This window comes from Cynocephalus volans, chromosome 7 (genome assembly GCF_027409185.1).
Source record: "Cynocephalus volans isolate mCynVol1 chromosome 7, mCynVol1.pri, whole genome shotgun sequence".
In the NCBI taxonomy this organism is placed as follows: domain Eukaryota; kingdom Metazoa; phylum Chordata; class Mammalia; order Dermoptera; family Cynocephalidae; genus Cynocephalus; species Cynocephalus volans.
Genome location: NC_084466.1, coordinates 116,761,190 through 116,833,278, shown reverse-complemented (window position 1 = coordinate 116,833,278; position 72,089 = coordinate 116,761,190). Strand labels below are relative to the sequence as shown.

The window sequence follows — 72,089 nt, the reverse complement described above, 5'->3', positions numbered from 1 at the left end:
GCCTTTGTGACCACAGTTTGTATTTCAGAGGCCTTGCCTGGAGGTAAAGGACATTGCTTTGGTGAACTGGAACTCGTAATTAATTGGTGGGTCTTCTGCAAGCCTTCAGTTCCAACTTCAGCTCTGTCCTTATGTAGCTAATTTTTTATGTCACTTAAAACCTTCCTCAGACTAATTTCCGCATTTATAAAATAGAAACTGGAAACTTGGTCTCTGAAGTCTCGAAATGATGGATGTAGCCTGGTTTCAAGAGTCTGACTGTATTTAAATTTCTTATTTGCAAGCTTGGTAAGGTGGTTGGGCAAGTTAGAAACCTCTATGCCTCTTTCTGTTTCCTTATCCATTTTGGTGGATAAGAATATTGGTTTCACAGTTCCTGTAGATTGTGAGTACAATAAAAGAGAAAAGTTCCTCTTCCAGTGCCTGCAATCCAGTGGAGAATACTTGTTAGTTCCCTTTTCTTCATTCGAAATCTTTTCAGCAAGATTAAGTGCCAAAGAGGTCAGAATGTCCCAGGCTATTTGAAAGTGTCTAAGTGTCATTAGCTAAATAGGCCACTGGATGTCATACTTGATCTGAGCTACCATACACACACTGTCCACTGTTGGACTGGACCTTAGCAAACTTTGAGGCCAGAGTTTGAAAATGGTAGGCTGTAGGCACGTTTTGTTTTGCACGTGTTTTATTTTTCTCAGTTTTAATTGAACTTGAATGCATTTAGGTACAGGGTGTACTCGTCAGTTTGATCAGAGTTGAGACAACTGTGTCCTCCTCCCTACTGGAGTAGGACCTAGTCCTATTGAAGTGCTTCACTCATCTGGGTTACCCATCTGGTTCCTTAAGGTAATGGAGTGTGGGACCCCTGATCTCATTTTACAAAGGAGGAGCCTAATTAGCCAGACATCTTACATGGTTTGACCAAGAACACAGGTGGGTAGTAAATCTGGGACTAGAACTCAGACTTCTTGACTCACAGGTTGGTCCCTGGCATTGAGCCAGGCACCGTAGAGATACAACAAGACTATGCACCATTAGGAAATTTCTACTATGCGTAAGCGGATGAGAAGAATCATTACCTGGCTCTGGCTCACTCCTAAGCTCTGTCTGATCGCACGCCTCAGAACATACTGGCCTTCACACCGGCATTTGATGGTGTTTTATCTCGTGAACTTGGTTGGGGGATGGGACGATGGTTGGACATTGGAATAGATTCCCAAGGCACTTAGCAGAGACACATTAGGCTAACGATGAAGTCTACAATCTCTAACAGGAAATCAGTAAGACAAGCCAAGGGTCATGATTTATTCCAGCTCTGATCAGAGAAAACAAGCCAAGAGAGCTCACTCTGAGTACTAATAAGTTATAATGTATGCACATGTACACAGATACACACACACATGCAACATTTAAAATTTTTATATGTGCCAGATTGAGGATATAGGCTAATGTTGCTCACATTCTATCCACTGCCTTTGGAAATAACAGGTCAGAGAGGGTAATTATCTCTCAAATTTAGGCTTCCCTGGCTGTATTCTAATTGAAATAGTAAAAGGTTATTTGTGGGATTATGGCCGCAGAATTACAGTCCTGAAGTCCTCCCAAGATAAGAGTGAGTCAGGTTTCCCTTTAAAACATTTTACTACCTGGGGCATTTATTCTGATCCTGCAAAGTTTGGGGAGGATATGATCCCTTCCCTAGGCACCCCAAAATGTGGAAGATCAGCCGTGTCTATCTCTTTAGCTGATAGAAATTTTGAAGTTTCGAAGGAAGCTCGCAGGCAGTCTTGTTAAAGTCTATTTTGGAAAGTCCTGATGTCAATGATTAAAAATAATAGCATAGCCTGTTAAAAATGGAACAAATGTTAGAGAACTTCAAGCCCAACTATTTCGCAACACAGAACCAGAAATGGAGGCCCAGAGATGATAGAGAACTTGTGGATGCTTATACCACAATTTAGCTGAGCCAGTACAATTTTCTTATACCCAGATCACTGGAATCCTTGTCCTTTGATTTCTCTAATTACCCTGCTGCTTTTGCGATTTCATAGCCATTTTTTTATTGAGTTATTATTGACATATGGTAAACTGCACATAATAAAATTGTACGATTTGAAAAGTTTTGATGTATATTTATTCTCACAAAACCATCATTGCACCAGGATGCTGAAAAAATCCATAACCTTCAAAAGTTTTCTAGTGCTGCTTGGTAATCCCCCTCTCCTGCCCCTTCTGCCCAAACAACCCCTGATCTGCTTTCTCTTACTCTAGATGGGTTTGTATATTCTAGAATTTTACATAAATGGAATCGTACAGTATGTACTCTTTTTTGTCTGTCTTCTTTCACTCAGCTTACTTTGAAATTCATCTGTGTTGTAGTATGTATCAATATTTCATTCTTTTTATTGCTGAGTGGCATTCCACTGTGTGGATGTGCCAAAATTTCTTTTTTCATTCATTCACCTATTTGTGGATGTTTGAGCTTTTTGAGGTTATTGGCTGTTACAAATAAAGCTGCTATGAACATTCATGTATGGGCCTTTGTATGAATATATGCTTTTGTTTCTTTTGGGTGAGTACCTAGGAATGGAAGGGCTGGCTTACATGGTAGGAATATGTTTAACTTTAAACGGAAACAGCTTTATTGAGGTATAATTGATATATAATATACTGTACGTATTTAAATTACACAATTTGGCAAGCTTTGACATACATATACACCTGTGACAATGTCACCACACTCAAGAGGGTGAACATATCCATCACCCAGAAATGTTTCCTAGTGTTTCTTTGTCATTTACCTGCCCTTCCTAACCCCAAACCCAGGCAACCACTGATATGCTTTTTGTCACTATGGAGTAGTTTGCATTTTCCAGAATTTCATAAAATGAAATAATACAGTATGTGTGCTATTTTATGTTTTGCCTCTTTCACTCAGCATAAATATTTTCAATTTCACCCATGTCGTAGCATATAAATAGTTCATTCCTTCTCTTCTTGATGAGCACTATGCCATTGTGTGGATAGATTTTTGGTTATTACAGAGAGAGCTGATAGGAACGTTCGTATACGAGTTTTTACATAGAAACATGGCTTCATTTATCTTTGGTAAATGTATAGGCAAGGAATGGCTGGATCACATAGTGAGAGTCTATTTAACTTTCTAAGACACCGCCACACTGTTTTCCAGAGTGATTGTATCATTTTACCTTCCCAGGAGCCGTGCGTAAGAGTTGCAGCTCCTCCATATCCTTGCCAAGACTTATTTTTGATTTCAGGTATTTTAATACATGTGTAGAGGTATCTAGCGGTTTTAATTTGTATTTCTTTAATGACTAATGATGCTGAGCATCCCTTCAGGTGCTTGTTTGTCGTCTGTATATCTACTTTGGCAAAATATCCATTAAAATCTTGGCTCATATAAAAAATTGGGTTGTTTTTATCTTAGTGCTGAGTTTTGAGAGTTCTTTACATATTCTGGATGCATGACTTTCATAAGACACCTACTTTGCAAAGATTTTTTTCCCAGTCTGTGGCTTGTTTCATTCTCTTTGATGAATCCAATGTATCAATTTCTTCTTTTATAGATTATGCTTTTGGTGTTATATCTAAGAAATCTTTGCCATCTTATTGTCACAATATTTTTTCCTATGTTTTATTCTAGAAGTTTTACTGTTTTAAGTTTTCATTGTTATTCTAAGATATATTTTGAGTTGGTTTTGTATATTGTGTGAGGTATAGATCAAAGTATATTGTATGAAATATAGATATTCAATTGTCTATCACCATTTGTTGAAAATACTATTCTTTCTCCACTGAACTGACTTTGCACTGCTGTCGAAAATCAGTTGTCTATATATGTGTGGTCCTATTTTTGGACTCTGTTTTCTTCTATTGATCTATTTTATTATCCTGACACCAATATCAAGATGTTTTGGTTATGTTAGCTATAAAATAAGTCTAGACATCAGGTAGCGTAAGACCACAAACTTTGTTTTTCTTTTCAAAGTTGTGTTAGAGTGCTCTATACACATTTCTGTATAAATTTTAGAATTATCTTGTCAACTTCTAAATAAGGCTGCTGGGATTTTGACTGGAATTGTATTGAAACTACAGTTCAATTTGGGGAGAATTGACATTATGACAACATTGAGTCTTCTGACAAGTGAGTATGTTATATCTCTCCATTTATTTAGATTTTTAAAATTCCTCTCAGTAATGTTTGTTAGTTTTTTTCTACAGTTTTTTTTTCCATCTTTTGTCATATTCATCCCTAACTATTTTATAGTTTTTAATGGTATTGCAAACTGTATTGCTTTTTAAATTTCAACTTCGGCTAGTTTGTTGCTAGTATATAGAAATACATTTGATTTTTTGTATATTGATCTTATATTCTGTAACTTTGCTAAACTCACTTATTAGTTCTAGTAGCTTTATTGTAGAATTTATCAGATTTTTAAAAATAGACAATCATGTTGTCTGCAAATAAAGGCAGTGATACTCCTTTCTTTCCAGTCTGGAATTTTAATTTCTTTTTCTTGTCCTACTGCACTGGCTAGAACCTCCAGCATGCTGCTGAATAGAAGTGGTGAAATCAGACAGACATGTCTTCTTTCTGATCTTAAGGGGGAAAACCTAGATTTTCCACTATTAATATAATGCTAACTGTAGGTTTTTGTAAGTGCCCTTTATCATTTTGAGAAAGTTTCCTCCTAGTGGGCTGAGCATTGTTATGATCATATGGTTTTTCTTTTTAAATTTTATTGTCTGATTTTTGTATTGGGTTAAAGCTGGCCTCATAGAACAAGTAGAGAAATATTTCCTTCTTTTCAATTTTCTGGAAGAAGTTCTGTTATTAAGTCCATAAGTATTTAGAATTGTTTTCTTTTTATTAATCAACACCTTTATCATTATGCTTACAATGATCTTTGCTATACTTTTAAAAAATATTTATTATAAACTGACAATTTATTATTGTATATATCTATGGGGTGCAAAGTGATGTTATGATTTATGAATATAATATGGAATAATTAAATCCAGCTAATTAACACATCTATCACCTCAAATACTTATTTTTTGAGGTGAGAACATTTGAAATCAGCTCTCTTAGCAATTATGAAATGTACAATACACTGTTATTAACTGTATTCATGACGCTGTGCAATAGATCTAAAAGAAAAAGACACATATTTCTCCTGAGACTTTGCACCCTTTGCCATGTCCTTTTGACTGTGAATATGTGTAGCCTGGGGTGAACCTAGAATTTGTCCATTAATATACAGATTTAGGAAATTCCCCTTCCCAGCTCTCTCCTTCCTGGGATTTCACCTGTGTTCAGTCTCCAGGGACTTCTTTCCTAATTCCTTTGGCTAAGAAGGCATGTTTCTCTTGGAGTTTTAGCTTCTTTTGTTCTCAGGCAGTTCTGTACTACTGGGTCAGTTCTCTGGGTGAAGCAGCCGGAGAAAATAGTTAAAATGAGGATTCCCCTTATACTCTTCCTCTTCAGATCACAGAGACCTCTTTGGTGGTTCCTTTGCCTGGAGAGATGGATTTTCAGTGCCTGGGCTGCTGCTGCCACCAATGCTACCACAGTGGTGCACCTCTGCAACAAAGTGGGGGAGGGGCAGTACTAAGAGACCAAAAAGAGAATAAAGAAGAAAGAAATAAGGGGAAAAACCTCCCCATGGATTCCTTCTTCCCCCACACTATCTGGTTTTTCAGGAACTCTTTTTTCTGGTCCTCTGGCTGGACAGGGGGCTTTCTCTTGGAGGTTTTAGTGTTCACACTCTCTGCACTGTTGTGTAACTCAGCTTAACCTCAGGTTAAATCCCAAGGAGATAAAAGTGAAAAACTTCCAGGAAACTCAACTATCATTATGGGTAAATCTTTAAGTTTTGACTTTCCACCCCAGCCAGCCTGCTAGAGTTTTCTGTTGTAATCACTGGGAGAGATAAGCTGTAGTTGATTTACCTGTTTGGACAGCACCAGAAGTCTGTGAGCCTGAGTTTTACTTGTTCCTTAGAGAAAAGAACTTGGAAATTTCTATCAGAACCCTACTAGGTTTCATTTGTAGATTTTTGTAATAATAATGACTTTTATTTATTTGATGCCTACTATGTCAGGCACTATGATGGGTCCTTTAATGCACATGATTTCAATTAATCTTCTCAGTAACTGTATGAGGGAGATATCATAATTTCTCTTTAACAGATGCGGAAACAGAATCAGGGAGTTTAAGTAACTTTCCCGAAATCAAATAGTGATTGGCAGAACAATCTCACTTCCAACTGGTTCAAAAGCTAGTGTGCATACCACTCTGCAAGGTAGCATGGGATTAAAGAGGCCAATTGGAACCATGTCGAGCTGTACCTTGAATGCTAGAGTAGCAGGTCTCAGTCCACAAACACAAGCATGAAAGAAAACGATCAGTTTTTTTTTTTTTAATAACCCAACTTGATTTTTGACTGAGCTTCCATCTTGTGGGACAGATAAAAATAAAAACTTGCCGAGATTTATCCTCCCATTCCTAAAATTGTGCTACAGTCTTTGGTGTCCTGCATAGGGCCAAGATGTAGTCATGGAAAAGAAGAATCTGGTTCTCAGATTCTGTTTTGCGTGTCATAAAGAAAACTTCTGAGAAAGCGAATGTCTCTGTTCCTATATCCCCTTTTATTCCCTTTGAGAAGTCCCTGCCATGTTTGGAGCATGGGCGTGTATTTAGGACTGCTTAAACTTGCTCTACAGTCATTCTTTGAGATCTTCTGGTTGGTGCTGCTTGGAAGCCAAGTTCTCAGTTCTTTAGATCTCTTTCTTTTCTCTCTCTGATGCACACATTCCTCCCCTTGCTTCTCCATGATGCTTGCCTCCACTATGAATCACTTTTTCCCACCATTTCACTTCTTCCCCAAACTCTGCCAATTCTTTGAATTGTTAAAGCTTTTGGAAAATCACAGCTAGAAAGGCTTGCAGGAAATCCATGTTTGATGTGTGGCCATATACCTTTATTGAAGCAATGATAGACAGATGGGCCTGCTGAGAAAGGAAGAAAATACCATGAGAACAGAAGTAAGTTAACACGTAAGGTATTTATGTAACTGCACAAGCTAAGAAATCTGTAGTTAATTCAGTCGATCGAACACTTTGATTATTGGGCATGGTTAGGTGTTCCTTTTTTAAATGAGTTGTTGATAAGTGGTTTTGTTTTGTTAACAATAACTTCAGCTTTTTGGATGTGTGGTGATGAGGAAAGCAGAAATTTATATTGCTACCATTCATAGTTATGCTAACATTCATTGCTATGTGGCTCCATTAGTAGTTGACTAACTGGAGCCTTGTGTTGAAAAGGATTCTGCAGGAGACCAACAAGTCACTTATCGATGTTTTCCAGGGGTGCAGGAGGGGAGCGTGGCTGCCTTTACGCCAGAAATTTGCTTTCCCTGGGATGTTTTATCATATCAAATCTTGTCAGGAGCATCCAAAGGGGACAGAAAATTTGGCAAATAGCAAGGAATTAGGCATTGTGGTAAAAATAAGTAGACTTTGTACCACTGAAACAATATTGGCCTGCCCACCATCGTCAGCACATGTTTTAATTCGTAGCTTCTATTGTAGAGTCTGAAAGTTTGTCTGGTATTAAGAACAGCCAGCAGGGGGCAGAACTGGGGCCAGAATCCTGGACTCTTGGCTCAGAGGCCATTCTTTTCACTGAGACTACATCAGGTGCCCTGGCAAATTTTCAGACTTAGAATTTTAATTTTTTTCTCAGTGAAACTTCTTTGGATCTAAAGTGGTTCATGTCATGACATTGCTCATCAAAGGGAAGTTTTCCTCAGGGTTGTTTGAAATATGGGGGCAAAAGGCTTTATCCACTTGCTGTTACTTCATATCACCCCTGGTTTTCAGAAGTCCAGATCCTCCCTCTCTTCTCCTCTCCCCTTCATTCTTTCCCTCCTGTTCCTCTCTTTCTCTGCTTCCCTCGCCTACCCCTGTCCTCTTCTCTCTCTCCCTCACTGCCTCCCTTCATCTCTCTCTCCCTTCCTATATTCACTCCACTCAACCAGCACTTTTGAGCACCTGCTCTCTATCAGGTATAGACAATTCCTTAGCTTTTGTCCTCTCCAGCATTGGGTATGTGCTCCTGCACACTGACGTCAGCAGCAGCTATAAACTCAAAAATTGCGTTATGTCTCTGATTTTGCACAATAGCTTCAGTGACTCTCAGATGATAACATATATGAATTCACTGTAACTTTACAACTTTCCTCTGTTAGTTATCTATTGCTTCATTAAAAATTATCCTGGAACTTAGCAACTTAAAATCGCATTCGTTGTCTCTCAGTTTCTGTGGAGCAGGGACCAGGTGCAGATGGCTCTGTCCTCTGCTTTGGAGTCTCTCGTAAGCTGCCCTCAATGCATTAGCCAGAGCTGCAGTCATCTCGAGGCTCTGTTGAGGAGGTATCTGCTCCCAAGCTCAATCACGTGGTTGTTGACAGGACTCAGATCCCCATGGGCTGTTGGCTGCAGGCTGCCTTCAGTTCCTTGCCATGTGACCCTCTCACAACACCACTTGCACATGGCAGCTTGCTTCATCATAGTGAATCAAGCAAGAAGAGCCACCAAGATGAATATCGTGATTTTTTATAACCTAACCTTGGAAGTGATATTCTAGCACTTTTGTGATATTCTATTGATTAAAATCTAGTTACTAGGTCCAGCCTTGCTCAAGGGGAGAGGATTACACAGTGGTGTGAATACAAGGGGTCACTGGAATCCTCCCTACAACAGTTGTACTTTCAGTAAGTGACAATACTTGAAGAAACTCTAAGGACAATGGGCAGTTTCCTTTTAGTTGGTGAAGGCAGGGTGAAGGCAGGCAAAGATTCATAAGCACCTAGCATGTGCCAGGTCCAGCACCAGATGACCTCATGTGCCTCACTGAATTTAATCTTCCCATCCTTCCTGTGATGTAGGTATTTGTGGCAGACTCTGCTAGTTCTACAGCAACATTCATTGTTCCATTCTTTCACAGTAAAATAATTTTTATGGTTGCCTAGATAGAGACTACATGTCCCATCCTCTCTTGCAGCTAGGTGTGGCCATGTGCTTAAGTTCTGGCTAATGGGATGTAAGCACAGCATTTTGCGGCAGCTTCTGGTAACTCTTCCTAAGGGAAAGTGTGTAGGAATCCTTTCTTCTTTGTTCTTCCTCCATTTTCTGCTTGGAAAGTAAATCTTAGACCATGAGGTCAAGATCATGCAAATAAAGCAGCAAAAAGGAGTCTAAGTTCGCGACACTGCAATGCACAATAGCAACACTGTACTTCCTTCTGGGGCTTTTGGGTGAGAGACAATAAATTGCCATGTTATTTAAACTACTGCTATTTGGGGTACTGTTACCACCAGCCAAACCTAATCCTGGCAAATTCAGAATTTGGTACCTAGACGTAGGGTGCTGCGTGTAACAGAAACCAAAATGTGTGGTATTGGCTAGTGCAAAATTGGCAAACTTTTGCTTGAAAGGGCCAGATAGTAAATAATTTAGGCTTTGCGGGTCATATATGGTCTTAGTTTTAAATTCTTTATATTTTTAAACAACCTTTTAAAAATGTAAAAAGCATTCTTAGCTCAACCTTTTAAGGAACACAACAGCCATTTTTAGCTCAAAGGCCAACAAACAACCGGCATCTGGATTTTGTCCTGAAGGACGGTCGGCTGACGCTGCTTTAGTACATGAGGGATCAGCAAATGTCCCCAGACAAATGTGGACTTTGGAGCCCACTTACCCTATGGAGTCATATTTTCTCACTATTTTTAGTTTCTGAGCATTTCTCTTATTTTCTTTATTGATTGGAAAATAATGTACTTCATCACTAAAAGCTACATTTACTCAGATGCACCAGAGGAAACTTAGGTAACCTATGTGAATGTAAAGACGTCATCAGAAGCACATTGCAATTATGGTATTTGCTCAAATACAGCAAAACTTTACTTTTTAGGAAAGAAAAAAGTAGTCAGCAACTCAGGTTGATAATTTTAAAATCTTTATAATAGTACTTGAAAATTCAATTAAAACCATTTCATCATCCTGGAATTACACAACATTGCTTTGCTTCTCGTTTCGTGTGATTTATAATTCTAACGTGCTTGTTATGTTTGTATCTTCCAAACCAATGATTATTTTTCCAGTAACTGAATAGTATAATTTTACTTAATATATTTACATAGATCACAGTTAGAATTTTATAAAACATTGTACTCAAAGTACAAAAATAAATGCTTTATGCACACTCTTTAATACTGTTTTTATCTCCTTTTTTTTTCGGTATCTCAGCTAACTAACTTTACATAAATAAAAATAATAACAAAAAGGAAAAGGCACAAGATATTGCTTAACATCTGGAAACTAGAAATACATTTTGCTGACAGCCTGGTCTTCATTAAGAGATAGGGGATAACAATATTTGGCTCTATTGCAGTCAGAAAAATAGAAAAACAGAGAATTCTGCAAAGGAATAGGAATTAAAATACCAGTAATTACATTAAATATTTAAGCCAGTGGTAAGGATGGACTGATTTAAATAGATTTCTCTGCAGTCTGTAAGCCCAAACATCTCAGAAATTGTAATAGAAAACACCAAGTTTCAAAATAAAATTTACATTTGTAAAAAGTATGTATACTTCATTGCAAATCATTTACTGCAAAAAAATGTAGGTATGGCTAAAGCATGTTAAATAGACTTTTGAATTTTATAAAAACAAGTATGTTTAGAAAACAGAAATAGTGACTAAAATGTTTTCAAGTAAATAAAGAGCATAGGTATCTGCTCATTAACATCATAAATCAGTATGTGAATTTGTTAGTAAAGCTTTTTCTGTATCGCTAACTAAACCTTTTTCTCCTTCTGTTTTTGCATAGTCCTTTATATTTCTCCTGGGGAAAATATTTAAAAACTCATTTTGCTTAAATAACAATAATAAATAGGTCAAGTGTTAAATTCATATTTAAAAAGGCTTACTGTATCAACACAGCGTTTGGCAATAATAGTGGAAACTTAAGGTTTAGAACAGAGTTGGTTTATTTTTGGGATTCTGACCAAGTGGCAAAACCTACCAGTGTTGAAAAATGCAGAATGGACGACTACACTGTGTGCCCTACTGTGGAAAGAAATATGTGTATTCATATTCACAGTTTCTGGCATAAGAGTAGAAGTATAGTTTACACAGAGTGATCATACATTCTACAAAGAATAGGTTTGTGGGTTAATAGCAATAGAGCCTGTAAATTTCGTTTAATTCTCAATATTAGTAAAGAGAATAAGGGAAGAGTAAAAAGGAAATTCTACAAAAAAAGGAAATTCTATAAAAAAGGATAATACCTGTCAATATTATTTTTCATTTAAAAATAATAAAACCTTTACATGGGATCATGTGAGGCTTTTTGGCTAGCAACCATAATGGTGAAGTTAAATGCAGGGAATTAGTGTTAGAGCAAATTTGTGAATCTGTAGAAAGGAAAAGGCAAAATGCTTTTTAAGGTGAAGGTTCACATCAGAAGTCCTTCCTGGTTTGGGGCATAAGTAGTTTGAGTCAAGGAAGAAATGAAGCAGCAAATGCTCTAAGATCCTACTAATGCCCTATGGATCTTGACAGGCCAACCAAGTGTCCCCAAGAGCTATCTTTTCTCTTATCCTCTGCCTGGTCTGGCTTACTGGCTGCGAGCTATGCCAGTTGAAGGCAGGACTCAGGACCCACAGCCCAAGGGCAGTGGGAGGAAAACTAGGACCAGAGACAGGCTGGGTAGATGGGAATGGACTGAGAGTGCCTAGGGAAGAGATGGTGATACGTTCCTCTCCACGCACTGTGATCCCACCCCAGCCAGAAGGAAGTAACTGGGCCCTTTAGTCTACACTGTATCTACTCTGGAGAGGACAAAGCCAATTCTGCAACAAAAATTCATAAAGATGGGGGTTGGGGTTCACCATAGAATTTGCTGTTGAGAGGAAGAGGGGCTATTGTTAATATTTATACTGGGACAACAGTCATAAGCCAAGACTGTCCTGGCAAATCAGAATTTATTGTCACCCCAGAGAGACATTGCTAAGCCCTGAGTGGGACTGATGCTCTTCAGTCTCCAAGATGTTCCAGCGGGCAGCTTACTTTCTTTAGAGTTAAAAAGAGTTTTTTGGTATCTCCCTTTCCCTTAGACAAAGTATCACATGTGAAGAGAGGACAAGGCATATTATTTTTCTCGATTTCTCTCCCAAAATACAAGTTAAGCCTATAAGGAAGAGACAGAGGCAGAAATGTTCTCTGTTTTATTCCAGGCATGTTTGAATGAATGAAGGTTTTGGGTTTCCAAATTATTTATCTCTTCTAGTTTGGTCATAAATTTCTTTTTATTGTTAGCTAGAATATAAGGTTTTACTTTATCTTTCCTATGAAACTGAGGAGAACCAGTGACACATAAGGTTTGCACTCTCCCGTAAATGAATGGATGTATTCAAGATATGCATTGCCACCTATATCATATCTGTGCCTTCTACTTTCTGTATAGGCATTGTAAGAAAAAGCTGGCTTTTAATATGTTGGACATTTGAGGGGCAATAAAATATTCTGTACCCATTTTTTATTTAATAAAAAAAATGTTTAAGTATTTTACTCCATAAGTAAAGAAATAGAGTATGGGGTCAGAAAAATCTCTTTTTCTCAATAGTTTCATTCTTTATAGCAGTACTTGCTTTGTTTTGTTCTAACATTGGCAAATACAAACATAAATACTGGTGGATACCTTACGCTTTCTATGAACATGTTCTAGTAAAACTCAGAGCATTTTCAAGCTGTGATAGGAATATAGTAAAATTTCAGCATCAAATTTGACAATCAGTTTAACAAAACCCAGGTGACAATAGTTACATGCCAGGTAGGAATATTTTTGCCTAGTTTGTCTCTGTTTTTCAATATGTTCATAAAAATTTCTAAGTTATGCTATTAATATTTTCTTTTTAAAGTATTTATACCAAAGTTCCATTACAGTGTTTTATTCAAAACTTAATTTTACCTTTAACAGATATATTTACAATATTTGAATATGTATCTACAAAATATAAAAAGTGCCAAGTCTCTAGGTTAATTTTTAGAAATATTTTCACCCCCCTGGTAACTTTATATGAATGCAAGGGGAGGATTCAAGATCATTGCCTTACGTGAATATTCGGGCACATTTTCACTTTTAGTTGTAAGTTCCTTTTAGGAAATATTTGATAGGGCTGAAGTTGCTCAACAGTAGTAAACTATCAAAGTTTGTAGCTTTGAATGCAAAGAAAATTCACTCAAAGTATTAACTTTCTTTATTGACTCATTCTACTAATAGCACCTTGGAGAATCTCCCTGTCTACATGGACTCTAACTGTGGTCCAGTTATCCAAGACAGAATCATAAAATAGAGTCATTTAAAATATACTGGAAATTAATGTAAATTGAAAAGTATATTGATGTAATATTTATGAAAAGTTAATCTATGTGATTAGAAGAATGTGCATGTGTTTTCAAAGAAATTTAGGTAAAACTAAAATAAATTTCCTGCATAGCTATTATGGACACATAGCTATGTTAATCTCCATCCCACCTTTAAATAGTTGAGGAACTATGGTTTGGAAATAGGTCCTCTTTTGTTAGATACCTTTTTTTTTTTTCATCCTGGCTGGACAGTATGTTAGATATTTTTTTGAAGTCAGTATTTTCCTAACATGGGGTAGCTTTCTAGCACCATTTTGGGTGCTGTTACCCAAACACAGTGTGGTTTGGCATGATATCAGGTTGGGGAAGGGGCAAACTAGTCATCTTGGAGAATTATATTTTGTTGCAGTCAAAGGTGCTCTTTCAGCTATACTAGAAGAATATATGAATATGAGGTATTGAGAAGAGGCAGCATTTTACAGGTAAGAAAATAGACACCCAATATCATTAATAATCTATTAACTAATCAAATTTAGAAAGCCAATTCTAATGTACTAAATGTTTCTAAATTATTGGTTTGGGTGTTTTATTACTATCATGGTTGGCTGATTTTAATTTTTTCTATGGAGAATTAGGAAGCAGTCAAGTAAGAAATAGAAAAATGGACAGTGAGGGCCGAGCCTGTGGTGCACTCGGGAGAGTGCGGCGCTGGGAGCGCAGCGACGCTCCCGCTGTGGGTTCAGATCCTATATAGGAATGGCCGGTGCACTCACTGGCTGAGTGCCGGTCACGAAAAAGACAAAAAAAAAAAGAAAAATGGATAGTGATACAGAAGCATGAAGGTATTAAATAGGTGCTAATTTCTTAAGTCTGAAAACATAAACTTTGTGCAGAATTAACCTTTGGTTCTACACATGATTTTAAAAAGCTCATTTTCTTAATAGTTTCAAACTCATCATAGCAGAACTAGCTCTACATTACTTCACTTGAGAACAGCAAGAACAAACATATGGCATGGTAGACACATTGACACTTTCTATAACTACATTCTAATGAATTCAAAGTATTCTCTAGACTTTACTAGAATGAGGTAACATTTCAGCAAAAAACAAGACCGCATCTACCCACTTGTATAAAATCAGTCCTAAGGAGTTAAATGTCATGAATACCTATCTTTCCTCAAAAGTAAAGAGATAGTGTTCCAGTAGTAATTTTCTTGACACTTAGGTATTACTGTAGGTTTGTTTAGGTCTGTGTTCTCAATCTTTTAAAAATGTGATTACAACTTTGCCCAGAATCATGATTTTTACCATAAAGAGATTCTTATAATAATTAATTATCTTTACATTTTGATTAAACTTAAAACTTCTCTGGACCAAACCTTCCATTTTGAATTGACTAGACATGCAGAATACCCTCTTCTATTTATTTTCAAAGATTTTAAGGAAAATCAAAACTTTTTCTCTTAGAATTTGGAATGCTCTTTTGGGCTGAGTAGAAATTTGCCTGCCCTAATAGACATTTGCTATGTCAATGTCATTATTCTTTTTGAGAATAAAAGCAGGTCTGCGGGGGAATGCAAATTTGGATCTAAGAATTGCTTTACGTGGATTTTTTACTTTCTCACTTTTAGAGTTTGGCCTAACAGTTAGTTTGAAGCCAATATGAATTTTATTCAAATTCATACTGTTTATGAGATGAATAAAAATAAAACTGTGATTTGGCTATTTAACTTAGACAATTATTTCTTGCATTTTTCTATTTCATAAAAGTAAAAGAAAAAAGAAAAAAAAATTAAGGGATGTAATCGAAATACAAAGACTGTAACAGTTCCCAAACTTAGCTGCACATTGAAATCACCTAGGGATCTTTGGAATATACTGATGCCAGGTTCCCATTCCAAGACATTCTGGTGGAATTGGTATGAGGTGTGATCTTGGCAATAGCATTTTTAAAAGCTCTCCAGGTGTTTCTAGTGTGCAGCCAGTTTGGGAATTACTGTCCTTGGGAATATGAGAAACCAAAAGTAAAACAGAAAGCACAGGGTCTTTCAGAGTTTCGGGGGTAGCTTTGAGGCCTTTGATATTTGATTAGAGTCGGTAGAACTGAACGGTTACAAGGACTTAAGATTCTGATTGTAATTTACCAGATTTTGATTGGAATCTGGCCTGATTTTGGTTCACAGAATTCCATTAAGGAGTTGACAAAATTTTCTATGTCTTTGCATTTAGGTTTTGCCTTGAGTCCTGTAGAATTCACAAGGGCCAAGGGATTTTTTAAAATGGAAATTCTAGTACTGTATGTCTTAAACCACTAATGAGATCAGAGTAGTAGTAACAGGTATTTGGTATTGGACTTTGATTATTTCTGTTTTAAGCAAAAGTAATCATTTACAAGTATGGCAAAACCCATGGCAGGTTTTGTAGCACCCACCACCATCAGATATTTCTGGAGAAGAGGCCCAAGACTCTAGAAAATTTTGTCAAATAACACCCTTGCTGTGTGTCTGAACAAACAGCTTCTAATCAGCAGTGATGACTGGAAGGTTTTCCTGTGACAACTTCAAGACAAAAGGACTCAGGTATGATAAAGCTGCCTGATACTTACTGAAAGTAAGAAGAAGGGAAGGTAGAGGAATTCTTAGTAGATTTAATAAAAGTGGATTAGATAATCCAAGGCAAACCCCAAGTTAATAAGACTGTCTCTGAATGTGGATGGTGGCATGGGTGCTGCAAAAAGATCAAAGAAATAGGAGCAAATCTTCATTTAGCTGTTTGAAATGACTTTTCAGCCCATTTGCTGAATAGGAAAAAGTATCGTAAATGATATTCTGTAGATCTGATCTACTTTTTTATGATATTGGACAAAATGAGTCTGAGATGAAACATAAATCAGTGTGGCCAAGTCAAAAGTTTTTAAATGAGAAAAAGTCATTTCATGTTGGCATGATTCTTATGTTATGGGGATCTTTGGGATGGGTAGGAATTCTAGGCATGAATAGGTGTGCGCCAATGAGTTGCATGAATAATGGGGCCTGGATTTGCTTTAACCATATCTGCAACACATCATATCAATTTCTAGGAATTCCCGCAGGGCTGCAGGGGATAGGTAAACCCCAATCTATGACAAATTGACTGGATGGAATTTTCAGACTGAAGCGAGGTTGAATTCATACAGTCTTGGACAGTCTTTCCTGAGCTTGGGCCTGCAATCATGCCCCACAGAGTGGGCAATGCTGAATGAATTTGGAAAAACATCCTTCTACCTTCCTTTTGCCTCCTGGTGACTTTGTGTATCACAAAAGCAGCTGTGAGCAGGGGCTTAAGTCTCTGGAATTGACTTGGCTATCCTTTCTTGTTACTGACTGCCTAGGTCTGCTCAGCCCCGACTCTTGCCAGAAGATCTCTCTCCACTCTGTCAGAGTTTGTAAACATACTCCCAGGACACTCAGGAACCTTGGAAGACCAACATTTGGGGGCAATGGCTCTTCGGCTTTCTGTTAAACAAAAGGCACTTTAACATTTGATTTCATTTAGGAATGATGTTCTCATTTCACGATTCTGCAGGCTGTATAAGCTATACAGTCTCAGGAAAGGCATTGCTTTAGGAAAGATATTACTTATAATCATTAGGAGACTGAGTTGAGGTTTACTTATTCTATACAGAGTTTCGTGTGTGTTATTCTTAAATTAAAAGAAAGATATCTTCAGAAGGCTCCATATCCATCTCCTCGGGCAGTCACTGCAAAAGTGGGGTAGACCTCATAGGTTGTGTATGCTGCCAGGTCTTGTCCAAGGGTCACTGCTTGCTTGAGCTGGGCTGCAGACACAGGTACAGTTGCATTAGGAACAGCATATCCTGGAGGAGAAAGCAGAGAAAACTTTATGAAGGGGATTCAGATTAGCTCCCTTCTGGCTTATTGTCTTCTTTCAGGAATATGACCATTTAACATATTGCTTGAAGGTAAAAGTTAACATGTACATTTTAAAAGGTGCTCTCAGGGGACACAATATTTGGACTCAGTGATTTTTAAATGGCATTGGAAAAGTCCTAGGACAGTGTTCCTCAAAGTAGGGTTGGCCACCTGTGTCAGAATCACCTCACGCTAAGAGAATTAGAAACTGAATTAGAAACTGAAGCTTGACAGGACACTAAGTTGATTAAATCTTGGGATTTAGAACTTTTATCAGAGAGTCTCAGAATCTATAAAGGAGGGGAGGTGATTGAGGGGTTGGCAGCGCATGGAGTGGACTCTGTGGGTCTGGTTCTGCTGCATCCCCACACCTGTCTAAATGAATGTTAAAATTCATTGCCTTCATCCAAGAAGGATGTGTGGAGACTGAATAGACTAGTAGGAGAAATACTGTAAAGTTTTAGTGCGTATTTGCATAACATCATACAAACAAATGCCTGTCTCCTCCATACTCCATGTCTAGACCTAACTGTGAAGAGCAAAAACACCTTCTTCTCACCCCACCATCAACCCTGTCCTCGGTGAATTCAGAGGCCTCGATGCTGGTCCTTGCTCTCAGAGAACCAAAGAGTTTGCATGAGAAGGAAATCCCTCACATGCTCTCACGTTGGCATTATGTCTAGCTCATGAACGTTTGCTTTTGAGCAAGAGGTTGTAATAGCCGCTATCTAAAAACAATATTTCCCTCTTAATGTTTTAGACCAAAACCTGGGTATTTCTGAGATGATCCAAAAATTGTGAAAGACAACAAGAAAAAGGAAGAAGTATACTTAAACAACTAATGGGGGCCTGATTTAATAAAAAAGTACATTTGGTTTACATGCAGTGCAAGTCTGCCCAGCCCCAGACACATTGATTTTTTTTTCTGGTGACTTCTCTGGAAGTGGTAGCAGGAAGCTGGCTGGGCTATTTTTTTTTTTTTTTAAATTGAATCTACTCCTTGGCTCATTCACTTTGGGCAGTAATGCTGACTAATGTACTAGTGAAGTTTGGTACATTTTCCAAGGATATGAGAAATGTGTTAACAATTACTTTCATAATTTTGAAAATAGTATTTTTAAAGTAAGTGGGTAAGTAAATCTCTCTCTCTCTCTCTCTCTCTCTCTCTCTGTGTGTGTGTGTGTGTGTGTGTGTGTGTGTGTGTGTATGTGTGTAGCACAGATTTTATTTTTAAGGATCTTTGAATTTTTCTTTTCAATTTGGCTAATTTCCTAAGTGTAAGGGCATAGTTTTTTACACAGATTCTTCCCTTGGAGCCTATTATTTTTTATTTGACTCACAGCCAAGATATAAGAGAGGCTCTCAAATTCTTAGGCATTCCCAAGACAACTCTCATGCCCTAAATATTTTTAACTTCTTACAAGAGCAAATAGAAGTGAGGAAAAGATAAAACATTCTTGGGTAAAAGCAAATCCTTTCCAAAGTGGAAGAAAACTTTAAAATGCCCCTGACAGTGACTCATTTGCTTTTACAGTATGTTAGTTAGGTGTCTTTGGGGTGCAGCTTTTTGCATGACAGGGGCTCAACTTTCTCCAAGAGCTGAGAAGCCCTAGCGTAGGTCCCGAGTAGCTTATAAACACCCTGCTTTATGGGAAGCAAACACAGGGGCTGATGGCCCAGGGAGGACCTTGCTCTGTGTAGTGTCAGCTGTTACCTTGGTAACCTTGCAGTCACTCACTGCAGAGCGTCTTTATGTTCTTACTCAGAAACAAAGCTAGAATTAAGGTCACAATCATGTGTGAAGCATGATTAGCTTTAGCTTCACTTGCCAGAATGGAGAACATATTCAGATTTTTTAAGGAATAAAAGAAAATGAGAGCGAACCCCAGATGTTGGGATGTGAGGAATATAGAAGTTCTCACACCTATACACGGTCAATATATGAATTACTCAATTGATAGGAATGTCCTATTTATAGGTCTAGTCAGACTCTCTAATTTGGATTTGGGGGGCATGCTGACACAATGTCAGAATGACAAATTTCTTTAAAAGAAATAAATTTTTTATTACTAAGAAAGAATGGAGTTACTCTAACTGCTGAGAAAAAAAATTCCAGAAAGTTTCTTGCCTGGCCCCTTTAATCTTAGATTAAATGAATCTTAGAGGATTCATTTTTAATTATTAGCATTTGTTGTGGACCCCTGTGACCCCTGAAGGCATGTTGATCTACAGATAGGCTTTATCTTAAGAAACCAGCATATACTCCAGACCAAAATTATAGAACAGATCAACTGAGACCTGATTATTTACATATTGAAAGGATCTCTCTCTCTCTCTCTCCACACACACACACACACACACACACACACACACACACACACACACACACTCTCACACACAATTTTTAACTTAGTTTTTTAAAAATGTGATCTACACACTTCTTTCAGAAAGCAAAGTAATAAAAGTACAATGACTATTGGAATTGGGGCGTGAATTCAAGGACTGCTTAAAAGCTAACTGACATTGACCAAATTGCTTACTCTTTCCAGTACTCGGTTTCTTCATCTGTGTAATGGGCATTATGATCAAACCTAACTCTTGGTGGTGTCACGAGCATTCCTGAGATCATATAAAGGTTTTCAGCATTTAGGGGAGTGCCTAGCACATAAGAGTTCAAATAAACACCAGCTATTAATAGATTGTCCCAAACTCTCTCTAAAAGTAAAAACCAAATGAAGCCAAAATAAACCAGGCTCAGAGATTGACTCATTCAAGATCACACAGCTGCTTAAAGCTGAGCTGGGACTCGAACTTACTTCCTCTGCTCTGCTCAATTTTCTTGCCTCCTGCTTTCATGGTTCACTCATCTGGCAAACTGTTCTTGGTCCACAGATAGTGCAAATTGGATTTACTGTAGGTGGAGTTCGCCATCAATTCTACGAGTTCGTGGTACCAAGAAGAGTTTCCCAAATGCTCTCTGCAGGGTGCCATTTCTGGCACAGTTCCCATACCTGGGAAGGCAGTGGCTGCAGCAGCAGCTGCGGTCCCAGCGTCACTGCCATCAGTGGGGATGCCCAGGGTCTGCAGGGTGTATTCGGCCGCATATGTCTTTGCTTCATCCACATAAGCACTTAGCTTCGGAGGTGTGAAAGGGTGGCTGGAAAGCATAGTCAGTCAGGACAGGCATGTTTAAACTTGCGCTACTGAGTGGGGTGAAAACCTAAGGCACTGTCAGCTTTTTAAGACGATTAGATGGTGGAATTTTGTGTGAGTATTTTTCATTCTTGTGGCTATTAAAGCTTCCAAATATATTAGGGGTCTTCAAAAAGTTCATGAAAAGATTTCTATTATTTTTTTAATTCTATTTTTTCATGAACTTTTTGAAATACCTTTGTGTGTGCACGTAGGAATATTTGTGAATTGACCTAGAACATGGGTGGTTGATGACATTCCTGAAACACACCTATAACTCACTATATGGCTTTTTAAGGTATATATGAAATACAATGGTTTCTAAAATGTATAGAAATTCAGGCTCAAGGCACAATTCAGAAGGTGATATCCACAACTGAGAGATCATACTGTTGGTCCAAAATTTAAATGATGGGGCATGGTATTATTACATATAAAAATGGCAGTTTCATATGGTGCAACCTAATACAGCACAGATAAAAGAATGGACTATAGTTTTCATTTCTAATATATTTTATATTACCTGCTGTTTTTCACTGGTTGATTACATACACAGTCTTCATTGTGTATATGGAATTTGGGGTTTTCAGAAGCCAGCCTCATAGCCAGCACACACATTTCAACTACACAATCTCAACCTTTGCATTTAATGACAAATGAGTACATAGTAAACTGGAGTATTTACCTTGTTTATATAGTGACCAAATGCACTTAATTTACAAAGGAATCTAATTCTAAAATGTAAATGATTAGGAATTTGGAGAAGTTACCCACATGGCAGGATTCTGGCTGGCCAGAGCAGGAATGGTTATTTTGTACAGGAATAGTTGTCTTTGGTCTTGTCCGATGGCAGAGTGCAACTGGTACACTGGTTGTCCCCAGTTGTTTTTCTGACAAATTTCTTCTAATATCTACAAGAGTAAAAGAAAAGTGATTTCCCCCTCAAATGTCACATTTGCATTATTTCTACAGTTTTTAGGTTTTTACACTTCAATCTTCAGAGTTTAAGCTAATATGAGAAGATATAAAAGGCCACATGGTTTAATGACTCAAAATTTAAGATGAACTCAATTTGAACTCCATTTAAAATGCTATATCTATTAGTTCATAAAAATCATTTTCACACCATTTACTTTAATATGTTTTTAGTTTAGTCCATTAGCTGTAACTTTTTACCAAGAGCTTAATTTTATGATTTGTTAGATATGTTTATCCCGTTTTTTTAAAAATTGATGCTCCAGAGCTGTGTGGATAGATTTATTCCTTACTACTCTCCATCCCTCTGTTTGCAATGGTTTAGAGAAGATAACTTAAGAATATACTCTTATTTCATGTCATTTGTCATAGGGTTTTAACCTCACGTTTTCATAAAAATGGAGTTAAAAAGTTTAATGGGTTAATATTTATTGATGAGCATTAATAAATGGGTGTTGACAGTTGCAATGTTCTCATTTGTCAAAACACCACTTCTAGCTATTTTTATGAAGATGTGATTTTCAGCATTCTCCTGCATTTTTTCTTTAAACCTTCTGTAATTGCTTTAAACTGAATCTTTTCTAAAGGCTCATATTTTCTTCATCCTGAGCCGTTTTTGGTGGTCCAGAGCTCCTTTTAGTCAGCAGATTCAGTATACTGTACAAAGCAGGGCTCAAGATTGAGAAGAGAGCTCTGTGGGACAGAACAATGCCCCAGGATGTGTCTCTGGAGCTTCTTATCTCATTTGTTCTAACACTAATCCAGCTGCCATAGCAGGGCATTTTCCAGTTTGTTAATTTGTAGATTGCTTTTATTTTCTCTATTAACTTTTTCTTTTTAATACTCTTGTTTTGCAGCATCTCTTGTCATCTACAAAGCATTCTCTAAGGCTCCTGGACAGTAATAAATTAGCCTTTGCTGGCAGGTATTCTGCCTGCCTGTTCATGCCAGGTGAGCAGACCCACGCTAAAGGGCAGTATTTGTCCCTCTGCTTTTCTGGTTGGATGTTTGTGACTTCTGTGAGGTTGTTTAGACTCCATCTATGTTGGACGAGTGTGGCACAGTCTTCAATTTCTAAGTCATAGTTGTAGAAATCCAGAAACAAATGAATTAATGAACTTTCATTAGTTGATAGAGATGGTTACTCACATATTAACACAAAGCATGACCAATTTCCAACCTGAATTTAATGTAAAAAGTAGAGATCTTTACTCATGCTGTAGCAGCTCTCAGAACTATTATACAGAATTTATGATTATTATTTTTTTTCTTAAAAGATTTCTAGGTGTTCCAGTACTTTAATTAGGTTCTTTGTTTTGAGTTTTAACCCGAGAGAAATTGGATGATTAGCTTTTGTATTTTCTAAACAAGCTCCATCACATCACTTACCAGCTGTCATTATAATTATCTGTTTATGTGTCAGTATTCCCCCACTGGATTGCCATATGATTTTTGATTGCAAGGAGACTGTGTCATATTCATTGTTACATACCTAGCACCTAGCACAATACATGGTACATAAAAGAAGCCCAATACTTTTTTTTTTTTTTTTGCTGCTGGCTTGTACAGGGATTGAACTCTGGACCTTGGTATTATCAGCACCACACTCTAACCAACCGAGCTAACCTGTCAGCCCAATAAATGTTTTGTGAACAAATCAATGATTACTGCTAACCACTTTGCTAGGCATTCTTTTTTTTTTAATTGCCTGGGTCAGGTTAGGAGAAACTTTAGATGAACTAATTTGTCAGAAAATGAAAGCCGTTAATCCCACAAAAAACAGAAAACTGTTTTCTTTTTGATTGCAATCATAAGGATACCTCTGTAAATTTGGGACTGATACCCTTGGCATGGGAGTAGGGAAGTTACGTTATGGGTACACAGACTGTTACCCTGGTTATTCAGCCAAAGTGTATTTCAGAGATGAGCATATATTGCACACCCACAGGGATCACCTTAAAGGTTAACACAGATCCTGTTTTGTTTTATTTTTAACCCTGATATTCAGTTTCCATATTGAAACAACTTTGATAACTTTTAGTTTTCCAATAATAAAAACCGCAGCCTCATGCGGAAACATGCAAACTTAGAACTGTTAAGTGAAAACAATAGAAATTCACCAGAATGCCACTGCCCAAAAATGACCATCATAGAAGACCTAAATTGATATGACTGATGGCACCCCATGGTTAAAGATTCACCTAGGTATCACGTGGAGCTTTCTCTTAAACACAGTGTTTGCAAGAAAAGATGTCCCAAATGGTCTATTCAGGGTTCTCTGTTATGAATATTCTCCATTTACCAACCAACCTGATTCACACACAATAGGCATTTATTCTGAGGTAGGGTCTTTGCCTCATTTTATTTTCATTTAAGGTATTGGTCAATAATTCTTAATACCTCTTACATCCTTTGCATTTCAGTGGGAGATTATTTAAAGTTTTAAACCTTATGACTAAAAATAAATGAAAGGCCTAAAATGGAAAAATAGCACTCAATACCCACATTCCCTTAAAGTGCATCGTGTTGATTAGGTACTTTATCAAGTAAAACAAAACAAAAACAAAAACAAAAAACCAGTAGCCCAAGAAGGAGCAAGTCAATCGTTTGATGAAAGGTGAATGATGGTCATTGGCTCAACTTAAAGAAACTATCTTTGGAAAACCATGACCTACCTGGGGAGCAAGTTTAATTCCTTGGGGTTTTAAAGTGACAGGATTCATTGGGGTGAGCTCCATCCCAGGTAGAAGGTCATAGAGTTTGTCTTCTCTCTTGTCTCCTTTGACCTGGTATCCACGACCCAGGCCTGTGTATGCCAAATAGCCACGGCCGCCCAGTCCTCTCACTCCCGCAGCCCCTACAGGTACATTCATGTAAATTTCTAGGAATGTAAGAAGGCATTAAACTGAATCAAACCACCAGAAAATCACCCTGAATCTTACTGTAATGGAACACTTAGCCCCAGTCACATTGATTATCACTCTGAAGATGGTTAGAAAACTCTAGGATTCTAATGTAATGAAACTCAACATAAGGTAAGGTTCACCACAGTCATCTCTCTCTCTTTTTAAAAACCTCTTGTGGAAGAAAGCAATACTGTCAAAGCTATTGATAAGTACACAAGCAATTTAAAAATTTTAGTACAGAGAGACATTTTGCAATTTCTGTCTTCAGTTAACCTTTTGTTGATGTTTTTCTATAGACTAATAAAGCTTGGGAATGTGATTATTAAAACATCCCAACATAATATGACTACTTGTATTGAAATAGTCTTGCATAGAGACTATCATTGATTGGTAAATCATAAATGAATTCTAGCTTTCCCAATTATTCTGCACTCAATGACTTATCAGAAAACTAGCATTTAGAAAGCATGTTTTTAAGTTCACCATACTCTCTTTCATGTTCTGTCACTGTGAGGCTTAAATTTCTGTTGAGTTTCATGCATAGATTCCTTTTGATTTTTGTTTTGCCATGTTGCTATTTTCATTTCCTATTGGTGACATAAAGAGATAAAATATTAAATTGATTACCCTTCATCTGTGAATGTTATTCATTGATTTCTTTCTTGTTATAAGATAAGTATTTTTTTCCCTTAGAGTGGAGTTTGTTTTTTCTACATCACAATTGGTTGGCAACTTATATTTAATAAGTTGTATGGACTGGTTAATGATGTGATTTTAGATTATAAATATGTAATGTTTCAACATCATCATTTATTACTATATTTACATATTATCCTGAAGGAGATCCTGATGATTTCTTTTGCATTACAATTTGGGGAAGTGATTTTATTATGGGTATGGACTTTTAAGGCTGTCGAACACTAAAGTCTTAGGGTGGTAAAATCAGTTCTCCTGCAAAATAGTAAAACACAGTAAGATAATTGTTTCCACAGTAATCTGGATGTGCCCCTTTTCTTCTAAGTCAAACCCAATAGATTTATATACATAGTTTTTTGTTCAATTGCCCAGATTGGTGTCATATTGAAAGATAAAACTAGGATTCCTTTGGCATTAGCCACATCCTAGAAAAACCACTCTGAAGGAGTCCAAAAGGCAGAGACAAACTAGTTTCTTGGAAATAAAAAAATGCTTTCTTTATCTTCTATATCATTTGAGCTAACTGGTCTCAGAAAACGGCTTAAACATTTGTAATTCTTACAGGATTCAAACATGAAATATTTACTGTCTGGCAGTCAGATGGAGGTGTTTTTATATTTTTTTGTTTTCTATTTGGGGTTTATTTAGTTTCCCATATACTAAATAAATAAGTTGATTTCCTTAGTAGTTTGGCTTTTTAGAAGGTATAACACATTTTTGGGGGGGCGGGGGAGGTCATATATCTGTTAGACTATATTTACGGTAATTTGTGATTTATATATAAAGATCATGCCACTAAGTCACCATCAAGAACTCACATGTCTTGAAATGTTTTTGCTGTTTGAGGTAACGGGTTTCCACTGGACCATACTACTCTCCCTTGGAAGTTTTGTAATGAGTCACATATGACTGCAAGATAATGGTCCAGGGATAAGAAAGAAGCTAATGATAGGGGAACTGGGTTTTAGTTTGTGCAAATTGTATGGGCCCATGCACAGACCAAATTTGTATGCTAGTTTATTTGCACTATGCCCTGACCAAGTTTTTTCAATAACCAGTTGTAATGTGAAAAAAGATTCCTGTGGAAGGAAACCTATTGATATAATATTTGATTTTTAATAAACAAACTTTCAGCCCTTTTCTCCCAGTACACCCATCCAATTTGTCTAAGGCTATTGCAATACAAATCATTTGAAATCTTGGGGTTACTCTAAGGTAAGAACTGAATAGTGTTACCTCTAATAGAAGGGGCTCGGATAATGGCCCTGTTGCTGAGGTGTCCTTTGGTGGCTGGGAAATGAAGACTGGGAATAGCTGCATAGGCCTGGGGAGCATAGAAGACAGGAGCTCCAAGGTAGGTTGTGGTGGGATCATAAACATGGCCCAGAGAGTAAGTGTAGTCTCCTTGCAGCATGGTGCCCCTTCCACCTGTGCCTCGGGTGTACCTGACATAACTGTCCTTGTCCACTGGTTTGGCAAGGGTCACTTCAATGGGGGAACCATCCAGCACCTGTTGTAGAGATCAAGGAAAAAGCAATATGAGAAGATGTGAAGACAACCAAGTGTGGCTGAGCCCCAATAGCATGTCTTCTTCTAAATGTTAGATTATTTGCTGTATGTTTACTGACTGTTTCGATTATTTGTATCTTGCCTCTTTATAGGTTAGCGTTTATACACGAGTTGAATTTTCTCTGAGTGGTTTTGTTGGTAGGTTGCATAAGATACCAACAGGTTTGGCACTGGCATATTGGCCACCATTCACTGATATATTGGTTATAAAAGTATATTCTGGATAAGGCACTGACACAGAAAATTACGTGATATTTTCTGTTATATAATATACATGTTTAAATTACATATTTATATAATTATACAATTTGAGAAATTTTAGTTTCATTATGGGTAGAGTATAATCTCCACTACCTAGCACAGTAAAATGAAGGTGAAAGGAAACCAATAAAGAGATCTTATCAATTATTAACACCTTGTCATGGGCAGCCCAATCAGGCTTTTCCAACTGACAGCCAGCTAAATATCTTTGTCCTTAGAGAAGCTATACAATAGGTAAGTTTTCACTGGAGAAGAAGAAAGGCTTAAGTGGGGCCCTACTCAAGGAAGAAGAATCTATGAGGTGATTGTGTTGTCTCCCATAGGTGCTTCCTTATAAGGCAGGCTTTTGATCTGCTGGACAGTCATGAAGTAATAAACAGGGAGGGTGGGGGTTGGGCGGGTGGGAGCAATATTGAGGTTTCTCAAGTCATGCACCACTTAAAATTGTTTTTAAGCATTATTGGAGTAGGTCTTCTCTGATACAAGTTTTTGAGGTTGCAAACAGCTCCACATATTGAAGATAATAGCTGTATGAAGATCTGCATGAGCAGCTAGCTTCTAGGTTGCTTGTCTACACAGTAGCAAAGATGGCTCTCAACAAATATTTGATAAATTGACGTATTTCTTATCAAAGGGACAAAGTGTCGTCAGAAAGCATTTGTGGCTTCTTTTGAATAAGAATATGATGGGCTACTATTTTAAACAAAGGAAGAAAATAATATAAAGTGTTTTTGCAGACATTCCCTTTTACAGTAGCTAAGTGTGCACCCTTATCCTCTGATTTCGTGAGCAACTCAGTGGTTCCTGGATTACTGAAGTCTGCTTCACAAAGATTGTGTTTCACAGTTATCCTGACCATTTTGGTGAACCTCTGGGGCAATTTGTCCCTAGTTTCATTTATCTACCTCACTTTTTAGTAGCAGTAGTCAGTCTCAAATATGTTTAATGAAACACGCTGACCTACAGACAGAATCCACCTGATAGTCACCAATCTTATACTGATGTTGATGTAATTAGAAGAAGTAGACTTGGAATATTGAAGGAAGGGGGTGACCTTGCGTATACGATTCTTCATACTTTCAGTCTTGTCTTGAGGAACGTGAGAGACTCAGACAGGTCTCTGCTTATAGGCACTCCCATATCAAGAGAGGTTTTGAATGGACTGATTCTTTACTACAAAGTCAGATTTCCTAATATAATAGATTTTGTTCCACAGTCCTCTGCCCCCTCCAATAGCGTTTTAAACACAGCATTGTGTTTTAGTTATTTGGTTCAGACATTTCAAGAGCTAGGACAACATCTCATTAATCTGTGTAGCCCAACAAGCCCAGAAAAATTGCTTTCACATCATAGACATTCACAAATACAAGAGGTCTTCAAAAAGTTCATGGAAAGATTTGTATTATCTTTTAATTCTATTTTTCCATGATCTTTTTGAAGTAACCTTGTATTTGTAGAATAGATGAATAATCATGTCCGAAGCTCAACTCATCACATTTCTCTCTAAATGGGTTTCCCTTCCGACTTCCCTAATAGTTCCCCGTATTGAAGACATAACAACTTGTCCTTCTTTCTCACCCCTCCCATCAGTTCCTGGGTCCTTTGAGTTCATCCCCAATAGTTCTGTGTAGAGCTCTCTTCTACATTACATTCTCACCTTACTTAAAGCCTTTAATTTTGTCCCATCTGGGTGACTAATAGCTTTATAACTAATTTCCATTACATTTCTTTTCCCACTCTATTAAAAAGTCTACTCTTACTGGTTAATTTTCCTAAATTGTAAATGTGACTATTGCTTCACGGCAAAAAAAGCTTTGTCTCGCTTTGTCTAATAAATTAAATATAAATATCCATATATATATATACACACACACTCAAAAGCCTTCATAGGTCCTAGGAATATTTACTTTTGATCTTCCCATACCACATTATAGTTCTATATAATATTTAGTATATATTAAATTCCCTAACATATGTAAATTTTGCTATAAAAATATCTGGCTGTAAATTTGGGAATAATTTCAATACATTTACACTGCAATTATTCCAATGTAATTATTTAGCATTTGACTTATGATTGGCTGAGCCTTCTGGGTGATCATCATGTATACTCAGGAATGTTCCCAAATAGAGAAAATCCAACTTACAGATTGTTTTCAAAGCAATGACTTTTTTTATGATACTAAAATGTAAATAATCAATGAAGATGGAAATAATGTTTTGCTTCATAGACATGTATCTAAATACGCATTAGTTTTTGTTTTGTAGTTTTCTTTGTGTATCTGAGGCAGTACTTCTTTTCCTCCTGGACTCAAACATTTTTGTAGGCCACTGAGGAGCTCATATTGCCAAGGGCTCCACTGGTTCTGAAGGACCTGGGCTGAGACGTCCTCCCTTTGCCCTCCAGATGCACAAGCCATTCGTCTCTAGCCCGCTCTCTGCTCTGGGAGGCTACTCTACATGGGGTCCTCTTCGGGCTCCCCAGCCTTCCAGATTATGATTGGATTTGGCCAATGGGGAGATTGGAGTGGCAGACCACAGTGAGTTTGGGACATTTAGTCTCCTGGCTCCCTCTCTGAGCAGTCACCTTGGGCTGGCTGTCATCCTTGACCAAAGTTCACTATTTCTCTCAAAGAGACCCACTGTATACAACTCTCTTCCCTTCAGGAATCTTATTATCCTCCAGCTCTCTGTGCCTTTGACTCCAGGGGTGCTGTGAGCCCCAGATTCCTGCACTACCTCTCTTGATCACCCTAGTCCCCACTTTTGTAATTAATCCCTTCATCTTCTGTTTCCTGCTGAGAAGCTGATGGATGTAAGACCCGGTGGTAAAACAGCCCTGTGTGCATTACCTTCTAACCAAATTGCTCTCCATTTTACTGTTCTCCAATTTCATCTTGCTCTTCCCCCATTCTGTGCCTCTGTCTGAGATTGCCTCTCCTTTCCGTGTTTTGTCTTTTGAAATTGTATCCAATTTTCATAGCTTCTCTTACATGTTATCTTCTCATATCCATGAAGATTTTTCTGATTCTTTATGACCCACTTCTTTCTTTGAACTGTCTTGCCACTTCTCATCTATTTTTATGATACCTGACTGTATTTTGCATAGGTGTTTGTGTACTTGTTTTATCTCTTCAGCAGACTTTGACAAGCATTTTTAGTTTGATTCTTTTTGTATTATTCCAGACATTATTAGCATGACAAGCAGTCTACTGAAGGCTTTTAATGTTCATTGGATTGATATGTAAATATTATATTGGTTCCTATAGACAAACAAGTAGTAAGGATGTAAAAGTTAGTTTTTCCCCCAGACCCTGCTTTTGGCAAGGAGAGAGATACTAAGTCTTCTGGAATTGGAAGATCAAACTCTGAGGGCAGAATAATGGCTATCTTGATATCTTTTCTGGTCATCAGCTTCTAAACTATTGCACTGCAAAGGTGATAATCTCTTTGAATAAATGAGAGAAAATTGGAATTAGGAAAACACCTTGAAATAATCTATTCTAATCCCCTCTTTATAAAGAAATCGAGGGCCTGTGACTTGTCAATGACAAATCAGAAAAAACTAGAGGTAGAGCTGGACATATTAGCGACATTCCCATTCTCCACTGTGCTTTCCATCACTTCTCTTTTGTGCATCTTCAATGGACTGAGGCAGCCATGTCAGAGATGGACAAAGCTGGAGTGAGACAGACTTGCAGGATTGCACTTTTGAATAGAATGTCCACACTAAACTTGGGTGAAATTTGTACATGTTTTTTCTTTCTCCTATGTTACCTTTCCATTTAAAGCTTTCATAGCCTCAACGGCATCTTCTCGGTTGCTGAAGTGCACAAAAGCATAGTCTCGGATTTTTTTCACTCTCTCCACAGCACCTGCAAATAGAGTGCAAGTAGCCCATTAGCAAACTTGAGATAGCACTGAAAATGATATATTTTAACATTTAGCTTCCAAGAGTATGTTATTTTTTTGGAGACCTAACATTTAAGTAAGGATCTCATCAAGCATATTTCATGTGTCCAGGTTTAAAATTTTATATAGTTAATAAAAGATTTTGTTTGTAATTGTTAAATAACATATATTCTGATTATTGTATTTTACAGTTAATTATGGATTTGTATTTTCCACTTCCTAGATTATAAGATCTTTAAGAGTAGGAATGGCATCTTACTTTGCATCTAATATAATGTAAAAGACAGCACCTAATGCATGATACAATATTTGTTGAATTGTGTTGAACTCAGTTATTAGTCATTTTATAAATATGTATGTAGCTAATTATCTTATAAACATGTATGTAGGAGTTTTATGTTTCTTTTCCTCAGAAAAAATGCCTTACTTTTTTGTCTTATAAAATAAAATTTTAGAGTTAAGAGGGACTTTAGCAGTGATTTACTTTAGTTTTTCTTTAATTAATTTTACTTTAATTTACTATTTTTAATTTAAATATTAGGAAACTATGCTATGACAAGGTGAGTGGGATTTATGAGTCCACACAGCTAGGAACTAAAACCAGATCACCTATATCCTTATCTGATACTCTTTAAATTAAAAAGAAAAAGAAAAAAATGGTTGTTTCTGAAAGAACATCTGAAACCAAGATAGTTCTTAATATGTAAAGAATGTAAAGATTGGAAACAACTTTTGCAGATATCCACTAATTTTCCTTTGAGGAATGTCTTATACAGAAATACACACACGCACGCACAAGGATCAGGCATAAGGAAGATGTCAATTAAACCACTGTTGAAATAATAAAAATAAAACCACTTAATGTCCATTTTTATGGGAGCGATTAAATCTGATACATTTATACCAACACTGAGTCTTTAAAGAGAACAAAATAGACCAATAGATACTTATATGGAAAGATACAAGGCCTATTGTTAATTTTAAAAAGTTACAAAATAATAACTATAATATTATAGCATTTATGTGTTTAAAATTTCAACCCATATAGTATATGCATACACAAGTATAAATACACTCGCATAGAAAGAGAACTGGAAAGACAAAGACCAAACTGTTAATAGGGGTTACTGCAGAATTGGGGAGAAAAGTTGGGGAGAATGAAGGGGACTTTCATAATTTAATTGATATAATTTGGCATTTTACAAAAATTTGCAAAGCTTATTTATATTATTTTTGTTAAGACAAACAAACAAACAAACCTAACTTGTTTTTATACAGAGGAACTGCTATACATGTTGATGGTAACATGTAAAAATTTTTTTAAAAACCTTGAACCAAGATGGTTGGATGTTATATTTTTAAAGTATTGTTGCTTACTCAGTTTTAGAAATAGACCATTTTCTCAGAGTGAAGGTGAGGTGGAAACTCGGTTAAACGCTCTCCCGCTATCCCGTTAGCATGACAATTGTCCTCTTTTACCTTATACTCACTTGGGTGTATCCTGGGACACCTGGTTTTCTTTGTTCATTTTTAGTTCCCAGAGGCAACATAGGATGAGACATCACACCACGGAGGATAAGAAGGGGAGAAAGTCCTCTCCTCCCTTTCCCTATCAAAGTTTAGTTATCCTCTTAGATCCAAGTTTACAAAAGCAATTAAACTTTCTACTTCACCACATGGTTCAATGACTATGAGTAATCTTCCTTTGGAATAATAGTAGACTGGCAACATAAGGACCATTTAAAAGCATTGTGGGACTGGCTGATTAGCTCAGAGCACAGTGTTGGTAACACCAAGGTCAAGGGTTCAGATCCCCACACTGGCCAGTCACCCCCTCTCCCCCCCAAAAAAATCACCATTTAAAAACATTGTGATGCTTCTCTTTTCTCTCTCCTTAGCATTTTAATCCTTGACTTCTTATGACAATAGGTACCAGAGCAAAATTGTGTGGCCAGACAGAGAAAATAAATAAAGGTATCTGGGACCATGAAGCATGTGACATATCATTAACTGAGGCACCCTGGTATCATCTTCACTCAGTTACTGCCTAGTTCATTGGACACAGGGGCCACTCAGTAAATACATGGGATGAGGGAGTATTATCAGTCAATTCACATTCCAACTTGTATCCTCTGCATTAGTTAGTTAACATTTCAGATGGTAATGGATTTAGGTGTTCTGAAATTCTGCTTGCAGATATTTGAAATCATCTTGCATTTTTGAGAATGTCCAGATGCAGTTACTCTTGGAAAAGTTGATATATGAAAATTAGCCTCATAAAAAAGACAAATTAGAAAGTATGAGTTTGTGTCATAGATGCTGCATTTCCATACAATGGTATTCACCATACGACTTATTTTAATATGTTCCTTCTTTAGTGGCTAGGAGCTTGTTTATCAAATGATCCTCATTTCGCAGAGGGTGAGGCCACAGACTATCAGTGATCATTATTAGTGGATCAGCAAAGAAGAAAAAAATCCTCTGAAATCATAATACAGACAATTGGAAAAATATTAACTTGCTCCTTATCAACTTGTCAGCAACATGTCAATTACATGAAGAGAAACACACCTGCATGCCAAAGGGAAGATTATCAGAAGATCATGGTTCTCTTGGGAACTTTATAGAAATGCAAATGTTTAGGCCCTGCTATGGGTCAAATGTGTCCCCCAAAAGTTTATGTATTGGAAACTTAATCTCCATTGTAACAATGTTAAGAGGATGGGAAATCCAATTATGGTAATTGAACAGCTGGGCCTTTAAAAGGTGATTAGATTGTGAGGACTATGCCCTAGTAAATAGATCGATCCATTCATGGAATAATGGGTTGATGGTTTAATGGCTGGCCCTGGGCATGATTGTGATGGCTTTATAAGGAGAGTGAGTGAGCAGGTTGGCTCTCTTGCTCAGCCCATTTGTGCCATGTGATACCTTGAATTGCTGTAGAAGAAGGCCCTCACCACATGTGTTGCCTGGACTTTGGACTTTCCAGCCTCTGAAATTGTAAGAAATAAATTTTATTTCTTTATAAATTACCCAATTTCAGGTATTCTGTTATAAGCAACAGAAACAGACTAATACAGGCCCACTCCAGATGGGACAAGCAATCTGTGTTTTAAGAACCCCTCCAGGTAATTCTGATGCTGCTAAACTGCTGTAGGAAAATTAGATTTTGTAAAATGACTATAATTGGAACTTTAGCAGATACCCTTAGGATGCACTGAGGAAGAACACATATTTTCAAGCCCCAGTTTCTGTTCTAATTGTCATTTGCTTTTCTGAGTGGCATTGTGATATTTTTCAGCTTAATAAGGGTTAAAATGGTATATTGTCAAATATTTGTAGGAAATATTTAGGTTTTTCCAAAGGATCCAACCTTTAAATAGAATTTTTAAAGAGTTATTTTTCAGTTTCTCCCCACAATTTTTTTACATAAGTATAGTCTCGATACAATACATCCTTTCTACTGGAAAAGAAACTATTTTTTATTTTATTTTATTTATTTATTTTTTTAAATTTTATTTTGTCGATATACATTGTGGCTGATTATTGCTCCCCCTCACCAAAACCTCCCTCCCTTCTCCCTCCCCCCCTCCCCCCCAACAATGTCCTTTCTGTTTGCTTGTCGTTATCAACTTCAAGTAAGAAACTATCTAGCTCAGACTTTTCTCTCTCAATGCTGCAGACGTTTACTAGTTGTTCACTCTCTGCATTCATATTCTTTTGCATCGTGTTGTAACCTAAGGTCCCGGGTCTCCTAAATGCCCAGGCACTTGCTGCCGCTAAAAAGTTTGAAACAGGAAATGAATCAGTCGTAACATTTTGTTCTAAGTTCTGTTGCTGCAGGAGGTGGCAGGAAGTTGCAAACCACGGAATACTAGACTGCCCTCAAAATATATCTGCTGAAACTGAAATACAGGACCCAGAGATGAACTCCACACTTACCTGGCCCTGTTTTATGTCACAAGTCAGCCATCACAGGAAGTCTCAATTTGCCATCTATGAACTGTAAGCTGTACTAGCTGAGGGCTCATGGCTTAGCCCATGTGACAACTTCCTGAGGTCCCACTGTTGCCCAAAGGCCACATTCCTTCCTAGGTCCAAATGCAAATTAGGCTTCAGAACTGACCAATGAACTATGTCCCATAGTCAGCCAATCCAAATTGAACAAGTTCGTATCCTTCATTTACATGAGAGGACCTCAATGAGAACTTGGGTGGGAAGTTAGGCAAGAACTTTGGCAATATAAGACAACCCCTTTCCCTTGCTCAGGGAGACACTGCTTTGGGCACGATTCCCAGTGTTTTCTTTGCTTGCAAGTAATAAAGCCTTTTATTTTCTACCCTGGTCTCTTCCTACCCTGGTCTCAGTTGTGCTCTCTGAGGGATGAACCCCTGTTGTTATGTAACAGTGTCAAGAACAACAAGCCACACATCATTATAGAGCCCTGAGAGTTGTGCCACCAGCCTCAGGATGTGCTCCGGAGCCACTGGACACACATTAGGCCTGAGAGAGAGTTCTGGCATCCATTATTTTCATAGTAATTAGTAGAGGACCAGGCACACTTTTTTCAATATGCCAAAATGCAGACAGGGAAGCTGATAACCAGTGACTATGAAAGGAAGCAACCTTTTAGTAGTTGCTCATTCTAGCCCTTTCCAAAAAAAGGCACTGTATTAATTAGATAAACATAAGAATTATTATTCACTTGGGAAGGTAGAAAGTCAACCCAGAATGAGGGGAGCATGGTGGAGCAATATTTGCACACATGCACGTCAGTTCCTGTACCCACGCTGCTTCAACTTTCAGATCGCATCTCAGATGTAACTTCTCCTGAACATGAGTCTTCTCTGCACTTCACGAGAGGCTGTCCTAGCTGTTATTCTTCTGGAACATCTTAATCTCCTTCCACACACGCATCACATCTGTTAGTTCCTCCCACAGTGCCTGGCACATACATAGGAGCTACTGAAGGAAAGGCAGTTGAATGAAAGAGTGAGTGAATGGAATAAGGGTGGGGCATGGAGGTCATGGAATTGCAAAGAACATGCCCTTAACCAGACATGGATTCAAATTTGGGATCTGCCTCCTGCTAGCTGTGTGACCTCGAGCAAGCTTCTTACCTGTTCTGGGTCCTGGTTTTCTTTTCTAGAAAATAATGGAACTAATAAAGTAACCTACATTATAGTGTTGTTGTGATGAGTAAGTGACATATGCCCACCGGGTGCCTGGCACATAGTGAGGCAATCATTTGCAGTTTCTACATTATCCATGGATTCACTAGAGTGTTGGGGAAGGCAGGGTTCCTAAGGCTAGAGAGACAAATCTTTAGTAAATCTTTAAAAAGGGAGATATGACTTCTTTACTAATTACCTTCAGAGAAAATCATCAGCTTATCATTCTGTTATACCTGAAACAGCTCCCAGAGTTGGAAATAGACAAGGTAAGTAGATGGTGAATATTCTCAGGTGGTTTTAACATGATAGCACCATGGGCCATGCTTATCAACAACCTAGAGAGTTTGCCTGGAGATTGAGAAATTCCCATGTATGGAAGGATGTTACTACTATGATAAACCCAGGCCAGTATTGCCCAGAGTGTGTTCCAAGACACGCTAATCCCACAAGATGGTCTGCCAAGACAGAAGACCCAGGCTCCAGAAGTTTGGGATTTGGGGCATGCTATATACATCCTTCTTAGAGACTTCCAAAGCGTAATAGGTGGTTAAGGGACTCTGATATGTACCATAATAAAGAAATCTGTTTAATTGTGTGGAATCTGGTGTTTGCAAACTTACTTGGCCATGGACCATTTTATTAATAACATCTACTAACAGTGTGTAGAATTAATGTTCTGAACTGGTTTTGGGAAATCCTCATTTTGATATTGTTTCTTGAAATACTTTACCTGTCTCAGTGTCATAGCTCCCATATGGAGAACAAAAAGTTGGGGGCGTCAGTCTTACAGCTTAGAGTTAATACAGGAAAGTACTGACAAGACGAGTAGTAACTGTTATCCCCTCCCATCTTCCCTCTGTTCTTTCCCTTCCTCTCCACACAAATGAGTTGCCTAGGATTAATTGTCACTTTCCTACTTATGTATCTAAAGTCACAAGCATATTTCATAGACCAGTGGTTCTCAACTGGGGGCAATTTTGCCTACCCCTAGGGTATATTCGGCAATGTCTGGAGACATTTTTGGTTGCTACATCTTGGGGGTGGGGCCTGGGATGCTGCCAAACATCATACGACCCATTGGACAGACCCCCACAACCAAAAATTATCTGTTCCAAAATGTCAATAGTGCTGAAGCTGAGAAACTCTGCAGTAGACGTATAGTTATGGCCATGCGCTCATTAATCTAGTAAACATTTATTGGGCATTTTTTGTACCCTAGACCCAGAGACTGTCAGAGGACTGAGAAGACAATAAGAGGAAAACAAACTCATAGAATTTATAGTTTAGTGAAGGAAATATGAGGGTACTTCAAAAAGTTCATGGAAAGAGTCATATCACTGATGAATTCTATTTTCCACAAACTTTTGGAAGTACCCTCATGTATATTTCTTAAACAATCACACAGATAAGTGTAAAATTATAATATCGATAAATGGTGTAGGACCATATGTCCCTATTTTCTAATCCAAAGATAGGAATATATTTTGAATAGTTTGCATGTAACTATAAGAATGGGCTAAATAAAAACTATTTATTTAAATTTATGGGACGTCATCTCAAGAACAAGTGCTTTTAAAGTGCACTTTGGAAAAGTAACCTGATATGTATATCCCACCTGGTTTAATATTGTTGAATTCCTTTTCAATCGTTTCTTCAGAGGTAGACAGCATAAGGTTTCTTACGTATAGGATTTTCACTGAAGACATCGTGTCTTCATCAACTTCTACTTCTGGCTCTGCCCAGTCTACGGCAATAGGATGTCCCCATAATTGAATTCTTCCTATTGAAAATGAATCAAAAGTATGACCAAGTATGCAGAAACCAGGACAACATCACCTCAGTTCATACTGATGGCCTTTTAAATTAAACTGACCTTAAGGTCTTGAATGAGCAAGAAGACCATTAAAAGAGGTAACTATGATTTTAAGGGACATTCTAAGTAAATATAAGAGTTGGCTAGAAGGGAGTTCTGTGTGACTAGTGGCTTATTATAATGATTGAGTATAAAGGAAACTAGGATGTGGTTTGAAATGGAGCAGAAATGAGGCAGCAGTGGGCATGTTTGGCTCTTAGGATGGCTCTCACAGCGGGGAGGTAGTCATTTAAGGTGAGATAGCAAAATGGAAAAGAATGGATTTAGGGCTCAGACATAGAGTCTGACTTCATGAAACATTAAAAAGGTCACTAGGAAGTGTGTCTGCTGCTGTTGGCAATCTGTGTTGTTACACTGGCCAGGCACCACCACTGAGCTGTCAAGCAATGATGCTCAGGTGTCTCTAGTTTGTTCTCTGTCCCTGATGCCTGATCACAGCTCAGACCAACTGTGTTCCCTCCTAATCCTCTGTCAGAACATGGATAACTTGAGAATCTGGAGAATTTGTTTTTATATAAATTAAGAAGACAGATGAAGAGTAATGGATGAGTCTATGATGAGAAATTTTACTCCTCTTAAAAGGGCAGTTGTTATCCAGAGCCCCACGTGTTTTTGTATTCCTATAACTACAATTTATTGTGTCTTGCACTGTACTATGTGTTTCCTATGAGTTGTCTCAGTTCCTTCTCACAGTAACCCTGTGGGAAGGGGAGTGACTCCCAGTTTTACAGAAGAGGAAATGAGCTTTAGAGAGGATAACATGCCCAGCCTGTTTCATGTCACCACTTCTCCCTTGGCCTTTTGGTGACTCAGATCCTATACCCCTACACAATGCAGATCCATGCTGAAGTCATGAGAGGAGGAGGAGAGTCAACTCAATTCTCAATTTGATTGAAAATCTAGTGTGTCTTTTAATTAGTTGTTTGGGAAAAAGTTATATCCTGTAAGCAATACAAAGCTTGAGAGAACAAAATCAGGAATTTCCAGTATTGGGGAGGGTTTAGTTGTTTGATTATTACACATGGGAGGAATTATTTTCAATCAAAATGCATGTTGTTATTCCTTGAAAAGCAGTCAATGAAAGTCAATGGCACTGGCATTCTAAAACTCAAATGAAGAACAGGCACATCCTAATGAGTGATCCTAGAGTGGCTAATGATCCTAGAGAGTGGCTCTTGCTACCCCTGCTGTGGCCACCTTGCTCTGCACCACATTCCAGGAGCTAGTTTTCTTCAGTACTCTCTTCCTTTCCTGCTCATTCCCTCCCCTTCTTATCCTTTCTCTCCCTTCCCCCCTCTCATTTCTTTCTCTTCCCTTTCCTTTGTAGGCTTTGCTTTGCTGTTTGTCTTATCCCCAAATCCCTAAGGTTCCCATTTAACTCTAGTTTCTGTTACCCAGTGGTTCTCAATGCCAGCCCCATGCTGGAAGAGCTTTAAAAAATACTGAAACCTGGTTTCCACCCAATGGTGTGCTGGAGCCAGTCCCTATCCACTTCAAGAACAGATTGTTAAATTTTTAGATATTTTTTTCCCCAGCTTTATTAAGGTATAATTAACAAATAAAAACTGTATATATTTATGGTATACAACATGATGCTTTGATATATGTATACATTGTGAAATGATTAAATAAAACTAGTCAACATATCTATCACCTAATATACTTATTTTTGTGTGATGAAAACATTTACGATCTACTCTCTTACCAGTTTTTAAGTATATAATACATTATTATTAACCATAGTCATCATAGATTTTCAGAACTTATTCGTCCTAACTGAAACTTTGTACCCTTTTATGAATACCTCTAAACCCTGGTAACCCCCATTCTATTCTCTGCTTCTATGAGTTCAACACTTTTAGATTACACATGTAAGTGAGATCATGTGGTATATGTCTTTCTGTTCCTGGCTCATTTCACTTAAGTAATGTCATCCACATTCATGCTTGTTGCAAATGACAGAACTTCCTACTTTTTTAAGGCTAAATAGTATTCCATTGTAACTAGTAAACAAATTCTGTAAAGTTGCAAAATACAAAGCCAACATAAAAATATCAGTAGCATTTCTACACACTAAGAACAACCTACACCCCACCCACAAAAAACAAGAAAACAATTCCATTTACAATAGCTCCCTCCCCAAATAGTTAGAAAAAATTTAACCAAAGAAATGAGCAAGGAGCCAGACAGCCAAAAAAGGGGAGCCATTCAGAGGCTGGTGAGTCATCGCAAGGGACTGGCACAGGGCCCATCTCATGGGAAGTGTTTGCAGCATGCGCGGTGGGAGAGATGGGCCCACTGGGTGAACACTGGGGCACAGCAAGGACAGCTGATCTGCACCCCAATCAGTGTAGGACCACTCAGAGGAGACTGGTCAGGAATATAGAATTGCATGGGGTGCAGTTTGATGAAGACTCAGGCCCAGATCAGAGTTACTACACAACCCAGGTGCACTGAGTCTCTGGAGAGCCGGAAGTACCTATAAGGTCAACCATTATAACCTGTGCTGCACAAAAAGCCTTCCCTAGGGAAGCAGCAGCAAAGCAGCAATTTAGCTCAACCACAGTGCTCAAGTACTGGTCCCAAAAGGAAGTTCCCTCACTTTAGAAGTAAGCAAAGGATAAAAAATTAGTTCTGGCTCAGACACACAGCCAGCACCTTGGGTCCACCTGGGGACATGAGGCATGGATCCGGGGACAGGAGCCCCCTCCCACAACCAGGCATACCACCAGCACCAGGAAGTATGTCAAAAACATCACCATAGTCACCACAATAACCATGGCTGCTGCAAAAGCAGCTAGATGCCACAATCACCACACAGATGGTCCACCAGCCACTGGAGAGCCTTGACACAAGGAGAGTCACCAGAAGAGATAAAGAAAAGAAGAGGATGTCTCTTTCCACAAAGGCCATTTCAGAGTGACAGAAGCAGCATCTGCTCTATGATAATATTGGGGGACCTGATCACACGTCTCAGCATTGGACAGATCATCTAGGCAACAGATCAACACAGTAACCATTATTCTTTCAGAAGGAGAGAAGAAATCTAGGGTAATTAGAGGGGGGAGGGGGAGGGGGAAGGGGAGATGGGTTGAGATTGGACAAGGGGAATAAAGAATAAGTATGATATGTAACAATATATATGCTAACAATATTGATTTGATACACATATCTCAACACTGAAGCCCCAAAGTATGTATAATCAATTTTGATTCAAAAAAGTTTTTTAAAAAAAGGAGGCTGTGATGTGACTTATAGAGAAAGTAAGTGTGTTAGAGAAGCTCCGTGAGTTCAATGTTAATGAATCAACAATATATGTTAAATTACGTTTCTTTAAACAGAAACACACAGAAAACAAGCTTATGTATTGATTGATTGATGAAAATATTGTGACCAGAGGTTTTCAGGACCCTAAAATTTTATTTCCCCTAGAAGCAATGGTTCACTATTTGCTAATTCAGTGTTTGCAGTGACTTTATAGAATATAACTACTGCAAATAATGAGAATTGACTATTTGATATTTTGTATACTATTGTAAATATTATCTTTGAAAAATTCAACTGGAAATATTTGTTACTGGCATTGAGAAATACAATTATGTTTTTTCATAACTTTAAAATGGTTTCTTAAACATATTCAGCATAACTATATCATATATTTCTAAATAGCTAGAAAACAAGATCTTGACCATAAGCATTACAAAGAAATGATAAATGCTCAGGGGATGGATATGCTATCTACCCTAAGTAGGTCATTGTACAATATATGCATGTAGTGAAACAATATATGGTACCCCACAAATATGTGCAATTAAATTTTAAAATAAACAAATTCAGCATAAGAGATTACATTTAAAAGTTAAACTTGAGTTGAATTTGACTGACAAATAACTATAACAATTATAGGAAATTTTAAATGTTCATAACTATTCTTTTAAAAATCTATGCATTTTATAATATTATTTTGCAAAAAAACATAGAGTTTAAAAAAATAACTAAATAAAAAAATAAAAAAATAATAATCTCAAGTAATTTTAACATGCAGCCCAGAATGAACAATCACTGATTTAGATCACAGGCTCTCAAACTTGTGGTCTTGGTAGCAGCAGCATCCTGGGAACTTGTAAATGCAGGTTACTTGCTCCCATACCAGACCTACCAATTCAGGAATGCTGGTGGTGGGCCCCGCAATCTGTGTACTAACAAGCCCTCCAGGTGATTCTGGTGCAGCCTGAAGCTGGCAATCACTGCTACAGCGGTTTTGCAGAGCATCCTTAGAATGCCTTGATAGTCCCTGAGTTAGATGCAAAAACTGCTCCACACAGCTCAACAAAGACAGGATTTGGCAAGAAGAAATTGCTGCTAAGAGAAGAGGTGGGTAGCTGGAGAGCAATTACATGACAACAGTTTTCTGTCTGTTTCCAAGTCTGGATCATTTAAGAAGGAAAAGCTTCTTATGGTCCTTGGTTATCATTCTTTTTAAAGATTTTACTTTTTAAAACTAGACTCTCTAGAGGGTTGTCAATTACTGAAATCCATTGCATTGTTTAGACTACAGTGGAGTGATAGGAAGAGTGATCCAAATGAGTAATAGATTTTGTTGTGAGGTCTCGTTAGAAGTGGAACAGTTTGCTCTGGCCGGCTCATTCATCACTGTGCCTCTCATCTTGTTAGTTTGCTGAGGAGGCAGTCCGAATAAAATCCAGCTGGGTAAAACCCAGCTGAGGCCAGCTCAAAGGGCCATAGGTAAGAGAGTCTGCTTTGGATCATGATGAATATAGATAGAGAATTGGAAGAGAAAGGTAACCTCTCTATTGCTGGATCATGGACGGGGAATCCATAAGGAAGACTCGGGGCCTTGGATGGAAGCATAACATGGTGCTTGAGAATTTCTGAAGCTCAGCGGCTCAGCTCTATGCGGTCTATTCCCCTCCACTTTTGTAAAGACAGAGGGTCTTTTGGTGGGCCGATACACTGTTTTCTTTGGAGAGATGGGGAAGCTTTCAGGAGGTTCAGACTCTCTAGGAGCACTGACTGTCTGAACAATGAAAACTGTCTCTCATTCATTCTGAACTCTATTTCACAGACATCCTCCCCCATCTCCAAAATGATGCTTTTACATATCTGCTTTTACAGATAATGAATGGCTGCCTGGATGGAGGGAGGAAAGTGATAAATGCAAGCTGAAATAATGGCAGTGAGGTTTTCATGGAGGTGTTGGCTGAGCGGGTGCAAACGCCATGAGTGAAGGAAGGGCAGGTCCTTCTAGTAGAGAATACAGCATTAGGAATGAAGGAGACAGAAATGAGCATGGTGACATCTATGACACTGAGAAGTCTGTCCCGATAGAAAGGAGGGTTTTTATTGGGAAAAAGAGGTCACAAATATAGACATAAAGGACTAGAGACATGAATGGAAGGCCTTGAGTATCAGACTCAGAGATTAGACATTATCTCACATGCAGCAGGGAGTTGGATATTTCTGAACTGGTGAGTGAGTGACACCATTTAGCCTATAAATAGATAGAGATTGAATTCCTCCTATTTGCAAGAACTTGTTGAAAAGATGATAGGGTGTTTTGGCAACGTTAGTCTGGTGGTAATGTTCAGGATGAATAGGCAGAGGGTGGGGTTCATCTGAGAGATCAGAGCTGGGAGAATAATAATGAGACAAGACAAAATAATCTAAGGTTGAGAATACATGTGTTTAGATGACAATGACCTGGGCACAGGATGGTTGCAAGGGACTTTCCAACGGCAGAATTGTTGGTGTTGAAGAAGACAGAAGAATTGAAGAAGGCAGCAAAGTACTAAGTCCAAATCACCCAGAGATGAGGCATGCCCCTTGAGGAGTTCTAGTGGCCGTGGGCTGTGATTCAGATGGCCTGACCATTGGTTAGTGAAGCCTGAAGAAGTGGGCACTGAAAGCTTCAACCTTACACATGTCCACCTCTCTAACAGCAATTTTTGGAGCTATCTCAAATATTTTTCACCTTAAGAAAATAGGATTCATTTCATGAAAATATTATTAAAAAATCTTCCCCAAGCTCAGAAGCTATTTTGCAATTTTGAAAATTTCTAGAGGGCTAATCCTACTATTGGTTTTGTTTTTAAGAATGTGTACAAGGGCAAGATACATCTAGATGTTTTTGTCTGGTTTGGTTTTTAAATCTGGCGGCTCTCCCGTAATTTTCAGGAGACAAGTTGAGTCCAATGTGTCCAGTCTGTTATTAAGAAATCCTCTTAATATTAATTCATTTTTATACCTGACTTTGTATAAGATTTAGTCAATATTTTAGAGTGAGTGAAGGACTTTAAAACAATTTTTCCCGAGTTGGTCTGACCAAGGCACTGTCCTGGTGGGGTCTTCTCAACTCAGGAATTGATGGTTATTGCCCAAATGAGACCTACCCTGTGGTTGTAGGAAGGTGCCTTTTTGAGGAGAGATTTTATTTCTCTTCCTTCAAATTAGATAGAAATTATTAGACACTAGGGAGTCGTAATAAAAGCATATATAACTTAATTGTCATTGGGATAATGTATCACTCGGGGTTTATTATTTTTACATTGTAATTTCTAATAAGCCTGATAACAAAATCTATATACAAAAATAATTGTGATTGATATATTTAATTTTAAGGCGATTCTTCATTTTATGTGCACATTACAGGATTGCTATCTCTTTAGGCTCTGGATTTCTCCAGTGCATGTAAATTAGACTCAATGCACAGAATGACTATTTTTCAAAACCCAGTCTGTGAAAACTTCAGGGAACTGAATCAACTGTGGGATAGTTAAAAAGGATGGAGTTTAAAATACTGTATAACATCATCAAGGACACAGAGTGAATAAAAAAGAAAAAACAGCCACAAGCCGCTGTGTGCTTTGCTCAGAGCACAGCAGCCTGAGGCAGCCAGGCTACAGGGAGAAGTGTCATCTTTGAGGAGGGGGTTGCTAACCTGGTAGCAGTTTCCTCCTGGCCATGGCGGCTGCCCGATGACTCTCATACTCCACAAAGGCAAAGCCCCGGTTTTTGGTTTTATCTGCAGCGCTAGGGTAGACAATGACGTCAACAACTCCTTCAGTGACCTTTCTCATCTCTGTTAAGATTTCTTCTCTTTTTTTGGCTTTTGGAATTCCCCCGACAAACAATCGGCAGTTGTCCACACTGGCACAAACCCCTAAGAGACGCCCATTTCTGCAAAAAGAGCAGGCATTTTGATTGGTGAGAATCCGCGTGTGGTTAAGGTTTAAGGTGGAGGTTGGAAATGTATGGCCAGATGTGGCCTGCAGATGTGGGATGTTTGGTCTTCATAGTGTTTAAGCCAGTGTTTGGAGAGTTGTGTCTTCTTTTGAGAGATCAAAGATGTGTCAACATGTGTCCTACATTTAGAAAAAAAAATAACATAAAAATACACTTTTTAAAAGAAGTAAAGAATAACTTTAGATACTCAAGTTATAATTTCATGCTTCATAAAAATGGATTAAAATATCTTACGAAAAAGAAACTGCCCTACATTTCTAAAGGAAACAAATTATTTGAAGCCAAATAGTACTTGCTCTCTTTGATGCCAGCTGTGCATCCATCAGTTATTATCAGTCTTCTCCACTCCCTGCAGCCTCAATACTGAGGCTCCTACACCTGGCCCCCAATGCTTGTGTCGGCTGCCTGGCCCTGCAGGCATTTGAATTTGCATCCCCTGGTGCTTCTTTTCTTTTCCAGCCAAAGAGAAAAGCAGTTCTCAAATGATCGCTATTAAAAATTGTCTCTTATACTTGAATACATTTTCACATATTATCTTATTTGGCCCACATAAGGAGTCTGTGAGATGGGCAGAGTAGGCATTATTTCCATTTTGCAGATGAACTTCGGACTCCAAGAAATTAAATGACTTGCTTAAGATTCTATAGATTTCAAGGGATGACACTGGCCTATGGGATCTCAGTCCTTGTTTCTTCTACTGCACAGAGTTGCTTATTAGCAAGTTGAAATATTCCTTCATTGGCAGATTATAGATTGGTTAATCTATTCTGGTCAAAAGTCTAAAGTGTGCATAACCTTTGACCAAATAATGCCTCTTCTGGGAAATGTCCTTAGGAAATAGAGGTAAGCACCAAGATTTACGGATACAGATATTCATTGCTGCTACTTAAAATAGCCCCCAAAACTGGAAATTAACAAAGTATCTCACCATAAAGAACTGGCTTAATATATCTCAACTGAGATGTTATTGGCTTTGGGACTGAACGTTTCATCATTGTGTGCTGTAGGGTATTTATCATCCCTGTTTCTTGCCCACTAAATGCCAATGGACACCCATCAGGTCATCTGAAAATGCCTTCCCACCTTTCTAAATGTCCCCTGAGGTAGACAGTGCTGCTCCTGACTGAGAATCACTGGTAAACAAAAGATGGGCATTCATATTACAGAATGCTTTGCAGTCAATAAAAATAGTAGTATAGAAGAATATTGGTTTAAAAAGAACAGTTCACAATATTTCACTTGGCTAAAAAAAAAGACTGTTAAATAAGTATGTGAGAAGGCCACTTGATTAAAAATGTATAGAAAATCTGGAAAGACAAAAAATGTCAACACAGTGGTTATCTTTGGGCAATGGGGTTATAAAGGGATAGCTTTTAATTATTATTTTGTGCATTTTGATGTTTTCTATGTATTGTATATTAGACTGTATGACTTTTGTAATAACACAAAGTTATTAAAAATGAGTAAAGTATCCTTAACAAAAACTAATCATTCATCATGAGTAAAAACTCAGCCAGGTAAGTGGGAGATTGGTCTGATTTCCTTGGAACTAGTGACTCTTGGTTATTGGCAGGTATTCTGACCAGGGTTGGGCCACTGTTCTCATTGTCTGCTATGCTTTGCAGAAGAACCAAAAACCATATGTCAAATGCATGACAGCTCATCTCAGTCTGGTGAACATTGCCTGAGGAACATGCTTTTTTGGGGGGGAAAGGGTTAATGAAATGATCTTCCAGTTTTGTTTTGTTTTTTTTTTTCACTTCACTTAAAAAACAAAATACCCTCTCTTTCACAATATTATTTATTTAGAAATTGTATTATTTTTTATAGTTCAGGGGCTGGTCATACACCAGCAGGGGAAGCCTAGAACTTTCATACCCTATTTTAAAATGTGTGTGGTTTGTTGGGCACCTTGCCCAGAATTACCTGGAGACAGAGCCATCTCTCAAAAGCTGAGGACATGACTTTGATGTCTCCAGAAGCCAGGCATTTAGATGACGTTCAGTGAATATTTGATGAAGAGGAGGAGGGAATGACCATCCTGTGACTTTCCCGGGTAAGAGCCTTATCTATCCCCCGAGAAATGGTGGCTAAAAGCAAATCAAAAGTTATTCTTTTCTCCACAAGAATATTTTCTCTCTGACAGGACTGACCCGAGGCAGAGATTTAGTAGGTGAGTTTGGCTCTGGGGACTCTATTCTGCTATTTCATATTCTATTTACCCCACGCCCTAAATTTTAAAGAAACTCCGTGCCTTTACCTCTCTTCTGGCATTCAACCTGAGGTTTGATTGGGATCTTGGCCACTAACTTTCTTTTTCCAAATTCTTAGTTATATTTCTCCTCCTCCTGTTCTCCCCCCACCTCCTCCATCACCACCACCATAACCATAATTTATAGAGCGCCTACTACGTGTCAGGCACTGAGATGTGTGTGCATTATCTCGTGTATTTTTCATAACACCCCAGGAGGAAGGTATATTTTATCCCTATTTTGCAGACAAGACACTGAAATTCACAGAGGATACTGTTAATTATCAGTGACTGTGGTGGATTGATTCTATTTATTAGTTATATCTATTTTCAAAAGTATTAACAGGACCCAGTGGGTAACAGTTTAAGTAGATACAGCAAACCCTGTTGATTCCCTGCATGACCAAGTCCACATGTATTTCAACTCAAAAGCCATTTGGGGAATAACCCTTACTGTTAGAATGTCCAGGTTCCATGAAAGATCAGGGAATGGGGGAACTTCCAATCTCTGAAATCATGTAACTGTAATATTAAAAAGCTGTATTAAAATATGGCTTATGTCCTTTCCAAAGAACTTCAGTGTATATTATTTCATGGGGTCGCTCAGCACACTTCTGTGTGATTAGGTGCTAACAATAAAAGTGATGTACAAAGAGGCCAAAGGATTTGTCCAAAGGATTCTGGGGTAGACCTCAGGTCTCCTGATTCCTACTCTAAACAAGCCTCCACATACCACACAAAGCTCTTTGGGGTCCATGGGGGCATGTATGGGAAGGGAGCCTCCTTTATATATTCTCCAAGACTCTGTTCTGGAATCCAACCTTGAGACTGAGTGGCTTGGACACTAGTAGTTGCCAAATCCATTGATCTTCCTGTGGCTAAGGAGTTTAAGAAAAATGACCCAGTTGTTGACTGATTTACAGAATTACAAGGAAAACGTGTGACTTATTTTGGGTCTATAGGAAGTGGGAGAAAAATAATCATGGGAAATCCACTTTGCATTCATCAAATTTAAGATTCCAGCAATTTTAAGGTACATCTTGATTTCAGAAAGGGAAATAGATGTGAAAAACTGCATCTTAGAATTGACGAACTGTGCTAATATATAGTAGTTTTATCATTTGTTGACTTATTGCTGCATTCATTCCAAATACTGGGTTAAGTATTTAAAAATCTTTATAGTGTCTCCACAATAAAACCTAGGAAATGGGTATTATCTCTGTTTTATAGATGAGGAGAGTGAGGCACAGAGATGTTAAGTTACTTGCTGGCACTCAAGGGAAGCCTGACTGACCCCAAAGCTATTGTTTTTTAACTGCTGCACTGACCTCCCTCCCAGGTGGCCCTTTCTTTCAGAAAAGGATTTATGAAAGTTTCCTCTCTGAGTGAAGGTTTTAGAACTCAGACAATTTCATGAAATCAGTAGCCCTATTTCCAGTTGATGAAGACTGATTATTGATTGCACAGGATCTCTTACATCCTGGAACCCTCCTGTAGCCCCGTGGTTTTATATGCTGTCTATATTTGGCTGACCCTCAAATTTATATTCCAACCATGACCTTTCTCTTGACCCCACTATCATGTAGACAGTCACCTCCTCAACCCCTCTCCTGGGACATGTAATGTGCATCTCAAATGCACAAACAGGTAAGCACAAAGTGCTCCAGACAGAGCTCTTCGTGTGCTTCTTGCTATTTATTGCCCAGGCTTTTCCAACTCACTGGCACAAGCACATCCACAGAAATGGACCCAAATCCTAGGTTTCCTCCCTGAATTCTGAATTCTCTCACCCTCTAAATCCAGTACTAGCCAGTCTTGTCGACTCAACCTCCAAAATAGGTCCAAAATCCGACCCTTTTTTACCGCCTCTCCACTGACCTCTTGTGCAGCACCCATCGCTTCTTGTCTAGACCTAGACTCCTGCAAGGTTTCCTGACTGGTTCTACTCTTTCAGTCCATTCTCCACCCAACAGCAAAATGAATGTTTTAAAAATTGTAAATGGAATTAAAACCCTCCTGCACGTCCCCCTTTTCATTACAAAAAAAATTCGAAATTCAACATTATCGTCATGGAGTATAAAGCTCTGCCCAACCTCATGGCCTTCGACCCTCCTCTCCCTACTGTGTCCCAGCCATGCTGGCTTTCTTTCTGTCCCTCAGACATATCGAGCTTGTTCTCGTTTTGGGAACTTTGCACATGGTGTTCTCTGTTTTCCTGGAATAATCTTTTCCAGGTCTTACTATCATGACTGGCTCTTTTCATTCAAGTGTCAGATCAAATTTCACTTTTCCCAGAGAGTATTTTCTCATATACACCAAGTAAGACTAGACAACTCCTCACACAACTTTATCCCATCCCGGGTTTTATTTGTTCATATCATTTAAAATAATCTTATACTTGTATATTTGTTTCCTGTGAGCATAGTATCTTGATATATTTCTAGAATTTTGAACAGTGTCCTGAACTTATTTCTTAAAATGGAGAATTAATGAATTTTGTTTCTTTGAACATTTCACAGAACTTAGTTTGGCACTTCATCTAGTATTGATATTAAATATTTAATCAAATTAATTTTCATCGAGGAAAAGAACTAGCCTATTTCATTTCTCATTTGACTATCTTTCACATTTACTACATTAGATAAACTTGATTAAAAAAAGTTAAAAGTGCATTGTCTGATTCACTTTCAACCTAGAAGAGGTGGATCTTACCTAATTTCATAATTATTAAGTTGCTTGATTGCATTCTTGGCTTCCAGTTTATTTGAGAACGTTACAAATGCATATCCTCTATTGTTGCCATTAAAATCCATCATCATTCTCATTTCATAAATTTTACCAATCTATAAGTAATAGAAAAAGAAAATTCATATTTATATATTTTTCTTCCAAATGAACATGTGTGCATGTACAGCACACACATGTACACACACACACAGACACACACCCAGTGTTTTCTGAAGTTTGCTTCCTGCCAGTATTTGGCATTTGCATCTCATGTGGAATGTTTTGCCTATTTTTATTCTGTGTTCAGATCAGTTATCCGACTCATGGGAAAAGTCAAGTTAAATAAAGAAAACATGTATAAGCGACTTTAGCCTGAGTTAACAGAATGTATTTTTGACAGAGCAAATAATCTTTCGTCACGCAGTATCTGAAGATTTATGGAGTGTCCTAGGGACTTGTAAACACATTTGTCATCAAAAGTACAATTTCTTGATAGATTTGTCTGTGCCCTCTAAATTGGCCTCTGAAGTCTCCATCGTTTGACCTTTACTTGGTTTTACTCTATTACTGAACTTTGAAAAAAAACAGAACTTTGGAACTTTGCTAAACTAACTTCTTAGCTGTCTTTTTCCCCTGCCATGACATCAAAATGCACACAGGTGTGTTTCAGAGGGTGATCTGGGGAGCCCCTGTTGTTGTTTTCTCAGTGTGTAGGCTGAAGGTAAATGCTAGTCTTGATAGAACTGACTCAGGGCCAGGACCTCCATAGCAGGAGAGCAGGCACTCTACCCCACTGGCTACAGCTCCTCTGCTTGCCTGTATGCTACTCCATCCCACCACCCCAACTGTTCTCCAGCAATCCAGACTCAGCAATTTATTATTGCTGGCTGCATAAGAAGGGTGGCTCAAATAGATACACTGGGCATGTGTGGGGAGAAGTGTCATTAAGAACATACCATTGACTTAGTAGTTGGATGCCCCTTGTTTCAGCCTCAACACCCCTCTTCCCTCAATGTATTCAGTCATGGATGCCTATTTCTTCTGGGCTCATTAGGAAAGAGTTTAGGTATGTTTCATCTCTGTAATTCAGGTGTTTCTTGATGCTTATTTTCAGATTAAGACTACACGGTTCTTACAGGATTAAGTACACATAATTTGTCCCTGTATCAAGTGGGATTGTATATATAAAATTATGTGCTGTTCTGAGACTGAGTTACATGCACATTCACATACACATATGCACAATTGATTTTGGTAGTTAGGAAAGAGCTAAACTCTCACATACACTAAATTTTCGAGGACTGTGCTTATTGCTAAAAACACTTGATAAATTATTAAAAATGTTTGGGGATGGGGAGAGATTGGACAAGAGGCATAAAGAATAATTACAAATTGTAACAATATACATTCTAGTAATATTGATTTCATCAACATATCTCGATGTTGAACCCCCAAAATATGTATAATCAATTTTGATTCAATAAATCAAATAAATATTTTTTATAAAGAAAAAAATTATTAAAAATAAATTTAAATTGTGTATTCTCCTTTTAATTTTGGGTTTGTAACAAAATATCATTAAGAATTGAAATTGAAGATATTTATTCCTTAGTAATTATATAATGACATTGAGAAACCATGTTCTTAATCTTATTGATGCATTAAGATACACAAGAAATCAGACATGTAGAAGAAAATTTCATTGTGGATCAATATGTACAGGTACATGTTTGAGCCATGGCAATCATACACATTATTTTTATGTGAAAGTGTTGCACTTTATAACACCATATTAAAATGTCAAGTTGGAGCAATACCTTATTTCAGACAGGTGGTTGTAGTGTTATCTTCGGTTTATAGATACATTGAATATGCAGTGGGATGGCCATGCCAGTGGAGAGATTAGGGAACAAGATATAGATTCGAAAGTCATTAGCAGTGGTAGTTCAAGCTGTCAGTAACCAGACAAAGAGCTGGGTCAAGGCAGTGATAGTTGGGGGACAGTCACTAATGGCTAGGAAGGTTTTAATTTTGTCCATGATTGAGGAATAGCAATTGGAAGAGAAACCATCACCGACCAAGAAGAATGAGTGAAAACAAAGTGAAGAGACTAGCATTTTTCCCTTGAAAGAAAAGAAAAATTAGATATTAAATTTGGACTCACTTTTTCACATAGTGGTATAAGTTCATCCTCAAAAAGGTCTCGGGGAAGTTTTCCAATAAAAATTTCACAGCCCCTTTCTGGGGGTGCAGCCTCCCAACCAGGAGGAGGGCCGCCATATTTTCTTTGTCCATTTTCCTGCAGATCCGGGGCACAATGCACAAAGGAGAGAAGAAAACAATAGAATCTTTAGTTCTATTTCTTTGATTATTTTTCAAAATCATTTCACAATAAGAAGCATATTGATCATTGATAAGTAATCATAGTTGACTAGAGGACAAAAGCAAAGATCTTTTATGTGGATTATAATACCATGGTCTGTGCTTCAGCAACTTGCTCGAGATAAGCATTGTTAAAACTTGTAAAGTGCTGGACAAATATAAGGGGTTGGTTATTATTTTTACAAATTTTATTTTATTGTAGTAAAAACACTTGACATGAGAGCTACTTTATTAACAAATTGAGGTGTTTTTCTTTTGTCACGTAAATTCCCCAAAGCCTGATCATCAAAGGATCTGCGTATAATTTAAATCTGGGACTGATTTGATGTTGAGGGTGTGTGGTATGGTCATAAGGGTCCCCAGAGCCAGACTGCTTGACTCCATCAGTCGCTATCTGTGGGACCTCAGGCAAATAACTTAACTTCTTCGAAATTTTCCCCTTTGCAAAGTAGGGATAATGTCAGCTTTCGATTGGGGAAGATATTGTATCAAATATGTGTGTGGCCTGTGATTTATCTCCAATAGTTAATTGCCTTCTTGCCTCGCTGGACATAGGTTATTTCATATGGCACGCAAGGCAATGCAGGCCCCTAAATAGGAACATATAGAGGTTAACATTTGGAGGAGTGAACTGACTAATTTTGGGAATAACTGGTAAGGACTTAAATCTGTTTCCAAAGCTGACAAGATTGTGAGAGGTGTTTAGTAATGTTGGATCTTCATGTGGGGAACAATGATATTCTTAGTCCACACAGAATTAACTTTTGTTTCTTTTTTTACTTTGCTCTAACAATGTCCTCTCCGGGGAGTAGTAGCATTCGTTTTTCTCTGCAGTGCTAACTATCTTTGTTTTTCTAGGGAATAAATACCTAAAAATAATTTCATGAGCCCCAAAGTGAGGTATGGGCCTAATCCACCACTATTGACCTGAAATAGTTCATGTGCTGGGGAGAGGTAAACACATTACTTTCCACTTAGGCACAGACAGAGCTCTTTGTCATTACATTTTATTATGGTTTTTGGAGAAAGGAAAATAAAAACAGAACACGTGTCAGTATTCATTACTAACTTCTACAATTAATATTTTAGGAAGTTTAATGCTATAAAAACATACTTATTTTTGGAGAAAAACAGTAATGTATAAAGTGAAAAGAAAAATTCTACAGTGTATCACCACCCTACCCATCCTTAGAGGCAATTACAGTTAAGTTTCTGTCTGCCTTTCCAAATATCTTTCTATGTATACATATTTTTTTACTTTTTTTCATCATTATTTTTAATTGACACACAATAATTGTACATATTTATGGAGTACAGTGTGATATTTTGATACATGAATGCAATGTGTAATGATCAAATCAGGGTAATTAGCATATCCATCACCTCAAACAATTACCATTTCTTTGTGTTGGGAGTATTCAAAGTCTTCTCTTATAGCTATTTAAAAATATAAGATGTGGAATCAACCGAAGTGTTCATCAACAGATGAATGGATAAAGAACATGTGGCATATTCACACAATTGAATAGTATTCAGCCATAAAAAAATGAAATTCTATCATCCAAAGCAACAGGGATGAATCTGGAGGACATTATGTGAAGTGAAGTCCGCCAGGCACAGAGGGAGAAATACCTCATGTCCTCACTGATATGTGGGAGCTAGGAATGCTGATCTGATGGAAGTAGAGTAATATAGTGGTTACTAGAGGATGGGAGGGGTAGAGGGGAGGGGAGGATAGGACAGGCTGGTTAATGAACGCAAAATTGCAGTCAGATAAGAGGAATAAGTTCCAGTGAACACTAGTGCTCTGTGGGGTGACTAGAGTTAACAATTTATTGTGTTTTCTATGTATATTTTTAAAAGATATATGTTAGTTGCTTAAAGACACTGTTTCGTATGATAGCTGTTTGTTGTTTAAAGTCAAAGTAAAGCAGTTATAGTATCACTGTTAAATCTTTATATATGAGAGGTCTTCAAAAAGTTCATGTGAAAGATGCATACTACCTTTTCATTTTATTTTTCAACAAACTTTTTGAAGTACCCTCATATAACAACTTGAGTCTTTCTCAGTTATGAGTAGAAGTGTTATTATAATTTATGTATCATAAAAACACTTATAATTAGTATTTATAAGTGTAAGCACAAAGGCTAACAGTACTTAAATGACGTCTGTGGTCACAATCAAGTTTTTATTACTAATAATTTATATCATGTTTCTTTAAATGCTAATAATAAAAAATGTCACATGAGTCTTCTACCTTGTGTGTATTACTTTTTGCTTCAAACAACTGGTTATTTTTTGTCTTACTGAATATTTACATTTTCGCCTAGAGAGTTCTTGTATTCTTTCTTTCTTCCTGTATTCTTTTAGGATTGTCCAGTGGCAAAACTTTTGTATCACTGAAAAATCTGAGAAATGAACTGTTTTATGCTTATAGAAAAAAATTTAGTGGTCTATATCTCAATCAAGAATTTTCTAAAAAAATGTTAACTTGAGATTTGCAGGGATATCAAATGCTTTATTTATCTTTTAACAAATGCCTATATAGCACTTACTATATGCCAGATGCTGTTCTAATACTCACAACATCATGCATTAAGGACTGTTATTATCCCATTTTACAAAAGACACTGAGGCCTAGAGAGATTAGCTTGGTGAGATCACATGGTTGGGAAGTAGAGAAGCCAGGATTTGAACCCAGGCAGTCAGGCTTCAGAGTTTATCAGCTTAACCCCTACATTTTGCTGCTTTGAGATATGGAAGCCCGGTCACTTACAATAGAAACATACGTTTAAAAACTCCTCATTTATGAAAAAAAATTGTCATGCCATTAAATAGCAAACTTCCTGTTGCATTTAAAATCCTTTTCAATTTCCAGTTACTTTATTACACAAAATTTGGGGGAGAACATATGTCACATCTGTTGCTTACAGAGAGGCAGATTACTGCTGCCAAACTACCATCCTCTTCTCCAGGCCAACTTTCTCCACTTAGGTAACGATAATTCCTCTGAGCCCATTTCTGTATATCTTAGGTGTCTATGACATTCAATAGATTTTTGGAATACATTTAGCATAAATTTGGTAGTATTTTTACTTTTCATCTTGAGGAAACCAAACTTTCATCCTGTATTAGTAAAGTGGCTACTTCAGAATTTGATTTGACAAGCTTTGTCTGATAGTTTGAAAAAAAAAATAGGCAACAAGCAGCATAACATTTTATTTCCCCTTCAAATTTTTGATTGCTATAATTGCTTAAAAATGTCACCAAACTATCTTGTGCATATCATGCACATAGGATTCATCTGCTTATGATCCAAAATGATTGGGCGGGAAGGTTTATTAATTGTCTTTCTGTGGTTCCTATAAACACTTGAAAAAAATTCCCCAAGAACATTTTTGGGGATTGCAGAGTTTGACTGGTTCAGAGATGATCTGAAGTTCACGCGGTGGGAGAAATTTGTTCTGTAAACCACCTACCAGGCTGAGAATGCTCCAGTGGTGGAAGTCCAGAGCAATTTAACACAGGCGTTGGGCATTAGTCACGGGGTTAGAATAGCTGTCCATTACTCAGAAAGGACAGTTGGACTCTGGGTTGCTGGTATTTCGGACACTATTTTTATAGTTGAGGAGTTTAAAATAGATAAATCCCAGTTATAACTGCTCTTTTCCCTCCTGGCTGATGTCCTTCTCATGGGATGCATTCTCCCAGCGGCACAAATGTATTAATAGTTCAGAGAAAAAGAATATAGATGTTTGGATTATTTTTTTCTTTATGAGAAAATGTTCATTAAACTCTGGGAAATTTTATTTTTCCAGTTGAAGACTCGGAAACTATTTTCTCTCTCTAGTCAAACACAAATAGGTGGAAAATCTTCAACTATGTAAATTAAAATTTGAGGACCTAATTCTAGCTATAAATCCAATGGCTATAATATTGGATGCTGAGCCTACCCAGTAAATCAGTGTGTATGTCAAGAGTATTTGGAAGTTCCTCTGTTACAGATATTTTAAGCCCTTCATGATGAAGCCATAGAGTTTTCAAGAGATTATGTCTACCGTCTTCATGACCTTGGATAAAGGCCACACAACCTTCTTCAATAAATCATTCTAAGCAATAAGTCTTAGCCGGAAGGTTAAATGGCCTGAGTTCATTTTAGCCGTCTGAACTTATACATCTGGGGAACCTGGGCAAAACTACCTTCTCCTACAGGTCTTCAAAATGCCAGATACTTGCTTTGCCAGCTTCTCTTGCAGCTGGGACAGCCATGGCTATAGTAGAGTAAAACTGAATTCTGGTGCAGTAATTAAATGGTATTCCATTTAATAAAACTCTTTTTCTGCTTAATCAGCCAGAGTTAGCTTCTGTTACTTGCACAGAATAGTAACAGCAGCAAAAACAACAGCTAACCCCAATTGAGTCAAGCATTATACTAAGTGTTTTACATGTATTGACTCATTTAATCTTCTCAACAAAACTATGAGGATGATACTATTACTCTCATTTCATATATGAGAAATTCAAGGCACAAAATGTCCAAATTCATACAAGTAGTAGGCAGCAGAGACAAAATTTGAATCCTAAGTCTGTGCTTGTAGTCATGACATTATTTTTCTTTGTTTTTTACATTAACCCAATATACTTATTGTACAGATGAGGAAACTGAGTTCAGAGATATTATATGACTTGTCTAAGGTCACACTGGTTTAATTTATTGCAGAAAACACTATAATAAAGGTCTTATAACTCTCAATCTGGTGAAATTTATGGCATATATACTATTCAGAAGTTGAGATGGCTTTTCTTCTCAGGATTACCAGCCTGATAATTCCTCATGTCGGGTGTTACACGTACTTTCCTATTCAAGTTCACTGATAATGGGTTAAATGTGTCTCCCAAAGTTTCACGTATTAGAAACTTGGCCCCCACTGTGACAGTGTTAAGAGGTGGGAAATCCTATTAAGGTAATTGAAAGGTGGGGCCTTGAAGAGGTGATTAGATTGTGTGGACTCTGCCTTTGTGAATGGATTCATCCATTCATGGAGTAATGGGCATGGTTCTGACAGCTTTAAAAGAAGAGCAAGTGAGAAGCTTATCTCTCTCTCTCTCTTGCTCAGCTATTTTGCCATGTGATAACCAGTGTTGCTACAGAGTCACCACCAGGAAAAAGCCCTCACCAGGTATGTTTCCTGGACTTTGGACTTAGCCTCCAGAACTGTAAGAAATAAATTTTATTTCTTTATACATGACCCAGTTTTACATATTTTGTTATAAGCAACAGAAATAGACTAATACATTCACCAAATATGGAGACCATATGGTTGTTGTCCCCCATAAATGAGCCCATCCACAAACTGGAAGGACATTAATTAATGGACCCTTATTTAGTATGTTATTTCTTGAGAAGTAATTTCAGTTCCTTTAATTGCTCTTTATAAACGTTATATTCCAAATGCATTATCATCTTTTGGTTCTCTTTGGTTTATTTTGTTTTTTTGCTCCAAGAGGAAAGAAATTGTATACTGTCTCTAACTAAATTGTTTGAGCTGCTCTCCTATCTAGTTTTTAATTGGCTGGGTTTGTATTTATTCCTGCTCATTTCTGTCAGGTCCTGGCCAATCTATCCATTCTTGGGGGCATTTCTAGAGTTCACAAGCTTGTCAGTCACCAGGGCCATTCCTCAAACAGTGGTTCTGTGGCCTAACTCCTGTGGACAGTTCTCAGAGTTGATACTGATATATTGAGAACATCTCTCTGGACTGTGTCTACTGTGGTTCAAGAGTCTGTACTATATTTTCCTCGTTATTGATTTGTGAGGTATAATAAAAGCCTTTATTAGATATTATATCTATTATATTCCACCTATATACCAGATCCCTCATTACATGATAAGGTTTAAGGCAAGTCTGAGGGGCCTTAACTAAGATGGACCAAAAGGATCTTGTTAGATGTGATTTTACCATTAGTCTTACAAAGTTTTTGTTGCCTCTGAGGACAACATACAGTGCTATAGGAAATATTCATTTTGTTAATTCTATGTAAAAAGATAATTATCTGTGTTGATAGTTTGTTCATCTTTATATCTTGTTAAGATCAGTGACTTCATGTTGGTAAAATTTATTTTTAGACTGGGAATTTTTAGAAAGCAGAATTTATTTAACATATTCTGGAAGTTGGCATTACCCTTACTAGCTATTTCCTACAGTCCTTGCAAGGCATACGCCATATTAATGCCTGATATTATTCACCTAAAAATAGAAAGAGTAATAACAATTGTGATTCAAAGACTAAATAAATGAGTTGTTGAAATTTGTAGAAATGTGGAACTAGAGTTAGCAACAGAGAGGAAAAGCTAGAGAATGAACATAATAATTAATTAAGCTGTATCATCACACAGCCTAGTGTTTGTCAGAATGTGGTATGTGAAATGATATTCAGTAGTTTATAAGCCAATGTTCCTTATTTTAGTAATTACATATTTATTTTAATGCACATTAGAAAAATTTAGTTATCACATAAAACCTGTGGGCTTCCATTTACATTAGAGAAAAAGTTTACTTTTAAAATAAACTTGAGTAGAAACAGTGAGTTGATTTAATAAATACTAAATAAATAATATTATTAGTGGCATTTGTCTGTGGCAAAAATCATCAAGAAAGATGCAAATGGCTTTTGGCTTTTGATAGTTTATTTCCACAAAGCCCTCACATTTGACCTTAAAAACTGTATTATATGGCTTTTCTGTGGAAATAACTATTAGTAAATTATGAATCATCTTCCGGTTTCACTTAGGAAGGCTGAAGGTCTATTGCCTGGGAAAATAGTCCTAATTTTGTCTTAAGTTATTAGTTTTATGGAAGCAAAGCCAATTCATGCTTATCAATTTGATGTATTTAATATTATCTTTTAATAATTTCCCTTTTTACTTTTGAGGGTTATGTGTTGCACACTACCCCTTGGGAATTTAGCACCTCCATGTATGAAGCATACCAAAGCAAACAGTCTTTTTAAAATAATTAGTGTTTTGTAAGGCTTTTTATAAGGTAAGTTTTTGGCCATTCATGGGAATATTTAATTCAAGAATAGACAAAATTAGAAATCAGAAAACAGTTTTTGAGCGTATGTGTGTTTCTACGTAAGAGAATGAGTAAAATGCTGACTTACTTCTAAGGCTCTGTGTTGACATTTTGCAGCACAGTTTGCATAATGATATGCTGCAAAGTATATATATACTTTTTGAGGCCAGGCATTGCTGTGCTTATGCTCACTTCTGGCTCTGGGCAGGTGTCTTGACACACTGCTCTAATATGCAGGAACCTCTAAATTCCATTCGGGAAATAACTATGTGAAAGCATTGGTGTCTCCTTCATCCGTTCTGGGCTTTTATCCTTTTAGAACTTATACTTTATTCAATAGGCCCATATAACTTTTTATTTACTTACAGATACAGTTTTTCTCTTTCAATGAAATAGTATTATAGCAGCTGGAGACGTGGTTAGGTTATGCAAAACTGCCCATGTGCAGATAAAGACCTAATAAAGAACACTTGGTTTGGGTAATTGCTCTCCTATCTTTCTCCAGTTCAGCATATGCCAAGAACAATGCCATCTAATGCTCTTGGTTTTGGGCACATGAGGAATTTTATATAGTCATTATTCTCCTTACCATACCCCCATGAATTTTAATTTCTGACAAGCTGATGGACTTGGCAAGCCACTAATCTTTTCTGACTTTAGTTTCTTCAGCTCTCAAGGAGTGGGGTTAACTAGGTAATTGCAATACTCCTGTGGGGGCTTTAGGATGCTTGTGAAAGAGAAGCTGACTTTGACACCATGATTAAATGTGCGAAAGTGTTTGTAGGATATTTTGTAAGTTAGTCAATAGAAGCCTTAAATGGAATGCTGACAGAATTTAAAAAATCAGTGTTTCTCCAATTGCATATCTACTTGACACCTATTCTTTTAATTACTTCATGCCTTTTTTTGCACTGATTCCCTTTATTACTTAAAGAGACTTATACAAAGCAGAAAATAAATATCATTCTTATAAGTGGAATATCAGTATCTTGTCCCGCGAATGGAGGACAACTATAAAAACAAACGCAAAAGAAGTAAATCATGATCAATTTCTAGACCGACATTGTTGTCTACTAAAAGCTCTAAACCCCAGTCTTGGTCTCTGTTTAAAAAGATTAGCAGGGGCTGGAGAACTGTTTAAGACATACCTCCAGTGACTAACTCTCCTTGTCAGAAAGCCTGAAAGAGAATTGAAAGTGGAATAATTCCCCAACTATAAAATTCAATGTTATTTGAGGCTGTGACAACATACCATTTAACATAATCTCAGTTCCCTGCTCCAGCACCTCTGAAACAATGTTTTAAAGAACCATAGCTGCTGAAGTCCTGTACAAATTCATGGTTGCATAGTTCTGTGATCTCGCTAATTTCTTCTTTGCCTAGCTATGTTCGAAAGCTATCTTTGTATTCATAATGATAAGCTTTCAGGTTCTGAAGATGAAGGGTCACTTATTTTTGGTTGCTGATTAGTGTTAACAAACTGGTAGCACTTAAAATAATCATGAAGTTGCCTGCAAGCAGAGTTCAAAGTCTAAAAAACCTGCCTGTGTTTCTCCATATTTGGTTCAGGAAGTTCACACTAGTTTCTAAGCTGGTAAAATAGAAAACCTCTGTGCTTCTAGTTTAAGGGAAAACATCATAATGCATAGGTTGCAAATATTTTGAATCTTGTATTGAAGACTTCACATCTATATAAAGTTGGCTGTCCAACTCTATTAGGCTATTTGAGGAGAAATTCATTGCTATTTGAAAATAGCTTCTGGAACACATTTCTGTTTCTTGGGATGAGGAAGTTCCCACAAATGTTGGGCACACGTACCCTCTGTAAAGGGATTCACAGAACTGCTCCTTCATTTGGAGTCTTTCACACCATGCTGTGGCATCTCTGGCTAGTAGAAGCAAGGCTTGTTCGGAGTTTTAAAATGAAGTTGTCCTGTGGGTGGCTGGGGTGATAAACTTAGGGAAGCACGTGCCTGTGATGATCTACTGGTCCTGTTCTGTTCTCATGCTTATTGCTACCTATTTAAAGAATTGGTATCCATGCACTTGGTGAATGACCTAAGTCCTTGGATAGCAGGGTCTGTGAGCAGGTGGTGAGAACAGGCAATAGAAGAAAAAGTAGGACCCAGGAGCTATATTTTGCCATGAAGTCAAATTCCTATTTCTGTCCCTAAGGTTTTTGTGCAGTGGTTGGAAAAGAATGTCAATGTCACAGTGTTTTTCCATCTGCTTCTCTCTCAGCCTGTCTAGACAAAGCCAATTAGTAAACTCTGGAGTCCTAATGTTACTCATTTTTATTGTATTACTTGTAGAAATAATGCAATTTTAGAAACACCCAATTAAAGTTAATAAAGTACATTATATCAAACCAGAGTGATGGGGGAGTTAACTTAATTCAGGGCACCATTAGAAGAGGACCGGTGTCCTACCCAGTTATGTTGTTCTAGTGCTATCCCTTGTGCCTTATGACTTGTACATACTTAAGGTCTTATTTGTTGAAGAATTAAACAAATTAAAATTAAAACATGTAGTTGATGTAGTTGCATTGAAACTCCATGTAAGAGAATGTACATGGAAAGCAAAGTTTAAGGGGTGGGAATTAAAGATTGGATTTTGTTCCTAGTTTGAGGGGATGGTTCCCAGGAAACCAGGTTCATGGCTGATGAGTAGAGAAAGGGAAGGATGAAGCCTGCTTACTTCTCTTGTTTACCTGCTGTAATCTTACTGGATCTTTGAAATTAAGACACATTAATGTCTTCACTGCCCAAAGCTGTTCTGCATTTTGCAAATATGTTGGTGAAGGGGTAGTGCCTGGGTGGTCCCCTCTGCCAGGGATGCTGTTTTCTCCTTGGCTCCTTGAGAGATTTGTTTTCTTTCATCCTGTAAGTCTCAGCTTCAATGTCCTTTTGCCTGAAGAAGGGCAAACTCCCATTCTCTGTCACACAAGCTGATTTATAACATCATCTTTACCATCATCTTTAATTATTTAGTTTCTTTCTTTATTTATTTTCTATCTTACCCATAAGTATAATTTTCGTGAAGGCAGAAACCATGTCTCCTTTTGTAGAATCAATAGATGGATTAATAGATGAATGAATGAGGGCTCAGTGCTCAAGTTGGCATGAGTGGGCAGGACGAAGAGGGATGCAACTACTCCCTTTAAGGAAGCTTAAACATTTTTCTCCATTACAGGGAATTTTCTTTAAAAAACTGTGGATTAGAGTGCTAGATTAAGGAATCAGAATTGGGGTCAGCAAACTTTTTCTGTAAAAGGCCAAATAGTTGATATTTTAAGCTTTAGTTTTTTAAACAAACATTAAAAAATGTAAACACCATTAATAGCCTGCAGTGACTATAAAAGCAGGCTGTAGCAGCATTGGGCTCATGGGTCATGGTTTTCTGACCCCTGGTTTATAATTGTATGACTCTGGGGCTTATTTTCTAGCTGCAAAATGAGAGGGTTGGACTATGTCAATATTAAACAAATTTCAAACATATAAAGAATTAGATAAAATAGCCTAACGAACTCAGGTAGATTTGTCATCTAACTTTAATAACGAAGTTTTCCCATAAAATTTTTCCATTTTTTTTTTACTACTAACTGAATGATTTTTGAGATTGTTTTCCACTTCTTGAGATTTTTCACATAATAAAAACAACTCACATTCATCATAAAAAACTTGGAAAATAAAGAAGCACATAAAGCAAGAAAAAATTGCTAAATCAGAGACTACATTTTGTTATTTTCCAAAGTTTTTTATGGTATGTGAATAATTTTTTAAAAATATTATTTGGAAACTTATATGTAGCATTCAGACTTTTAACTGTTTAAATTTGGATACTTCTCCATGTATTTGAAAAATTTTTGAAGTCATAGTTTTACATTACTATATAGTTTGGAAATATAGGGATGATCATATTTTATTTGGCCATTAATATTTTACTGGACATTAAGGATACATTTTATTTTTTTTTAATTATAAATCCCACTATGATGGGCATCCTTATGTCTAAATGTTTATCCTCATTTCTTAGGTCAAAGAGTATGGTCAGTTTTAAGGCTTTATACAAAAAAACCCTCCTATGTTGTGGTACCCACAGCTGTACATCTCATTTGAAGGTGCCTTTTGCTGAAATTTTTCATTTTGGATAAATTAATTTTCATCTCATCTGCTTTATAAGAACTTTAGGTCAGGCACTCCATTTTGTACTTCTATATTCCCAAAGTCTAACACTAACACATTGTTTTCAAGACTAGAAACTCGGGAAACAAAACAGAAAACAAAAGCAAAACCTTGATGTTTACTCAGGTCAACCACTGGTTTAAGAAAGCAATGGGTCTAGCATATCTCATAAAAATTGATTTTGCTGTGATGATTTTTAGAAAATAGATTATCAATAGTACAATTAAATAATGCTAATGCACACCATATTTTAAGTCATTTAAAATAAGTATCCTGAGTCTACTTTTAAAAAATATTCAACCTGAGTGTGATCTTTATTAAGTATATATTTAGCTTCATTTCCACGTTGGGTGGAAACTTTTCTGAATATGCTTATCCACAAGAATGGATTTTCTTAGTTCTAAGGAGAAAACTACAGGTGGGAGAACAATCACATGCCATAGAGTTTATGACCCACATCACTAATGCATTCTTGAGAAAAGGATCATCATAATGTGATCTTTTTCTTCGACTCTCAAAGAAATATACATTAGCTTTACAAAGACTGGGAAATACAGTTTAGAGTGAAAAAGTAGGAAAAAAAGAAAGAAAAACCCCAACAATAATTCCGTTATCCAGACACAAAGACTGTTTACATGTATACATTGTAGCACACTGCCTTCCAAAATATTTTTATATGGCACAATACAATTATAAAGCTTAAAGTTTAACATGTCAACATTACATCATCTTTATTGATAATATTTATTCAGTGCCTACTATATGCAGGGAACTGCATTAAATATTCTCTAAAGTACTTTGATAAAATATTCAGCCATTAATATCCAAATGTACCCAATTATAAAAAAAGATATCACAGAGCATAATTTTGAATCCTCACAAGAATGCACTGTTGCATCAGTTGCTATATAAAAGACTGGCTTATGTTGTTAAGTAACTTGCAAAATTCTATTTTTGGCAGCTGTGTTTGTCCTGCTAGTGATAAGAGAGCACAAATTCGTCACTCACTGTTTTTGAATTCTTGTTTTGCAAGAATTCAACATTCAATATCAGAGACTGCAAACATACAGCAAGAGTAAATCTTTTAAACTCTAACTTAGCAAATATAATAAAATTCTAAACTATCATCTAGTGGGTATGCTCCCTGAATTGTATTAAGATGTTTGTTTATTCCAGCTTTTGTACAGAGGTTTTTAAAAAGTAAATTTGATAGCACCTTTTTAAAATAATCGTATTAATCACTTCTATAATCCAGAGTAGAAAAACTGAAGTAGACAAAGTTATAAAGAGTTTGAGGCTATGTCTCAACACATGCCTGGTCTACTCTTTCAACTAAATAGTCCAGTTTTCTGACCAATGACTAGATTCAGAAGATAATAGAATCACAAAATTATTGCTAATAGGGTAGGAAAGAACTTAGTTGACCTGCTAGAAAATTACGCTTAGAGCAGTTAAGGGACTTCTTCAACATCATACAACTCAGGGCTAAAGACCAGGTTAAATTATAGGCCTTCTGATTTGAAGTCTTGAGTGATTTTCCACACTTTGCAGCCAAAATCAGGAGGGACTTTCCAACTCATTCAAAATGATTGAATCATACATGTATTTATATTTTGGGTAGAGGCTTTAGGTCTAGATTACTAAGTTTTGTAGTTTTAGGCTTCTACATTACTGGTGAACTCCTGACCCAATAGTCATTCTGCTAACAAATATTACTTAAAGTGAATCATGTTACAAAGTTTAGCTCCAGCAAAATGTTTTCTGCATGCCCTGGCACACTAATCTCTAAAACTGCAATCTTAAAGATCACATTATAACAACTAAATTCTCTAGATCTGGCTGGAAATTTCAGTCAATAGCAGTAGAATTCTAGTCTATTGATCTTGCAAGTTACCTAACCTCTTTATGCCTTGTTTTCCTCACCAGGAAATTGGGGGTGATCATAGTAGCTACCTCATAATGTTGTGGTAAGGATTAAATGAATGAATATACACAAAGCAGTTAGAATATAAGTGCCCAATAAATGTTTACTATTATATAATGTGCAGGTTGGCCATATATTTTAGAAGTATTTTATATGAAAACATTACAAATCATAATATATTGGTTTTTTCGTTACCATGTAAATCATAGCTTTAGGTTCTACAATGTCAAATTTTACAATGGAGTAATATGATCACTATTGCTACTTGAGTCTCTTTCTTTAAAAAATTTTATTAAGCAAATTTTTATATAGCTATAAAAATAACATGTCACAATTTCTTTCTTGCAGAATTTTTTAAGTGATCACTTTTAGTAACTGAATACTATTTCATTTGTAACAGGATTTTAAGATGGAGTTGGGCTCTTTGGGCCTCTGGTTTAGATACAAAACCAAGTCACCCAAGCACCACGCAGGAGCAGAGGTAGGAGGAAACTGTTTTTGCATTCTTTAACTCCCTCACAACATTCCAAGCTTAGAAAAGAGGTTGGAGAGTTTGACAGGAGTTTTGAGAATTTGCACAAAGATATTTGGAAACAATCACTGTTCTGTTGTGAGTGCTAGTACTCCTTAAGTGGAAAGAATTGGGAGGTGCCTCTCATTTTGTACAAAGCAGGGAAAAGGAGTACTGAGAAAACCACAGATAGCTTGATATGTTCTCCCTGCCTTTGCATTTGGGGAACACACTAGGCTGGTGAGTCTAACTCGCTCCTGAAATATCTAAAGGTGAGCAATGGGTTGGCCTGCTGCTTTGATGTATCCAACACCAGTTTGCTTTTTAATGCATCATAAATTCTCTAAAGAAAGTTATTATATGGGCAATAATAATATACAGATAATCCTAACAACCCATGTCTACAAATAGGGTTTAAGGTTGTGGCTTTTTCTTTCTTCCTTTTCAAAAATGTTGAAAAGGAAGAAATAATGTATCCTATATTGGGTGGGCAGGTGTTCTAGAAAACAATTTAGAATAGATAGGCTGACAAAATACTTATTCCTTATATCCCACATCTAGAAGTCTTTCTACATCTGCATGATCTTCTGGAAACTAAGACTGGTTCCTGCATAGTTTGTTCTCTGCTGATCCATGAAACACTAGCTTGGTTCTACTTCACAGTCTTGGGTGGTAAATTCCAGCTGCCTTTTCATATACTACAATGGCCTTTCAAAACTGTGATAGTCTCTAAGACTGTGGACAGTGTTTCTGCTTTCAAATGACAAGCTAAGGTTGAATTGATAACCCAGACTAGAAAGAATGTCATCTGCAGGATCACCTACAAAACAGAAACGATGTAATTTCCTTCTCTTTTGGAAACGGACAGCCATCTAAAGAGTCACACAAGAGCCATTCACATTTTGCATCTTAGGACCACTGATATTTCCACCACTCTGTGAACTCAGTGGTGAGTGTCAGCAGATGTTACAAGAAGTTCCTACCTGGACCAAGCTATATCCTGTGCGCTGGACCAGTGCGCGGAGGGCTGCTTCCTTCTGGGTGCCGCTCAATCCATCCCCGGATTTGTGATTTGATTCCATTGAGAGTGATTATCAGCAAAAAATCAGGTTAATTAGGGTTGCTCACTGAAACCAAATTTAAGATAAATTAAGTAAATTACTGTTGCCTAGTCCAAAGATGAAAAGGACATCTTTAGGAAACATTCTCTATAAATGAGTCATTAAGGTTACAGCCACTAACAGCCACACACAAACAAGGCCAATTATGTGTACTCATTAAAAAAGAGTTTTTTAAAAAATGCTCAATTTTAGTTGAAATTTAGAAGTCTAAAACAAGTAATACCCATTCTCCAATTACAGTGTAGATCAGTAACTCTCAATCCAATTATCTCAGGATGTCACCAAATGATAAAAAACAAATTAGCTCACACCAATCGAAAGAATATACAGAGATGGAAAAACAGCACTGTCACTAAATCAAACCAAATAAGATAGGTTATCAAAATTCTCGGAGATTGGGCTGGTTGTTTAGCTCAGTTGGTTAGAGCTCAGTGTTTAACACCAAGGTCAAGGGTTCTGATCCCTGCATTGGCCAGCAGCCAAAAAAAAAAAAAAGAAAGAAAGAAAAAAAAGGAAAAAGATTCCCAGAGATGAGCTTCATTTGTCTATTCTATATGTTACCTAAGACATTTATCTACTTATTCTCCAAAGATAAATTTCTAGATCAGAGTCTGCTGGTATTAGATATATTCAAGTCATCATGCAAACTACTCTATGCAATAAAAATGTCACATGGATTTTAATAAAACAAGAACAATGAAGCCTTTTGAGTGGGTGTTGGAAGAGAATACCAAGACCTAGATCATATACCACATACGCAACTCAGCAGAGTACATAAAACCCTTTGTAAAATCTAAGAAATAATGAAAGCATACATGTGTCCGTGTTTGTGTACATAGATTTGAATATATATTTTCAGCATTTTATTGTCTATACTTTCTATTTGGGGAACATGATTTGAACACCATTTCAAATGTAATGGTCTCTCAAATCCATAGGTTGCCAGGACAAGGCTAATGGTCATACTGAAGCTTCCAGGCTGTGGTGGTGTGAGGCCCTGGCATCTCTCATGTCCACAGGGGTAAACCCTGACCTGCTGGTTAGTGTGAGTGGCCCAGTGTAGGTTCTATGCTGGGTGTTCACTCTGCTTAATTTGTTCTGCCAATCAGGACACAGGAAATGTGTTTTACAATGATTTGAATCAAATGTAAGTCTAATGCATTTGACTATGGGTCCCTTTTGAAAATTTTCTCTCATATGCACTGAAGATGTCCCATACTGCTTTGCATCGTCATTTAAAGATTCAGAATGAATAGACCATTAATAATATAGAAAATGGTCAAAAGTTGGGTGACAAAAAAAAGAAGCTGAAGTGATCGTTTCAGAAAAATGCAGCTTCAAGGAATTCTATTACTAAAATTACTATTACTTAAATAATAGAATAGTAATAGAATATTACCATTAGTAATAATAGCAATATTGTTAGGACTACTAATAGCAGTAATAATATTTCTATTAATAGTAATAACAGCAATAGGTATTCTATTGCTAAAATAAGAGAATTTAAGAAGTTTCCAAACTAATAGACAAGCATCATTTTCAGTATAATTTAGAAAACTAAAGGAAAAAGAGACTCCAGAGTAAGAATATTCATTAGCTGTTCTGGGGACAGAAGGATGTCATCCTTTGCATATAAGAATGTCCATTCCTGCCTTTGACCTTTCTGATAATTCTTGCTTGCTCCTGACCAGGTCAATTCAGTTTGCATTCATTCATTTTTTCAAGAAGTATTTAGTTAGTGCTGTCTGTAGGCCAGATCCACCCGCTGTCCAGCTTTAGGGCGTTGTGTTTTATGGGTAGTCTGCTGACCTAGTAAATTAACATACCAGTTTCAGCACCTGTATTTTGCAAAAGGCAGTGTTGTTGTTGTTGTTTTTAATCCTGACTTCGTATCCTGACTAAGACAAATTGCAAAGCTTCTTTCTGATAGTGGTGATTTGATATATATGTAGCAATCCATGTTGGGACCAGTAGCTTTATTGACACTTTTACAGTGTAAATACTTTTTCTATGGATACTACAATGTAATAGTAAAGTAAGACCTGTTTTCAGTTTATAATCCTAAACTGCTGGTGAATACAGTCATAGAAATCTCTATGAAGCAATGTACATCCTCTTAAAACAGATGAATAAAACTACGAGAGGTATTTTGAAGATTTACAAGGAAAAGTAGTTTTTAAGACAAAATGTAACTTTTGCACTTTTCTTAAATGTTACTAAAATTGTCGTTTCATTAGGACACTCTCAAACTCCCCAACTGTGCTAAATTAAATCTGCAAGAGCAGGGTGGCTGTGCATGGGGTCTGATGGAGTTATTTACGTATGTCTTACAGTTCTCCGAAGGCGAAGTCTTTTAGCCAAGATGTAGATTTGCTCTTTGCTGAACTCCATCAAAAAATAACAGTTTATGGTGAAATGACAAGTTTGTATTTGCAAAACCTATGTTTAGCTCTGGTTAATAATTAGTAAAGGTGATTAAAGTTATTTTGACATCAGAAAGGTCTTTTGATCACACATAAGTTTATTCTAAAGTTATTGAAAAAATCTGTGTAACGTCTCTACATAGTCTCAAGTCATCAGAAATTAGGACATGGAAATAAAATTCAAAGTTTGTAACAACAAGAGACACTTGATTTTCAATTTTTATTTCTCAGAAATAACCCTCTCTCTCAGTGGTGACTTAATCTAAGGGATGAACTTGAATCCCAGATATTTTTTTAAGCAAACAAATGAAACTCTTGCTAAATAGCTTGGTCAATTTGAAATCAAGGTTTTGCAATATATTTTCTAATAAAGCACCTTGTAATTCTTGAAATCTGAGACTACTTCATTTTGAAAGAGTAGTTTCCAATGTAACTTACTGAGGCAATAAAATCCAAAACCTATATATAGCAATCACTAAGAACTTCGGAGCTAGAGGAAAGCACTCAGGTATTTCTCATTCATTAATTCAAAAATTATTTATTGGGTATCTGTATTCCAAGAATTTTTGAGATATTGGGGATGGATGTAGCAGAGAACAAAACAGACCCCTCCCTTCAAAAATTCTCATGGAGTTTTACAGTGAGTAGGAGAGATGATAAATCAGATCAGTAATAAAATATAGTGTACCTATGATAGTTTTTAAGGAGAAAAACATCAGGAATGGAAGAGAAATATAAAGTGTGTGTTTGTGGGTGGGTGCACGTTTCGGTAGTATGGTCCTGAAAAAGTGAGTTTGGGAAGAGACTGTGTAAGTGAGGAATGAATTTGAGGCAGAGTGTTGTAGGCAGAGGGCCTGGCAAGAGTAAGGACTGATGTGGGAGTTTGTTGTTGGAATAGCAACAAGCGTGGCAGAGGATGGAGCCGAGTGGAGGAGAGAAGTGGGAATAGAGGCCAGGGAGATAATGACTGGTCAGACCATGCAGGATCTTGTCAGTCACTATAAGGACTTTGGCTTTCACCCTGAAATGTGAAGCCAGAGGATTGAAAAGATTTTGCTTATGTTTTAACAGGATCACTCTGACTTGGAAATATGTGGAAGGGAATAGGTTACAGCTGGTACTAGGATGAGGCAAGGGAGGTAAGTAATGCAAATACAGGGACTGGTCCTGTATTTATTTAAAATTTGTTATTTTGTTCATCATGGATTTTTTTCATTGGTTTTGATTTTTTTTAAAACGTTGCATTAAATATTATTTGTCTTGATTACTGAGTTTTTTAGTGACCCCTTAAAATTTGTATTGGAGGCAAGCACCTTGCCTCACTTGACTCATTCTAGCAGGTAGGGGTGGGGAGAGAACAGGGAGACTAGTCAGAAGCCATTGCAACATCCAGGCCAGAGATGACAGTGGCTGGGACTAGAGTGGAGACAGTGGGGGGCGGTGAAAAGTGGCCAAATCCTGGATATATTTTACAGACCTGATAGTTTGGATGTGTTGTCCCCTTACAAAACTTGTGGAAATGTGATCCCCAACTTGGCGGTTTGGGGAGCTGTTTGGGTCATGGGGCAGATCCCTCATGAATGGATTAATGCTCTCCCTGGGGGGTGGGGGTAGTGAGTGAGTTCTTGCTCTATTAGTTCCCAAGAGAGCTGTTGTTTAAAAGACCTAGGCACCTCCCTTCTCTCTTGCTTCTTGTCACCATGTGATCTGCTTGTACCCACTGGCTGCCTGCTGCTTTCTACCATGAATAGAAGCAGCCTGAGGCCCACACCAGGTGCAGCTATCCCAGAATCATAAGCAAATAAACCTTGTTCTTTATAAATTACACAGTCTCAGGTATTCTGTTACAGCAACACGAAATGGACTAAGTAATACAAGACCAATTGGATGTGCTGAGAGAGAGGAAACAAGGAGTCAAGGTCAGTTTTCTGGCCTGGGCAACTGGAAGAATAGAGTTTGAGGGGTACCAAGTTTGTGGGCGAAGAGCAGAGGCTCAGTTTGGGGCACATCAATTTTGAATTGCCCTTTAGATACCCATGCAGAGAGGCTGAATGGACAGGTAGATATATGAATCTGAATTTTATGGGAGAGTCCAGGCAGGAGACATTGCCTTGGAAGTTATCAGCATAGGCATGATACTTAAGCTACGAAACTGGATAAGATCATCTAAGGGCTGAGTGTAGAGAAGAGGTCCAAGATTGATCTCTGGGTCACTTCAACTTTGGAAGTCTGAGAGGAAGGAGGAACCAGCAAAAGAGTTTGAGATGGAGCAGCCAGGAAGGTAAGAGGTGAACCAGG

The 72,089-nt window shown here is 37.3% G+C and overlaps 1 protein-coding gene across 2 annotated transcripts; it reads right to left on the bottom strand.

Moving 5' to 3' along the window:
* Positions 1 to 17,160: 17,160 nt before the first annotated feature.
* Positions 17,161 to 67,329, bottom strand: A1CF (APOBEC1 complementation factor). Of its 2 annotated transcripts, none has more exons than XM_063102854.1 (11): positions 67,231 to 67,329; positions 52,334 to 52,468; positions 50,155 to 50,285; positions 44,887 to 45,125; positions 37,671 to 37,835; positions 30,744 to 30,841; positions 26,373 to 26,646; positions 24,210 to 24,415; positions 21,334 to 21,470; positions 20,379 to 20,524; positions 17,161 to 17,312 (listed from the first exon to the last, which is right to left on the bottom strand). In XM_063102854.1, exons 1-11 carry the CDS (start codon positions 67,327 to 67,329, stop codon positions 17,161 to 17,163), a joined length of 1,782 nt encoding a protein of 593 aa, XP_062958924.1. The 2 variants fall into 2 exon arrangements, with proteins under 2 accessions (XP_062958924.1, XP_062958925.1); XM_063102855.1 differs by having other exon boundaries at positions 24,210 to 24,391.
* Between the last annotated feature and the right edge of the window lie 4,760 nt (positions 67,330 to 72,089).

Coding starts and splice junctions, on each gene's coding strand:
- A1CF (XM_063102854.1), bottom strand. CDS start 67,329: ATGGAATCAAATCACAAATCCGGGGATGGATTGAGCGGCACCCAGAAG. Junction 52,469..67,230: donor CAGGATATAGCTTGGTCCAG/GTAGGAACTTCT, acceptor CCGGATCTGCAG/GAAAATGGACAAAGAAAATA. Junction 50,286..52,333: donor TTATACCACTATGTGAAAAA/GTGAGTCCAAAT, acceptor TATTACTTATAG/ATTGGTAAAATTTATGAAAT.